The 72089-nt window shown below is 41.5% G+C and overlaps 1 protein-coding gene across 5 annotated transcripts; it reads left to right on the forward strand.

Moving 5' to 3' along the window:
- The first annotated feature begins 2496 nt into the window (after positions 1-2496).
- Positions 2497-59057, forward strand: PECT1 (phosphorylethanolamine cytidylyltransferase 1). Of its 5 annotated transcripts, none has more exons than XM_077367109.1 (9): positions 2497-3102; positions 5851-6086; positions 7940-8121; positions 10600-10671; positions 15779-15846; positions 33361-33481; positions 42471-42548; positions 42658-42792; positions 58467-59057. In XM_077367109.1, the coding sequence occupies exons 1-9, from the start codon at positions 2783-2785 to the stop codon at positions 58536-58538; spliced, it is 1284 nt and encodes a 427-aa protein (XP_077223224.1). In that variant the 5' UTR covers positions 2497-2782; the 3' UTR covers positions 58539-59057. The 5 variants fall into 5 exon arrangements, with proteins under 5 accessions (XP_077223224.1, XP_077223225.1, XP_077223228.1 ...); XM_077367110.1 differs by having other exon boundaries at positions 2498-3102; positions 42471-42536; XM_077367111.1 differs by having other exon boundaries at positions 2499-3102; positions 42658-42780.
- The last annotated feature ends 13032 nt before the right edge of the window (positions 59058-72089 follow it).

Genomic DNA, 72089 nt, shown 5'->3' on the forward strand with positions numbered 1-72089 from the left:
AGAAAAACTATTGAAATAAATTTTCATAACTTTTAACAAAACCTGAGCCCTAGCTAAAATTACAAAGGCACACTACCAAATGAAGATCTCGGAAAAGAATTTTCACAATACAAAAATTATAACTAAAATGACAACTATATGCTATTGAATAAGAATCAAATAAAGAAAACATCATTAATTATACAAAATTTACAGGAAAGCAAAGATCTAATTACTTTCTTCTATTCAATTGCTCGGAATCACCAAGAAAATAAAGAAATAACCTGATTCTCCTCCGTTAGCTCTTTCTTGCTTAACTCCAAGCTTCTTCTTTTTCTTTCAATTTCTCACAATAGAATAAATAGACAATAGATCTGATCGATGATGATTTATTTGAAGATTGAGCAAATTAGAAAAAAATCAGATCTGGCACAAAGAAAATTAAAGCTAGAACTAATCAAATTTTATGCATTCACGCTTAGATCCAAGGTTCATACATCAGATCCTAGGGTATCGGTTAAGAAAACAGGGTTCAAGAATAAAAGATAACATACTTGAGACTTATGAGATTGAATATGAAGTTTTCAAAAAATTTCTCAAGGTAAACCACGACAGTGAGGAAATCAGGCAAAGCAAAGTAAACGAACTTAGAGTTAGGGTTTAAGGAACATGGATCTGAGATTTAAAAGTATAGCTAGGGTTTCATGCGAGATGATAAGGAAAACAATGAGAAATGAGGAAGAAAATGAGAAGAGCATGCCGGCCGGAGCTTATCCGGAGTTCCGGTGGATTGTCGGAGATGATAAGCAAAAGAAAATCTCTCTCTTCCTCTCTCTCTCTCTCTCCGAATCTAATGGGAGAAAACCCTAGTCGAATGAAATTCTCCCTCTCTAACCCCTAATTTGTTTGGTATTTATAAGGAAGTAATATTTTTAACCTCTTTGCTTCACTTGCACACCCCCTGTGTTTAATTCACTTCCAATGGTATATAAAAGTCATTATATATTTACTCCCCCTTGTTTCTTACTGGACAACCAGTTCTTGTATAATTGACTACCTTTTCACCCTATAGGGGAGGTGGCTCAGGTAGATGAGGGGGAGGAGAATAAACTCTTCCTTTTTTATACGAGAATTGGTATTGGCACTACACCTCCCTTTTCTTACTAACACATTTAACATTTGATTATGGTACTTAATCAGCTCGTCTTATTAGGCATTTTTTATTGGATTTTCTTGAAAGTTTACAGGGACCTGCTCGGGATCCTAAACTACCCTAGGGTGTATTTTGGTCAAAATGGGGATTTTTATTCAAACATGAGGCTTTAGGGTTCGGTCAAAATGGGGTGTCTACAGAGAGAAATTAGATTCGATCCCTTTGCTTGAGTACGTAGGTGCCCTTTTATAGGGGAGGAGACCCACGGTGTCCACGACGCCAGTCATGCCTTTGATTTTGTCCACGTGGCCCGTGATGGGCGGCGATTACAATTGTGAGGGTGTGATTCCCTGAAATTTTGGGCGGAGAAGGGGGGTGGTAGCCTTGGCGGGAGTCTTTGAATTTGTACAGGGTGTATTTGGTGTAAGGGTCACCCGGATTGGCCGCTTGACGGTGGGATTTCCGCAATCGTGTTCGGTTTTCTTTAAGGGTTGACGCCGATGTTAGGGAGAGCAGCCTTGGTGACACGCGTGACCCGGATTTGGTGGGAGAGTTAGATCGGTACTGGTAGTTCCTTTATATGAGTTCATAGCGAACTGGTTTTGTGCTCGGGGTTGATGTGAGGGTCAGTACCGGGTATACCGATTTTAACCCTAACACTCCCCAAAAAGGTCGCTTGCTTAGGAGCGAAACCAATCCGATAAGGAAATATGGTACTTATCTCCCAAGGAAATCGCCCAATAAGGAAAGACTCCTGTTGAGACAAGTTCCCTAAACGGTTGTTGACTCCTTCTCTATAAAAGAGACCCTAACACTTAAAGGTACACATTCTAAGATCTTAGTTAAGAATTACACTTCCTTCGTCATCTTTACTTTGCTCCCCTGTGTGCCGGTTTCTGCTTTGAGTGCCGAAGATGTCTTCCGGAGACACAACTCCGAGACCCCTTATGCTTTTTTAGTGAGTGTAGGTACATCACAGATTGGAGCTCTACCACCTGTCCATCCTAAGAACCAGATTTCGGTATCAACACCAGGATTTTAAAATCCATGTATCCAAACAACCCTTGCCCATGTAGAGGGTGGAATACCCCTCTCGCCCACCATCCCTCCCGATTTACTTTACACCGTGTATATGAATAGGGAAGGGAGAGCTTATGTAAGACAAGAGTTTATCGCTTTATTCTTTAACGTACCGGCAGGGATCTGCCAAACCACAGTCAACGGGATGGAAATATATAAGTAGAGACGGTCGGGGGCATGCCAGCATCAATAGCAGTTAGGCATTGCGTAACCCTTGTGTCACGTGTCTCCCTCACGCCTCACGTGACATATCATTTCCGCAATCTTTGAAAGGAATAAGAAGCTGTATTTGATTCTTAGTCCCTGCCAACAAAAATCCCCCACCACGAAAAGCCTCTTTTCTCGTCCATTAAATTCCCCACCTCCCTATTTTCTACCGCGTCCAGAAGAAAAAAGCCCATCACATCCCCATACCCTAGAAAAAAAAAAACCCTGAAACCACTGCAAAAAAAAATCTCCTTTTTTTCGCCATGGACTTTGATTACACGCATTCTAAGAATCTCCACAAACACTAGCTCTCAAACCCTCACATCCATTCATAAATTCTCCCTCTTCCTTCTCTCTTTCGTCATGGTTTCTGATGGAGGGAATTCGGAAAATATTCATAACTCGAAATTCCTGGCCAAATGTTTGATCGGAGGCCTTGTTCTAGGCGCCTCTGTGTGGGGCCTATACTTCGGGGGTTTCCCGTTGCCCCCATTCGGAATCGGCAAGAAAAAGAAGAAGCCCATTCGCGTTTATATGGACGGTTGCTTTGACATGATGCACTACGGACACTGCAACGCCCTTCGCCAGGCCCGCGCCCTTGGGGACCAGCTGGTTGTGGGTGTTGTCAGTGACGCGGAGATCACAGCCAACAAAGGCCCTCCTGTTACTCCACTCCATGAGAGGTCGATTTCATTTTTTTTTTTTTGTATTACTTCTATGTGTTTTGCTAATGCATGCTCCTGGGGCATCCGTTAAGGTGCATTGGAAACATAATTTTATGCATATTTCCAATGAAAATGTATTAAATATTTTTGAAAATCTCAAAATGTTATCCAAACGTGACTAAAATTATGTTTCCAATGCAACTTAGGGCACTCGTTAGCAAAACCCTTTTTTTAATTTCTTATGGTTTTGCTAATGAGTGCCCTTGGAAACGTAATTAGGGGACTTATTAAGGTGCATTGGAAATGTAATTTTACAGATGTTTTGAGAATGTCTTAAGAGTTTTACAGATGTTGTGAGACTTTTTATTTTTATTTTATCAAAACATAAGTGTAAAATTATGTTTTCCAATTTTTTTTAATTTATTTTGTTATTTTATTGAATTTTGGTGAATTTGATAGATAGTCATCATTCAATAAAAGAGAAGTAAAATCAATGGATGGTTATCTTGGTTTCAGGTCATGTTTATAACACTAGTGTTATTTTGCACCATTTTTCTGTTAATACTAGTCAAGAAGCATAGATGCAATTTTCCATTAAAAAAAAGCAGTAGATGCAATTTTCTTTTTTTTTATTGCTAAGGGATTGTTGCCCATGATTTATTTATTATGAATTTCATAGTCCTTTAATTGATTTAATTTAATTTATTTTATTGATTTTGGTGAATTCGATAGATAGTCACCATTCAAAAAAAGAGAAGAAATATCAATTGATGGTTATCTTCCTTTCAGATCATGTTTATAAAACTGGTGTTATTTTATACCATTAAAAAAAAAAAACACTGGTGTTATTTTTTTTTTTGAAATGGTACACTGGTGTTATTTAATCCCATTTTTCTGTTAATAATACTTAAGAGGCAATAGCTGCGATTTTCATTTCATTTTCTTTTTATATTGCCAACAGATTGATATCTATGATTTATTTATTAGGAGTTTCATAGCGCTTTCATTGATTTTCAATCCCTTTTCCAACTTAATATCAAGAGAAATATTTTAGTTTCCTTTCCTTGATACTATTCACGAGCTTGTAGTCTTTAATTTCTAAATTTCAATTGAGTCTGATTTTCCTATCAAGAATAGAGAATGAATTCTTATTCATTTCCCCTTTTGCTACTCTTTCAACATTATGGACATTAGTTCTATTTGTGCTTTTGATTGTCTGGTCAATTTAATGAGACCATATTTTTTTTTGGGCTTATATGGATTTCTTTTCCCCTTACAAAAGAAAATTTGCATTTTTTGAGTGGTAACAAAGAGCTTTATTAGACGAACAACCACAAAATACAAGAGACACATATATGGTAGGATATGGAAATGCGAATAGATTCTCTTGGAGCATCGTCTCGAGAGGGTATCTTTTGTCTCATTAGCGAAGCAGAAGATATGTAGGACATCCTATTGCCGATAGTGTCATCCAGGATCTTCTCTATAGCATCTGTAAATCACCAGGGGTAAAGCTCCTTGGCTTGGGGCGGTCTCAAGCAAAAGAAGATGAAAAACACAAGGATAGGGCACCAAGCCTCCTTATAATACAACACCTATAGGGTGGCAGTCTGAAATTACAATAGACTCTTTAGGAACACCCTCTTGATTTAGGGTAACCGCCATCTCATTATTTGAGCAAAAGACGTGATGAAAAGACATCCTATGGGCGATAGTGTCGTCCATGATCTACTCTTTAGCATCAACAAATCTTCAGGGGTAAAGCTCCTTAGACTGCATCCAGTGGATGACATTTCAGGAATCCCCCTTCAACAATTAGTAGCTTAAGCAGTGTTGCATGGATTCGGATTCACGTGTCGGGATCCGACACGGATTCAAGGTGTTGGATTCGGCAAACCCCCAAAAGTTGGATTCAGATTCGGTAATTTTTAAATAAAATAAAATTTAAATTTAAAAAATATATATATATATATATATATATATTTATGAAAATTTTGAGGGTAGAGGGTTGAGGCGAGTTTTGTATTAAGATTTAAGAGAGTTGAAGGAGGAAGGGGTCGATGTACGAGGGTCGAGGCGCTAGGGTTTTTATTAAAAGTGTACGAGTTGTGCTTTCATATAAAAAAAGTTAAGAAGTGTGTTCCACGTGAATCCATATCTGATTCGAATGCGGAGACGTGTCGACACGGATTCGGCATAGGGTGCAAAGAATCCATGCAACGTAGAGCTTAAGGCGCAGGGAAGTCAACAATTTGATTCCCTACTTTAGTGCCATAATCTCTGCCTCATTGGGACTCCTTGAACCCAATTGGGCCAAATTAAGTCAGACTTTCCACGCCGTTATGATCCCTATCGATGCCCCCAATGTCTACATGGCTATGATTACTCAAACTAGATCTGTCAAAGTTGAGCTTAAAAGACCCCTCAAGAGGAGGTTGCCTCTGGGGAGACGAAGTATCAGTTCCAATCACACCCAGATTGTAGCAATCCCAAAACCGTTGAAGGTCGGATCCAGATGTACTCTACCCAGAAAGATCCAGATAATCTTATTTTGGGTCATTTAAATGATGAAAATTGAACTTCCACTCATCACAATTTTTTTCCCATGGTTTCGTGTTACTTGAATATTTCTTGTCAAGAGACACTACAATGATAACTCTTACTAATGTTTCTTATTTGGAATATGTGGAATTTAATTGTTTTTCTGAATTAGAGAGATTCATGGGAATTAATTTTTTCCTTTTCCCTTCTCAAATTTTGTCACAGGATGATTATGGTGAGTGCTGTGAAGTGGGTGGATGAGGTCATCCCCGACGCACCTTATGCAATCACCGAAGATTTCATGAACAGGCTATTTCACGAGTATAACATAGATTATATCATTCATGGAGATGACCCTTGCCTTCTTCCTGATGGAAGTGACGCTTATGCCCTTGCCAAAAAGGCTGGTCGCTTCAAGCAGATCAAACGGACAGAAGGAGTGTCGAGCACTGACATTGTTGGTACCAATTCTGTCCTATTTTACCAGTGTTCATTCTTTTCTTATCTGAAATAGGGCCAAAAATTTCAGTTTTTAATCCTCTATATTGAATGGAGGCAACTGATGCCAACATAGGGTTTTGATATAAATTGTTCAGAAACAATTCCTTTTTGACAGGAATATGACTAACCTTGGCTATATTGTCCAATACCCTATGATTTGTGGACACGGACACGAGTGTCGTGTGTCGACACTGACACGGCAAACCCCTAAAACGTAGAAACACGGACACGGCTAAAATAGAAAGTATATATATACTCACGATTTGTTGATATGGATTTGTGTGTCAAGTTTCGACACGGACACAAGCTGTCTGACATGGCAATATCTAAAAATCTAGAAATGGCGACACACACATACACATAAAACTATTGATTACTACACAAAAAACGTATCCGCACGACCACATTAACCCTAAAATTCCTAGCAGTTCATTTAAAAGTGTCCAAAGGAGTGTCGACACGTGTGGACATTCGTGTCGTGTCGGACATGGGCAGGACACGTGTGTCAGCAATTAATTCAAAGTGTTGGCTAAATCATAGCCAATACCATTTCATTCACACACAGGGTTGTATAAATCTGGTTATGTCTGTTCTCTCTCATATTTTGGAGTAATGCATTTAAACTATTCTCAAAATCCCCTTCTTGTGTGATGCTAAAGGATTTATGCGGTTTGATTGTACATAATGTGTATGTTGTGATGTTGCTCATTCTTCTAAATTCTATTTATTTAAGTGCAATTTCAGATCATTTTAATCCCTGTGATTAGTGTAGGCGTGGATCTTTGCTGTTCAATTGGGAAAATTGCTGGAGTTTCAGTCGTGCACAGACATTATTAGATTCCTATATATCTGCTGGAATTTCCTGCTTGATGATATTATATTATCATCGAGGCAGCTGAGAAGGCTTGTCTTTGGCAGTGTTTTCAAACTGTTACGGCAACACTAATGCTCTCTGATTGGTCCCCAATTTGATCATAATATGTAGGTTGTCCACTTGCTTGATTTTGTTTTTCTTCTTGGTTCAGTCAAGCTCACAGCTTTGATGGGAGTAGCGGGAGATGTTTTGCTGAATTATGATGGGGTCTTGTCTGGGCAGAGGCTCTACGTTGGGGATTATGTCTCCTACATTGCTTTCCTGTTTATTACTGTTCTTTATTGGCTTCTAATCTGCACGTGGAATGAATTTTTATGTTCCTTATGACTGGGGTTCTTTTACATATCATATTAGCCACAGCAAAATGAATTCTTTGTCTGTTAGGCTAGCTAATTGGATTTTGGCTTTGATGGATCATACGGATTGGAAGTTGTTTTGGTTCTTTCTTTGCATTGGAAATGTACTATTTATGCCTTTACAATCTTTTTTATATGAATTCAATCAATTTTTGTAATAAAATGTAATGTGAAGAAGCTATTGCTAGCCATAAACAAGTAGGCATTTACCCTATATTTCTCAAATCTCTAAACATAAAACGGCCAACTCAGTTGGGAACAAAAAGATCATGCAGGTGATGAATGTTGAAGCTTTGAAAATGGAATGAACCCTGCTTTAATTAACAACCCGCCCGACTTCCTTTTTACAAACTTGACTAGTTCATGACAAAAAAAAAATAGCTTCTTTAGTTGGACCAATGCACTGGAAATGCATTTTAACCACACTTGTACTTCTAATATGTAAATGCACATTTTGCATAGGTCTTTTTGATTTCTGGAAACATATGCCTTGTTGACCCTAAATTGTTACTCATAGCACACATATATTTTGATGAATGTTTTTGCACCGCTGTTTGTTGAATTGTAATATCTTTGTTATCAGGTCGTATGCTTCTTTGTGTGAGAGAAAGATCAAGTGGGGACAGTAATAGTCATTCTTCTTTGCAAAGGCAATTCAGCCATGGACACAGTCAAAAATTTGAAAATGGTGGATCTGGGAGTGGAACTCGAGTATCTCATTTTCTACCAACATCTCGGCGGATTGTGCAGTTCTCGAATGGGAAGGTAATTTCGTTATATTTACTGAGACAATTCATGTAAATTATGTAATCTTGTCTTTCTTATTTTTTGATTGTATCATCTAAACCACATATAGTTTGTTATTTTGGAAATCAAGTACATATAGTAGTTGGAGAATGCGAGAGAACGACCACTGACCTTAATGCTGGGAGAAGCTAATTATTTAAACCTGTTTAGTATAGCAGTGCAATTAAATGGCTAAAAAAAATCAGCCCTGGCATTGGCCTTATGCAAATGATCTGAGAGTCATGACCTGATTTGCTGGCAGAAGATAGAATATCAGTTTACCTTTATATATTGTAATGCCACTAGATGGTCAGGAGAGATTTTGGGAAACAACAATACGGAGTTCATGGGGTTATTATTTTAGATGGATAAATTAACCAGATGGATGCACACAGTAGCGGAGTGTATATCCCTGTTTGACTTTGGAAATTTTGAGTTGACATTGATTTTGTTTTCCTGAAAATTTCTCCATTAGAAAGATCCTGTTTTAGGTATGGGGTGGTAGTTAGCCAATCAAATGGGACTCTATTGTATTCTTCATTTCCAAAGGCTTGACAACCTCCATTGCAAGCTATAAGTGTCTACTGCCTAGGTAGCTGTTAGGATATTTCTAGATTTTTAGTGATCCACTTATGCAATACAGGATATTTAGTTGGATGGGGCCTATGGATGTATGGTCTAAGTCTGTTACTGGTAGAAGCCTTTCTTATTGGTTTGAGAAATGCTCTCCTTGAATCTTTTTTTATTAATTTAATTGTCTCATCAATTAGCTATTCACTTTAATATATCTGAAAGTGTTGTGACATTAAAGAATGGTCAACATGACAGAACAGTTGGCTTAACAACATCTTACGTAATGAAGAATAATATTTGCATCAGGAATTCTGACTTAGCAATCAAAATGGTGCGTAGGACAATTATAATGACATGCTTTACATCTTTGCATTGTCCTTTATTTGGTTAATTTAGATTGTTTATTTGTTGTTTTTTATGGTAACGATGATTGTAATATATGTAATCTTTATATATGTGTGTAATTATTTAAATAGTATCCGGGAACTAATCTTCAACAACAAATATTGACGCCTTTCAACTCACTGCTCCATATTATGTTGTAGCTCCCATGTATTGGGCTGTCCACTTGTTGGGCCTGAGCACATAAAAAGTTTCTTTGCTTGGATGATCCTAACACTAGCCATTTCTTTCCAGGCTATGATTAAATGATTGGGGTTGTCTGATGTGGCGACTTCTACATGGATGGGGCCCAACGGATGGAATTTTTTATAATAACCCGGAATTATCTAGGAACCCAAGCCGACACCTTAAATTGTATTGGTATTATAAAAGAGTACAAAGAGGGAGACATGCCACCTTTCCTTCAGATCCACAAAACTAATACAACAAAAAAATACCAGCTACGAATACATGGAATGCCCAAGGAGTCACAAAAGTACATGAGAGGGGCATGCCGCGTTACCTCAGGAAACAACAATACCTACAAATACCCAAAAATCTTACCTTCTATGAATGCTATGGATTCTCAAGAAATCACATCTCACAATACCTTTAGCCAATTTAATAAGATCTCTCCAATGTCAAACCACACTATTTTTCTTACACTTAACTAGCATAGTTAGCTAGGTGATCCGTAACCTAGTTACCCTCTCTGAACTGATTTGTCATTTTAGGCTTTAAATCAAGGACAAAAGATTGAAGTTCCCGCCAATAGTATTTAATCGACCAAGGATGATCCTTGTTAGAAATGATCATGTCAGTTAATACCTTCCTGTCCGACTCCATCCAAACATTCAATAATCCAAAGGCTTTACAATATGTAAGGCCATCTAGAATGGTTGTAGCTTCTGCCATAATATTTCTTCCCACTCCATAAGAGAATGCAAAGGTAAGCCTGCCAGCGTGATTTCTAATGATCCCACCACCCGTAGATAAGCCAAGATTGTCCTTGGACGCACAGTCAGTATTTAATTTTAGCCCACCTAGCTTGGGCCTTTACCAACATACACGAGTAACTGTAACGCTTTTTGATGGCCTGGCGGGTGGAATTTGATGGTCCAAACTCCAAATAGACGATGCCTATGTGTTCCTCATGAGAGTTGCAATGTAATATGGTGCAAATGAGTTTTGTTCCTTACATTTCTTTGCATCTTATTTCTTTGATAAAGCAGTGATGAAAACATAATGTTTATTAGGTTCTAGTTGGCATTTTCCAGGATTGCCTTTCAGCATCAGGATAATTTAATTTCTTTGTCATCGCAAGGATTCACATTTTCTTTTTTTGTGTTAATGGTATGTATTACATGCTTGGAATTTTTATTCCATGTGTTATAACGATTCCTTTACTTTGTTGCTATCTCGATTTGAAAATCGAAGCACCAATCTAGCCTGTGGGTTTATCTTGCTTCTTAATGTTGAAATGTTTCATGGTTGTGCTTGCAGGGACCAGGGCCGGACGCTCGTTTAGTTTACATTGATGGTGCATTTGATCTGTTCCATGCAGGACATGTTGAGGTATGCAAAGTTCCCGAAAGCACGTCCCATGCTTACATGTTACTAAATGAGTGGCCAGGGATGATGTCCTTGATCGCATACTATGTTACAAATATCTCTGATATTTTCAAAATATCACGTTTTTATCGCCACATTTTGATAAAACAACAAAATCCTGAAATAATCCCAAGATTTTAAAAATACAGCTATATTTCCATTTTTATCATAAAATATCGTGATATTATCACGATATTATCCCGATATTTTTATGATATTTTTATTTTATAGTTCTTTCCTAAATTTTATGTATTTATATATTTAATTTTTTTTTTTTTTTACCATTTTTTCCCGCTATAAACTCGAAAAAAAAATTAATGTATCCCGAGATTTTCCCTGGCCAATCACATATTAATTGTGATAATCTAGACGAATTTCCCCCTTTTGATTTGTCATACCAAAACTGAAAATGGCAACCTTTTTGATGCATATATTTTGTCTTTACCCTTGCCTTCTTGATATGTCACACTAGAAGAGAGAAGTTTCCAGCACAAAAAAATGAAATTTGTATATCAATTTCACTCTGCAACGTTCGTCCATAAAGCCACATATTTATAGGACTCTGAATTTAAACTTGTACTCAAAACTTCTGTTCTTAACCAATATCAACTCCTATTGGTGAAATGAAATCAATGTCAAATATTCTTAAATGCAGTGAAATAGTAACCATAAACTAACCCTCAATAGAACTCCTGCTCCCTCTAGATGCTTCTAAAATCAATTAAAAATCCACTAAATTCCCAATAAATAAAATCTGCCAGAAGCCCCGATTTACTATTGATTGGACCTTGAAATGGGCATCGAGATGTTATACGGTGTCATCCATACGGCCAATTTCAGGCTTGCAATTTTTTATTTCTTCCTCCTGCAAAGCAGGGTGCTGGTGGGTCTCTCAGCCACTAGAATTGTATTATTCTTCAATATTTTTTTTGAGAAGGTAACTATTTCATTTCATCTGTAAAAATTTACAAAATGACACACGGGACAAGCTGTCCCTGTGACTAATATAGAATTGTATTATTCTTCAATATTGTTTTATAATAATTTCTCTTAATGTGGATGTTTAGTGGCAATTTGGTCTTCCCACATTCTGATGCTACCTATGTCATAAATAACATGTCATTTTGGATGATGTACCTGTGTCGAATACTTATTGGGTACTGATACTTTCTAAGCACCATTTCAAGAGGTAGTCGTGTTTTCAGTTGCTAACCGATCTTGTGGTTAACCTTCACAAAACTTTGGAGCATAGACCTTTACTAAATCTCATCTTGGGTTAGTTTTCTCAGTATATTCTGAAAAAAATAAGTTGTGATGCCATTTCAGAAGTTTTAATGGATAAATGTTTAAATGATTTCCTTTTATTTTTCCAATGGCATCTTATACTTGTTTTCTGTTTAATGATGTTAAGTTGCTACAGCGCTGCGGTTCTACAATCTCTTCCTCATAACCTACTCAGTTATTTTGGGCATCACACCCAAAGTAGCAGAAGAGAAAAGGAGAGAATTATTTGAATTTCTCCCAAAATTCTATGAGAATTACACATCACTTTTTTTGACTTTTTAACAAAGGCACCCATTCAACCCACATATATTCAATCCTACCCCCTCTTTTATGCTTTTTAACAAAGGCACCCATTAAAGCCACATAATTTCAATCCTACCCCCCTCCTTTATGTTTTTTTAATTATGGAAACCTCTATAGATTGGAGGGCTAGGATCAGCCTATGGAAATGATTTTACGGGCACAACCTATTGATGTTGTGTTCCATCACATGGACGGTTTGGATCAACCTATGATGTGGTCCGTACAGTTCTTTGTCGGCTCGTGCATCGCACGGGTTTTTTTTACTAGTATAATAATTTTTTTTTTGAAAATGGTAGCCGATTTTATTGATAAAAAAGACCGAGGCAGTCAAGATACAAAGTGGAGAGCAACAAAATGAGAAGCAAGGAAATAGATAAAAAGAGAAGGCTAAGGGGGAGAGAATCAAACATAGCTAGCTCATCCCTTGAGACTCCCTGCCTAGCCAGACAATCAGCCACTTGGTTTGCAGAACGATGAACATGATGAAAGGACCAAGAATAACGAGCCATCCAATTGAACATCTTGTCGAAAAGATGATCAAAACGCCATGGTGGTCTTTTGGATTTCACGAGCCACCTGATGACATTCAAAGAGTCTCCCTCTACAGGCACATTATCCACCCGATCTCTGGCTAACAACTTCAAACCTCGATGAACCGCTTTCACTTCCGCCTCCAATGCGTCAATAATTCCAATGGGGCCAGCAAAAGCCCACAACACAACTCTGCCACTATTGCTTAGAACCCCACCGATCCTTGCCGGGCCTGGGTAACCAAGACTTGAGCCATCAAAATTGAATTTCATGAAGTCCGGCGTCGGAGGGACCCACTCTTGGATGGGATTTTTATTTGATACCGCTGACCCACTTACCACACTCCACTCCGCCCAAAAGTCATAAGCAGAGACGAACCTGAAAGATGGAAGGATCTTCACCTAGGAAATCGTGAGGGCTAAAACTCTAATGAATAGAAAATCCGTGTTTCGAGAAACACCTTTAAATACTCTCGCATTCCTTTCCTTCCATTGCTCCCAAGTGGTAGTTAGGAAAGATACATTCCACAACGTTTTACCTTTCCGCTTCAAAGGGACAAGGGACCAACATTGGAGAAGATCGATTGACTTCTCAGGGAAGACCCAAGAAATGCAAATCTGACAAGTAATTTACCCCAATCTTCTCTAGACCCAAAGAAATTATTGTACCTGCTATTATTTATTTATTCTTATTTTTGAATGATTATACCTTGTAAGCCCAATGGTTTCCATCTTGGCATTCCTATCTTCTTTTGATGATTCCAATACACAAGTGATTTTATATCACTAATGTGTTTGTATGTCTAAGTTGTAGATCATGATTGTATTAAGACAAGATTGCTTGGATTAAGGCCAATAAGCTCTCATTGGACCACATTCGGAAGGCCAATACATCAGAGATCCAAGACGCATGAAGACTTGAAGCATCGCAATTGAAGATCGAAGTCTTTTTAGAATGTAAAGATCCAATCCTAGTTTAGGTGTTTAGAGGCATAAATAAAGTAAATCTCACACCCCTAAATGTTTAAGAGATTGTCCTTATGGTGTTCCACCACTTTGGAACCCTCATAAACAATCCCAACTTGGTGTAGAGTTAGAAGCCCAAATGAATAAGAAACAGAATTGAAAAACCAGCTGCATATAGGCTTCTCGAAACTCCGAGAATATTCTCGGAGCTCCGAGCTCGGAACTCCGAGATATTCCTTGGAGCTCCGAGAAATGGTCCAGTAGCATTTTTCCATCTTCTGTTTGTATTCCCGGAACTCCGAGAGAAATTCTCGGAACTCCGAGACCACTATGTTGGGAACAAATTATGACCGTTGGGGATTTTGCCAGATTTACCACCATGCCCCTCAAACGGTCATATTGGGGTTTTATATATATATGGGTATTTTAAACTTCCCAATAATTAATCCTAACACTCAAAAACTCTATTTGAACATCCTAAGAGTGAATCAAGCTTGTTTATGCCTCTCATCCTCTAGAATTAGGATTTGGATCATAGGCTCAAATTTGTACATCTTCTACAAACCTTGTAAATCCTTGCGAGGGATTTTTTGTTCTTTCTTTCTTATTCAAACGATTGTATTTGGGCGAGTGTTCGGAGAAGCGAAGCCCACTCTCCGTGGTGAGGATTGCCACTAAGGTAAAGGCAATTGGAATTGTAATCGGCACCGATTTTCGCCGAAGTTAAGAAGATCACATGGTGAAGCCATCAACGGGTTTGGTTGGTGGAGTGGAGTAGGCCTCGCGTTTTGAGGACCGAACCACTTTCAATCTCGGGTGCATTCTCTCTTATCTCTTGCTTTATATTTGCATTGCACTTAGGATTTAACTTGTGTGTCTAATTGCCTTTTTGATCTCTTAAATCTTCAAAATTTGGTTAGAGTTTTCAAAAGCTTAAAACTTGTTAGGAACCTAATTTTCCCTCCTCATAAGTTGCCATTAGAATAGTACTCGGGCCTACCCTTGGAATTTCATACCTGCTATTATTTTAATGTTGAAGAGCTTAGGTGTTGGTTAATGTCCAAATTATGTTGTTTAGATTATACTTGTAGAAATTGCTAATGTTTAATTTTAAACCTCTTAGGAAGTTACGTAGAAAATTAAGAAACTTGGCTGTATTTTACTGTACTTTTTATTTAATTTTCTCGGAGGTTTATGTTTCTAAATATCAATGCCAATGTTGTACCTGATTTTTATACTCATCTTAGCTACCTTAGGACGTTGCTAAACAAGTTCTCCATTTATACTGGGATCCAGGGCACCCTAGTAAAGTTCTTTGGCCTTCTGATACCTGACCATCCGGTTTCATTGGGTAGATCATGTCTCATTTTGTCATCTCTTACCTTTATTGGTGCTCCATGACAAATCCTAATAATCATTATTTTTAATACTGCCTTCTGTGTTGTATAGTTCAATTTCGAATTATTAGCTATCTGTGTGACGTGGGTCCCTCTTTCAGCTGCTGGGATTTGGTCCTGGAAAATATTCTGCTTCCTTTTGGTTGCGAGCTTTTGTCCTCTTTCTGGTGCTTCCTCCTATGATAAGAAGAGATCTAATTTAAGTTTTTGATACCATTTAAAAAAAAAATTAAGTTTTTGATGTTCAAGTATGTTCAGTGTTACTGTTTATGTAGATACTTTAAATAGCTTAGCCTTGGTGTAATTTAATTCATTACTTTGCCATAGTGTCATAGTTTCTACCTTTTTTGGTTGTCTAGGATCTTGTATCATTAATGGGTTTGATTCCTATCTGCCTATTGAAAATAATAATTTTTAGCAATTATATATAATCTTCTCAACAGCTGCGATTTTAGCTTTAAAGTCTTGCTTTCTGTATGATCCAGTGCTTTGCTACAAATTTAATTGTAATAATTCAATACCATCTAATATTATGGGTGCCATGAAGTTACACAATCATGTTTTATCAATCATTATCACTTGATGCTATAGATATTGAGGGTTGCTCGAGGACTGGGAGATTTTCTACTTGTTGGAATTCACACTGATCAAACAGTCAGGTCATATTCATTCCTTTTCTATTTAATTGAATATTTATGTGCATCCTTCTTTAGTTTCATATTTTTATAGCGAGCTTAACATTACGAAAGCAATTTTCTTGTTGTGACTAAAGCTTGTCAGTGTCTATAAACTTATATTGCATTGCATCATGACTTGTTTTGAGATCTATTTTTAACAGTTCACAGTCTTTGAAGCTCTGCTTGTTAATATTTGTATTTGAAGCTTGTGCATATGTTCTTTGAAGCTCTACATGGGATTTACTGTTGATGGGAACCATCCTTCACAGAAATGAGAAAGGCATTTAATTATGATAATGAGGATCATTAGAAGTGTCCTAATCGGCTTTTCTTTTGTTCATAGTGGTATAAATTTCTTTTATTTTTGTAAGGGCATATTGGTCATATTGAGATTTTAATTTTAATTCAATTGGGATAGGTTTGTAGTTTGTTTTAGTTAGGGTTCAATATTCACGCGTTACTATTCATTTGGCACTATTCACATCAACATTCGTTCTCATATTAGCTTTTATTTTTGTGAGGTTTATGTTAGGATTTTCTAGAGTTAGGGTTTTTGTCATAAGAGGGCCCATATTTTAGGGAAAATAAATTGCAAGATAGGTTTTGTAAAAAAAAAATACTTTATGCTAAGGAGGGGAAAATTCACGCGAGTTCCATAATAAATTACTAAACTCTAAAAAGGTCAAAAAATAAAAAAAAATCAACATGGAAATGAGATATACGTGTCACTCACACAAAAACAGGAAATGGGACATTGCAGCTTCGCTTGTCCTCTGTCTTTTTCTTTATTTTGTTTTGGAGCATATCTCAACACAACTCAACTCAACAAAGAATTTGTACAAAACTAGTTGGGGTCGGCTTAATGAATCCTTTAGAAAAATTTCATGAAGAACGTGAAAGGAATCTACCCGGCTCAAATTGACCGAGTCTAATCTTGGACCTAGTTGACTTCGTCTATGCGGATCATTTTCTTCCATTCTCTCCTATCCAAGGTCATGTTCTTTGTTATGTTCCTAGCCATCAAGTCTTTCCTCACTATTTCTACCTAAGTTGTTTTCGGTCTGCCCCTACCTCTTTTTACTCCCTCAACTTGGCACAAGTCACTTCTTCTCACTGGAGCATCCAAAGGCCTACATTGGATATGTCCAAACCATCTTAAGTGGTGCTCTCTCATCTTCTCCTCAATTGGTTCCAACCCAACCTTTTTACGAATGTCTTCATTTTTAATTCTATCTAACCTTGTGTGGCCTCATATCCATCGAAGCATTCACATTTCCGCTACACTCATCTTTTGCACATGCTGCTTCTTGGTGGCCCAACATTCTGAGCCGTACAACATGGCTGGCCTCATAGCCGTCTTATAAAACTTTCCCTTCAACTTGATAGGGATTTTACGGTCCCACAGAACTCCTGAAGGAAGCTTCCACTTCAACCAACCTGCTCTTATTCTATGGTTAATATCCTCTTCAATCTTCCTTATGTAGAATTGAACCAAGATAGCGAAAGATATCCTTCTTAGGTACCTCATGTCCAGTCATATTTACTACATTCACGCCCCGCCTCCTTACATTACTAAATTTGCACTCCATATACTCCGTCTTAGTCCTACTTAGTCTAAAACCTTTGGATTCCATGGTACTTCTCCATAACTCAAACTTAGCATTAACTCCTGCTATGGTCTCATCGATTAATACTATATCATCTGCAAATAACATACACCACGGCACCTCATCCCAAATATCCTCCATAAGCTCATCCATAACTAGCGTAAAAAGATAAGGGCTTAGAGCTGATCCTTGGTGCAGTCCTATTGTAATTGGGAATTCTCTTGACGTGCCATCCGCAGTTCTCATACTAGTTACTGCTCCATCGTACATGTCCTTAATCACATCAACATACTTAGTAGGCACTTTTTTCCTTTCAAGGACCGACCACATAACATTCCTGGGAACCCTATCATTCGCTTTCTCCAAATCAATGAAAACCATATGAAGGCGCTTTTTATTTTCTCCAAATATCTCCATTAACCGCCTAATCAAGAAGATAGCTTTCATAGTCGATCGTCCGGGTATGAAGTCAAACTGATTCTCTTACACCTTAGTCTCTTTTCTTAGTGCATGCTCAATTACCCTCTCCCAAAGCTTCATGGTGTGACTCATTAGCTTAATTCCTCGATAGTTGGTGCAACTCTGAATATCCCCTTTATTCTTATAAATAGGTACTAATGTACTCTTCCTCCACTCATCAGGCATCTTCTTAGTCTTCAAAATATTATTAAATAATCTAGTTAACCAAACCAACCTACATCACCCAAGCATTCCCATGTCTCAATAGGAATACCGCCAGGCCCCATAGCCTTACATAATATATATTTTCATAGCTACTCTTACCTCTAATGTTCGAATTCTACAAACAAACCTCCGGTTTGTATCATCATAAGCGTTATCAAGTTATCCCAAAATTGATACGTGTTCTCCATTAAACAACTTATCGAAGTAACTTCTCCACCTCTCTTTAACCTCGTTTCTTTTACTACCACTCTTTGATTCTCGTCTTTGATGCACTTTATATGATTCAAGTCCCTGCTCTTCGTTTCTCTCATCTTAGCAAGCTTGTAAACATCTTTTCACCCTCTTTCGCCCCTAACCTATGGTACAAATCCTCATAGGCCTTGCCTCTAGCTTCCCTTACTGCCTTCTTAGCTTCTTTTATAGTCAATTTATACTTATCAATGTTCTCCTCATTTCTACACTTACGCAAACATTTATAACACTATCTTTTAGACCTAATCGATTTTTGGACCTCTTCATTCTACCACCACGTATCTTTAGACGGCGGCCCACTTCCTCTAGATTCCCCAAGTACCTCTGTAACCACTTTCCTGATATAACTAGACATCTCATTCCACATAATATTAGTCCGTTCGTCAAGACTCCGTGGTCCTTCTTTAAGAAGTCTATCTTTAAACATATTTAGTTTTTCCCCTTTGAGATTCCACCACCAATCTAACATCTCTATCTTTTCGCTTCCAACGATTAATGCATATGTCCGACACTACCAGCCTATGTTGTGTGACTAAACACTCCCCGGGTATGACTTTACTATCTTTACACGCAGCTCTGTTCTCTCTCCCAATGAGGATAAAATCTATCCGGCTACGATTGGTGCCACTGCTAAAGTTTATCAAGTGCTTCTCTTTTCTTAAAAAAGGTATTTGTTAACATCAAATCATATGCCACTGAAACTCCAGAATATCTTCTCCTGCCTCATTCATATTGCCAAAACCCAGTCCTCCATGAACCCTCTCAAAACCTCCACTAGTTCTTTCCACATGCCCGTTTACATCTCCTCTTATAAATAACTTCTCTCCGTGTGGTATTCCTTGGACTACTTCATCCATATCCTCCCAAAATTGTCTTTTGACAGTCATTTAATCCTATCTAGGGGGCATATGCACTAATAACATTTATCGTCTCTTCTTCTAATATTAATTTAATTAGAATAATTCTATCGCCCTTCCTTTTAACATCTACAACCACTTTTCTTAGGCTCTTATCTATTATAATCCCTACCCTTTTTTTATTCCTCTCCTTCCTTGTATACCATAACTTGAAACCCGTATTTTCTATTTCTCTAGATTTTTCTCCTACCCATTTAGTCTCTTGAAGGCAAGCTATGTTAACTCTCCTTCTACTCAACGCATCAACTAATTCCCTTGGTTTACTTGTTAGTGAACATATGTTCCAACTGGCTAAACGAATCCGACTCTCTTGGACTAGCTTCCTCGCCCCTCACACCCGTCCAGTAAAGTTCAAGGACCCTTGCTTATTTTTCACCACACCTGAGAGCCGATGTGGCTCGTCACTAGGGGAGTGACGGCCCAGGACTAGTCTCCTCACCCCCTGCACCCGCCCTTGACAATGCAAGGACCCTTGGTCATTTGACACTACATCCGAGTGTCGATGCGGCGCGTCGCTAGGAGGGTTACGCCCTAACGAATTTTCTATAGGATTCATTTCATAGAAGAGTGGCCAAGTTTAAATGCCAGCTGCCAACCTGATGCCAACCCTCATCTTTTATCTTGGCTAGGGACAGGCTGTGAAAAACATAAGTGGAGTTGTTTTGGAGCATATCTGAAACTAGAAAAAGTGTTTGATATTAATATATGTACTATGAAATCCCAGGGTAGATGGCAACCCAGAGGGGGGGTGAATTGGGTTTTAAAAACTTTGCCAAAATATTGCGGAAATGAAAAACTAAATGGCAAATTAAAACTTTAAACACAAATGAAAATAAACCACAAATGCACAATCACAAAATAAAGAGAGTGAGAGAAATAGAGAGAGTGTGCACTCGAGATTTATAGTGGTTCGGTCACTCAAGGACCTACTCCACTCCACCAAGACCTCTTTGTGATTTCACTACGGATTCTCTTAATGGCGGGGAATCAACCCAATTATAAAGGTTCGGCTCCGCCTCACAAGACTCGCCACGAATCGGATAAAGCTCCGCGTCTCCATCACTCGCTCTTGAGATGGCTACGCGTCTCTTCGCACTCGCCAAAATACAATGTTCTTCAAAGAAAGAAAACTAAAAATCCCTTTATAAGGGTTACAAAGGATGGATGAAGATGTACAAATATAATCCTTATTCCACTTCCTTGCTTAGATATGAGAGAGGCACTAAAACACTTTGGTTTGATCTTTTAGAATGTACAAAACAAAGTTCAAAGATTGTTTAGAAAGGTTTAGATAGTGTATATATAGCTTATTTGAAAATTTGACCGTTTGGGGGTAAAACTGTAAAAAATGGAGTTGAAAAAGTCAACAAGAAAAAGCCCCAACGGCTCTTTTGCTAGGCCGCGGCGGTCGACCGGGCCACAGCGGTCGCCCGCTCTTATTGAGCGCCTTTTTTATTTTCAAATTCTCTATTGTCGCGGTCGACCGACCCTTTGAAAATTTGACCGTTTGGGGGTAAAACTGTAAAAAACGGAGTTGAAAAAGTCAATAAGAAAAAGCCCCAACGGCTCTTTTTCCAGGCCGTGGCGGTCGCCCGCCCATATCGAGCGCCTTTTTTATTTTCAAATTCTCTACCGTCACGGTCGACCGACCCAATGGCGGTCGTCTGGCGAGGACTACCTGTTCGCTCAAAATTTAAATTCAAAAACCTTTCCGCGGCCGACCATTTGCGGTCGTCCGCCCAAACCATGCTGGATTGTTTCTGCCGAAACAGAAACATATCCGCAGTCGACCGGATCACCCTCGGTCGACCGGCCCGATAAATTTCGAGATGCCTGGGATTCCAGGTTCCATCTCGCGGCCGCTTGGCATAGCCCGGTCGACCGGCCTTGTATGAAATTCCTTTTTTTACTTTAAAAACTTAAGGACTTTTGGGCCATGGTTTTTGGGATTTATTCCTACATTTTCAAATACATTTTAACCTATGTTAAGTGCCTTTAACATCTCTAAACAACAAGGAGAGGAGTACAAACTCTATTAACTTGAAAAGCACTACAATCTTCTCTTGATCTTCAAGGTTTCAAGTCCACCATGCTTCTTGGATCATCCTAGCTTTGGCACTCTAAGTGCATTCCAATTTAGCTTCAATGCCTTGATCCAAGCTTCCTTGATTGCACACTAATGAGATTTACAACTTAGACAATCAAAAGCACATTAGTGATATAAAATCACTTGTGTATGGAATCATTAAAACAAGAAGGTAATGCCAAGGTTGGAACCATTGGGCTTACATTCACCCCCTTTTTGATGATGACATTCACAAGAGATTTGCCAATAAGCACATACATTTCTCTCCCCCCCTATGGCATCAACAAAAAGATGGGGCAAGAGACAAGAACAAGGGAAAAGATATTCAATATATAAACTCCCCCTAAATCAAGGAAAACATGCACACATAGAACTCCCATTATTTTATTGACAAATATAATAGATGAGGGATTATAAAAAAGATATACAATATAAGATAAAGATTTCCCATTTTTTTAAAAAATAACTCCCCCTATCAAAGGTAAAAACTCAAAACAAGAGGGATTTTTTTTTTGATTATTTTGAAGACAAAACATGCCAAGGTAAGCAAGTAGCCAATAATACATTTGAACCTTGGGCTTTAATTCATCAAATGCAATGGATACTCAAGATTTAACACAAGTCCCTAATACTAAACCAATTTCAAAATGAAATTAAGTTGGGGCTTTGGGAACCCAAGATCTCTTGGTCCCAATGCTATCCCTACTCAATTTTGATGTACATTGGAATTGATAATGCCCAAGAAGGCCGCAATAATGGCATCGAATTGAGGGGTTAGCAAGGCTAGTTACATTATGATATGCACTTCTAGATCTTATACTAGCCTTTTTAAGGATTATGTCTATGATCTTATCTCCATTCATAAAGCCATAGAGACACATCCTTAGCCTCTCATTTTCATTTTGAAGATGATTTAAATGGTTTGAAAACTCAAATCTTTCATCTTCAAAAGACTTGGATGAACTTGCCAAGTTTTGAAAGCTCAAAACTTGAGTCTCAAGTCCACTTAAGTGACCCTTAAGGGTCTCATTTTCAAGCTTTAAATCTTCTTCAATTTTGGCTTGGGCTTGAAATTTAGAAGAAAAGTTTTGATTTAAAGATTCAAGTTCTTTTTGAATATGAGAAATATTTTTCTTTAAAGCTTTATTTTTTGACATTTGCAAATGCATGGTTTCACAAACTTCATTATAAGACATTTCATTATCATTAGAACTTGAAAGAGAAGATGAATGGGAGTATACCTCATTTTTATCCTCTTCGATGTTGGCCATAAGACATACGGTAGGATCAACATGGACCGAGATACAGAAGTTTGATTTTTCTTCCTTGGAGCTCTTACTTGATGATGAACTGGTGCTATCACTAAGCCCATCCCAATTTGCCACGTGTGCTTTAAACTTCTTCTTCCCATATTTCTTCTTCTTGTTCTTGAGGAGAGGGCATTCTGGCTTTATGTGTCCGGGTTTGCCTCATTCATAGCATCTTATTGGGTCCTCCTTCTTTTCTTCCTTTCTTCTTCCACATCGTCTTAAACTTCTTGAAAGCTTCCAATTCATCACTATCGGAACTTGAGGAAGAAGACGATGATTTGATGGTGACGGCAATGGATTTTCCTTTGTCTTTCTCCTTGAGTTTTGAAGCCTCGGCTTGTTGGTTTTTTCTTTTCTTCATCTTCATTTCATGTGTAATGAGGGATCTAACTAACTCATCTAACTTCACATTGTCAAGATCTTTAGATTCTTCGATCGCCGTGACCTTGGGGTCCCAACTAAATGGAAGACACCGGAGAAGCCTCGTCACCAATTCCAAATTTGCATAGGTTTTACCTAAACCTTCAAGCTCATTAACAATATTAGTAAAACGAGAATACATTTCGGAAATGGATTCATTTTTCGTTCATTTTAAAAGCTTCTGGATCACTAACAAGAAGACTAACTTTAGACTTTTTGACTTGTGAAGTCCCCTCATGAGTGGTTTCAAGGATTGTCCATATATCCTTAGCCGTTCTTAAACACTCGATTGAATTCGCCGGGAGATAGAGCACAAAAGATTGTGTTCACTCTTTTAGATGCGGCTCTCTTCTTTTGAGCGGCCGACCACTCACTTCTATCACTTGTGGGAGGAATGTATCCATCTTCAATTAACTCCCACATTTCAAAATCTAAAGATTGTAAAAAGAAATCCATCCGGGTCTTCCAATACCCGTAATTTGAACCATTAAAGTATGGGGGTCTAGAAACGGATTGTCCTTCAACATATCCGGATGAGGTTGCCATTATCTTTTTCTCTTCTATTTTTGAAATTTTCAAATTTTTTTTTCAAAAACCTAAATAAGAGCCTTGTGCTTTGATACCAAGTGAAATCCCAAGGTAGATGGCAAACCAAGAGGGGGGTGAATTGGGTTTTAAAAACTTTGCCAAAATATTGCGAAAATGAAAAACTAAATGGCAAATTAAAACTTTAAACACAAATGAAAATAAACCACAGATGCACAATCACAAAATAAAGAGTGAGAAATAGAGAGAGTGCACCCTAGATTTATAGTGGTTCGGTCACTCAAGGACCTACTCCATTCCACCAAGACCTCTTGGTGATTTCAGTATGGATTCCCTTAATTGCGGGGAATCAACCCAATTACAAAGGTTCGGCTCCACCTCGCAAGACTCGCTACGAACCGGAGAAAGCTCCACGTCTCCAACACTCGCTCTTGAGCATGATTTTAAATTTCGACCGAAATCCGAAATTTCGGATTTCAGTGGAGACCAAAACCGAAATCACCCAAAACTGAAACGGTCATTTATTTCGGCCGAAATTAAATCTGTTTTTTTAATATTGAGGACCAATTACCAATGGGGGACAAACATTAGGTGAAATTATCAACAGGACCCATGCTTTTCAGAAATTATCAATGAGGGACAAAAGAGGTCTTGTCAGTAAAAGCTGGACGAAAATGCCCTTTTCTTAAGCAACACGTTTTGCTTTTCCACTTTTCCCTCTTCTCTCTTCTTTCCCTCTTTTTTTTTTACTTTTTCATTTTCAACTTTGTTTTTTTTTACCTCACCAGTCATCTTCATTTTCATTTTCATTTTCTCTTTCTCCCTTTCAATGGAGGATGAGGAAGATGAATCGTAGGGTAGAAAGCAAAAAATGGTGAAAATGAAAGAGTGAAAGAAAAACAGCAAATAAAAATGTGTTCATAAGGGACTTGATAAGCCCATTCGGAATTTGGTAACCCCATTTTGATACAGGATAACCCCAACCCCAAAGACTTGAAAACCCCCTTCCAGAAGTCCAGTACCCTCGACCAATTCTAAGGGACTTGATAAGCCCATTCGTAAATTGGTAACCCCATTTGATACTAGATAACCCCAATCCAAAATACTTGAAAACCCCCTTCCAAAAATCTAGTACCCTCGGGCAATTTTCAGGGACTTGATAAGCCCATTCGGAAATTGGTAACCCCATTTTGATACTTGATAACCCCAATCCCAGAGACTTGAAAACCCCATCGAAAACTCCAGTACCCTCAGCCAATTCTCAAGGACTTGATAAGCCAATTCAGAAATTGGTAACCCCATTTTTTATACTAGATAACCCCAATCCCAGAGACTTGTAAACCCCCTTCTAAACCTCCAGTACCCTTGGCCAATTTTTAGGGACTTGATCACCCCATTCGAAAATTGGTAACCCCTTTTCTTATACTAGATAACCCCAATCATAGAGACTTGAAAACCACCTTCCAAAGCTCCAGTACCCTCGGCCAATTTTCAAGCACTTGATAAGCCCATTCGAAAATTGGTAACCCTACTTTTGAGAGTTACTAACCCCCTTCCAGAGAGATGATAAACCCATTCTGCTACAAAACCCCCTGCCTATATCAACTCTTCTAATGGCATTACAATTATGCTCATGATAGAAATTACAAAAGAAATGGATGTTGTTTTCATTAACTGTGCTTCATGTATTACATCCCAATTTGTGTATTACAAAAAAAAAATAAATTAAGTAAATCAAAAAATATGTAGCCATCCGTTCATGTATTACATTAAAATGCAGAAATCAAGCAAGGAAATAATGAAAAATCTCTGATTTTTTTATTCCTCACGTCCAGGATTACGTCCCACCTACGCAAGCAAATTGTTGATAAAACTCCAACTATCCATTGCAAGCAATTCAGTTCTTACAGGTAAATGCTCAATACCCAAGTGGGCTTACAGATTTGATCATGATCAAGTGCTTTTTGGGTTGCGGGACTTAACCCAACACCTTACGGCACGAGCTGACGACAGCCATGCACCACCTGTGTCCGCGTTCCTTTCATTACGGTATTTTCGAACAAGTTCCTGGATGACAAGCCTAAAGGTTATCTTATTGATGATATCGATATTGATGATTAACTTTTTCTTAAACAACCAGTTGCCTTCCAAAAAAGTGAGTGAAGCCATCCATGCATTATCTCCAGAACACACCCTAAAATACAAACCGATTAAACCCTAAACAAGATAAATTAGAAACAGAGGAATGAAAAATAATGCAAAACCCTAAAAAAAGAAAAGAAAAACAAAATCAAGATACAAAGAGATAGATGGTAAGAACTCAACATTCAAGTTTTCAAGATTTGCCAACAATAATAGTGGCTGAACAATGAGGAAGATGACTACTAGTAGGGTAAAAAATAAAAAATGTAATAATGGAAAAGTAAAAGAAGAGAGAAGAAGGAAAAAACAAGGTCAAAACGTGTTGTAAATGCCAAAGGGCATTTTCGTCCAGCTTTTACTGACAAGACCTCTTTCGTCCCTCGTTAATAATTTTTGAAAAGCATGGGTCCTGTTGATAATTTCACCAAATGTTTGTCCCCCATTGGTAATTGTTCATAATATTAATTTAATATTTCACCGAAATTTCGGTAATTTCGGCCGAAATTTAATATTGAATAAAATATTGGTTTTGGGTTTTGTACCAGATTTCGACCGAAATTTCGAAATTTCAGGGTTCGAAACCGGTATCGAAATTGAAATTTTAAACCTTGCTCTTGAGATGGCTACGCGTCTCTTCGCACTCGCCAAAATACATTGTTCTTCAAAGAAAGAAAACTAAAAATCCCTTTATAAGAGTTACAAAGGATGGATGAAGATGTACAAGTATAAGCCTTATTCCACTTCCTTGCTTAGATATGAGAGAGGCACTAAAACAGTTTGGTTTGATCTTTTCGAATGTTCAAAATAATGTTCAAAGATCGTTTAGAAAGGTTTAGATAGTGTATTTATAACTCATTTGAAAATATGACCGTTTGGAAGTAAAACTGTAAAAAACGGAGTTGAAAAAGTTAATAAGAAAAAGCCCCAACGGCTCTTTTGCCAGGCCGTGGCGGTCGACCAGGCCACAACGGTTGCTCGCCCTTATCGGGCACCTTTTTTATTTTCAAATTTTCTACCGTCGCGGTCGACTGACCCAATGGCAGTCGTCCGGCGAGGACTACCTGTTCGCTCAAAATTTAAATTCAAAAACCTTTTCGCGGTCGACCGACGAGGGTCGGTTGTCCGGCCCAACCATGCTGGATTGTTTCTGTTGAAACAGAATCATATCCGCGGTCGACCGGATCACCCTCGGTCGACCGGCCCGATAAATTTCGAGATGCCTGGGATTCCAGGTTCCATCTCGCGGTCGCCCGGCATAGCCCGGTCGGCCGGCCCTGTATGAAATTCTTTTTTTTACTTTAAAAACTTAGGGACTTTTGGGCCATGGTTTTTGGGATTTATTCCTACATTTTCAAATACATTTTAACCTATGTTAAGTGCTTTTGACATCTCTAAACAACAAGGAGAGGAGTACAAACTCTATTGACTTGAGAAGCACTACAATCTTTTCTTGATCTTCAAGGTTTCAAGTCCACCATGCTTCTTGGATCATCCTGGCTTTGGCACTCTAAGTGCATTCCAATTTAGCTTCAATGCCTTGATCCAAGCTTCTTTGATTGCACACTAATGAGATTTACAACTTAGACAATCAAAAGCACATTAGTGATATAAAATCACTTGTGTATGGAATCATCAAAACAAGAAGGTAATGCCAAGGATGGAACCATTGGGCTTACATACTATAACCAATTAGTATATCTAATGTGACCTTAGAAATAGAATTGGAATTGCCTCTATCACCAATTGACCATCCACGTTTCTATGACTGATGTTGAGTTATAAAACCCTAGATTTTGAGTTGTAGGAGCTGCCGAAGAAGGAACAACAATAGGAATATCCTGGATTCCACCCAGAGAGAAGACCTACAGGCTACAAGGTTGAAAACAGAACTGTAAAATGATAGAAGTAGTTTATCTGAAGCATTGACGTCTCTCATCAACTCAACTCAACTTAACAAAGCCTTTGTCCCAAACTAGTTGGGGTCAGCTAAATGAATCCTTTAGAAAAATTTCATGAAGAAGGTGAAAAGAAGCTACCTGGCTCTAATCCTGGTTCTAGTTGGGTTCTACTACGTGGATCATGACTAAGAAAATTCCAGAGTTGGAATTTGACTCTGGCTCCATCGACATTGATGAACGTAGGAACAAGTTGCTATTTTCATAGTTGTAGATCTGTGTTAAGTCTCGAGAATCTTCCATACTGGTTTGTCCATTCAATAGATCTGTCATGCTGTCCGCTAATGTTGGTTTAGGGTTTCTCTGTTTCTGCAAAGGCAAAGGGAGGTGAAATTAGTATATTAAGTGGAGACTGTGAGTATATATTTGTGTGTATGTGTGTATATCATGCATTATGATAAGTAGTTCGACTTCTGACTTCCGAGAATGATCATCTGGCATAAACTTGTATTTGTACCCAACAGAATTTGGGTCGATTCCAACTGACCCATCACGAAGGCCCTGACACATTGCCAACCCTAGCAGGCTATCTCTTTCAAGAGATGAGACACAAGTCATATAAATAAAAAATAGAAATTGAACAATATTTAACTTTAAAAAGGGTACTGATAATCATTATAAAAAAAGCGTACTGATGATATATTGGTTATAACATTTACACTAGTCTTTTTTTGAGATGAGGCATCTACAAGAGTTACGTAAAAAATGTACTTATTTTTAATTTTTAAATTCCAAATATGCAACACTACTAAGCAAGAATCATGATGGTTTATGAATTATGAGTGGACGATATTTGAAGCAAGATAGTCATTCGACAATAGAAGTATGTCTGATATGTAGTAATAATGGATCCTATGGAAAACATTATGTTTAGCCTATATACAGCTATACAAGTATTATAATTCGGTGCTTTATTTATCATGGTTGGTGTACCTAGGGGAATAGATTTTCATGTTTTTTTGACAGTTATAAAAGTTCCTTTGTACCTTGAATTTCTCGCCACGTTAGAGGAAATTGTCGGTTGGCGGTAGTGTTTCATGATATCCTTCAACAAATTTTCGATAATTTCATTTTTCTTTCTTTTTTAGTTGTGTTAAAATATAAAAGATGAAATAACGCCTTATCCAACAGCTTAAGATTTTGGAGTAACTGGTCGTTTCACATGGTATCAGAGCAATTGGCCTGGGTTCAAACCTCCTTGATATTAAAAAATCCACATGTAGTAGCCAAACCCAAAAAGAGGGGCCACATGTGCCACATGTAGGCCAACCCTAAAAAGAGGGGCCACACGTGAGGGGGAGCGTTAAAGCATAAAAGAATAAATAATGCCTTCTCCAATAGCTTAAGCTTTTGGAGTAATTAGTTTTTTCACAAGTTGAACTTGTGGATAAATTCTTGCTTGTTTGTATTTCTTTATGATTTTTCACTTGCTCTTGTGGATTTCATAAGCAATTTCTACATCCTTCAGATCTGTCTTCATTGAGTAGGAATTTATTGAGGCAACAGGAACTGCAAATGAAAAATTGCCAAAGGTACAAGCTGGGCCCAAGACAAATAGAAAGGAAACACACTCTACAAGCATAAAAACCGGAAAAGGAAAGTGAAAATCAAGAACATGCCACTAAAATACACCGATTCCACCAGCATAAGAGCAGTTCTCTCAAGCCTTTCATGCGAGAAGATTATTGGCCATCTCATTGGTGCGTCAAGAATGTCTTGATAGGATGCGTTCACTTATCGATCTCTGGTGCGAACCGATCTCTGGTGCGAACCTAGCTCTGATACCAAATTGGTGCAAACCTAGGGTTAGGTAATTCCTTGGAGAGGTTTGAGGAACGTAAGGTGTCGAAAGTCTAAACTTTCAATTAACACCAGTGTCACCAAATCAAATCAGATTAAACATCCAGAAATTAAATTAAATCTCCGACATGTTTTTACAAAAATGTTTACTTTAAGCATAATTCATCAAGGAGTTAATTCAATCCAAACAAACTTGCAACAATTAGATCACATCAAACCATTTCAAAAAAAACAATTAGATCACATCAAATGAAACCAGACATATATAAATAGGGAGCAATGTGATGAACAAGTCTAAAATCTGAAATAATAGGAGGAGAAAATTAAACTAGGACCCAACTTCAAGCTAGGGTAGGGTTGCAACTGGGGCCGGGTTGAGTTCGGGTTCGGGTTGAGTTTTCCCAACCCGGGTTGAGTTTGGGTCGGGTTCGGGTCTAGGGCTTGGGCAACCCAACCCGAGTGAAACCCGGCATTTTATCATTTTTTATTTTTATTAAGCTTAAAAAGTCGGGTTGAACTCGGGTAGGGTCGGGTTGAACCTCATCGGGTTGGAAAAAAGGGTTCCTCGGGTTGGGTCGGGTGAGGGTTGAGTAAATGGTTCCTTGAGTCGGGTTCGGGTTGGCCTCAACCCTACCCAACCCAAACCTGAGTTGCACCCCTAACCTAGCATGGGGTATGATGAGTGGAGGGCTGATCAGTGGTGGCTAGAAACAAATAGGGTCAACAAAAGCAAGGTAAATAAAGGGAAAAATCTCACAATGATGTGTGCCTCGACCTCAGATCCCATGGAGGAGTGCCCAAGTTATGGAGGAGGGATAGCGCCAACGTCAATCCATCCAAGGAGCCCAAACCAATCACCGGGACAGCTAGTAGCCATCGAAAGAGGGAGGTAGCGTTTTGGATCTTCTGTAAGGGATGCAAGACAGTAAGGAGAATGAGAGATTAGCAAACCAACAGAGGGAGATTAGCAAGCCAACAGAGGGAGAATAATAGCTATAATCACTGTCTGTTTGCGAGTAGCAGGGGAATGTTAGGAGCGGGGAAAGAAGGGAAAGATACAGCCAAACCTGGTTAGCTGCAGATGTGAAAACTGGGCAACCGATCAGCCAATAAATTGATCGTATGAAGGAACAAGAGGGTGGGCTGGTGCAACACAAAAGATGCAGATTTGAAGGCCGACTCACAAGGGGAAGGAGGGAGATGGGAGAAAAGAGGGATAGAGTGGCGGGACACGCTGTCAGCTGCACCAGTGTGCAGATTTGATCGCTGACTAAGGGGACAGAATTTGGGCACCAAGATAATGAGGATAGTGGGAGAAAAAGAGTAGGCACAAGCAAAAAAGAAGAAAAACAGAAGGGATGAGAGGGAGGAAAGGAGGGCGGCTGCTCTTGGTGGTTACTAGGGAGAAAATCTCCAAGTCTCAAAAGCTCTCTCTAGGGCTCTCCTCTTTTGATTTTTATAAGGAGGGATGGGGGCTTTTAAGTGGTTCGTAATTTCTAAAAATAGTATGTTCGTATTTTTAATTAGTGATGTGTGGACCCTAGGTGATGTGCGTATCCTAGGTGATGTGGATAGCCATGACATCTAGGATAAAATGTCCAAAAATTAGAAACAAAACCTAGCTAAAAATAAAATAAAACCTAATCTATAATGTCTTATATAACCTTATATAACTAAAACTCTAAAAGGAACATGGGGCTCTTAATTGTCACATCAATTTCCAAAGCTGTAATAGTCAAGCACAAGTAGCTCAAGTAGTAATATTCAACGACCCTCCCTTATTCGCCAGCAGGCCCAATAATGTTCTTTAAACTTAAACAACGGATCAAAGATCCAGTACCTCACGAATTGGCTGAGAGAATGCAATAATAAATCACTACGTCTGAGTTTATATCCAGCTTAACCTCATCTAAATTCTGTGAAACTATGGAACGCTTAATTATCAATTCCGTTTAGTTGTCAATTACATTTGCTGAGCTTAGTTATCAATTTCGTTTTGTTCACCGCCAGTGGAATGGAATGCTTCGGCATTTCATTTTGGACAAGACTATGACGACCAGAATTTTTTAGTAGTTAAAAATTTAAAAAAAATCCAAAAAAATAAAAAAAGTCAAAAATTGAAACAATAAGGTCATCCTCGTTCGAAGGAAGCTCCACCCGCTCCAGAAGAAGCTTGGTCATAACCGCCCCCTCCATCCGACTTGGCACGTCCTCCGTAAAGGCAGGAGGATGCGCCGCACGGCCAGCGTCCCCTTGTCGAGCACCAAAAGGGACAACCCTCTTGGAGGAAGGCTCCGACTCCGGGGGAGAAGGCCTAGCCGCCCCCTTTTCTCCGACCGTTCGACCAGAGGAGCTGGACGGCACGGATGCCGGAAGCCTCGTTTGCGACCGACCCAACTTGGCCGCGGCCATAAAATCAGAAGGAATCTTCTTGCGGCTCACCAGACCCTTCGTCGCCGCCGCGATCCCCTTCCCCTTACCAGCATCACCGGAAGAAGACATACCTTCTGGCAAAAACAGGAGAACAACAACCACTCAGAACGAAGGAAGACAACAACTCAAAAAAATATATGCCTAAGACGCATATGGACAAACACAGGAAAAAAGGCTCACCGCGATGGCTGGCGGAACTCTCCCCCGTTCCCTCGCCCGTACAGCAGGGCCTCCTCTCCGTGGCGCCCGTACTTTTGGGATTTAATAATGTTTGGATATTATATAATTGAGGTGTTCTAGAATCTAGACTGAAGGGGGCCCTTGCAAAAAGGGGTTAAAGGCCACCCCCATTGGTTGAAAATGAACAAAGTGCATTTAATGTTTGACTTTTCATCTCATTTAATGCACTCTGTGATTTTCAACCAGTGGGGGCGCCCTTGCATCCCATTTTTGCAAGGGCACCCTTCAGTTTAGAACTCCTCTATATAATTTAAGAATTTTAAAATTGAAAAAAATACCCCATCGTTTGGAAGTTAAGATTTGGACCAGACTCGAAATGATTGGAAAGGTCAAATTTTCTACTAGAACTGGAAAGTTGACTTTTTATCCCTTTAGAATTGGGTCTTGAAACTATTTTTAAGAAATCCAAATATGGGGTATTCCCCTATTTACAAGTAAATCATAACTAAAGGACATTTATTTAAATGACTTTCAATGTAAATATCCAATAGTCTAAGATGAGGCAAGAAGAAGATAAGAGAAAAAAAAACCAAAAGCGGTGTTTCGGCCGAAAGAGGGCATTTCGCCTCGAAACAGGACAAAAGTACAAAACACCCCGTTCTAGACGAAATAGGGCGAAACGGAACCAAACAGGGGGCCGAAGATGTACAGTGGGTATTCTGTTCCGGAATCCTGGACGAAACGTTAATAACTAAGTTCTTGAGTGATGGTACTAGGTTGTTTTTCTGCCATCATGTTGTTTCTTTTTTTGTGAATATATAATCTGCCCCGCTAACTGCAATGCATGAACCCATTTTTAGTATATGGATGGGCCTTGTATATCTCTCTCTCTCTCTCTATGCGTCTGCTGCCTCCCTCTCGACTCCTCTTAGAGTACCATTCTTGCTGATAAGTTTTGTGCTAACCATGATTGATAACATGACAATGTTCAGGGATAGCTGTTTGTAGAATCTTAAGTTTGACTTTCATTCCTCCCTTATGCATGTATGGATGTGTTACTTGAACAATCATGCCATATCACATATTCATCCAATGAAATGTATCTTTTCCTTTATGAAAAAAGTATAACAAGAACATCATTTTTTCTTATCAATTGACTTGCAGTGCTAATAGAGGGGCACATCGCCCAATCATGAATCTTCATGAGAGAAGCTTGAGTGTTTTGGCTTGTCGATATGTAGATGAGGTGATAATTGGTGCTCCTTGGGAGGTGTCAAAAGATATGGTTGGCTGCTTTTTCTCTCCATATTCTTGTAATCTTGTTATTTCTTGCTTTCTATCACTGCCATTTTATGTATTCTGAATAAGTTTGGCTGAAATGTGGATGTTTTATTGATGTCCAGAATAACAAATTTTGCATCATTTTTTTTTCTAGTAAAATATGAACATATTGAGTTATTATTGTTAGTGTTATTTGTCTTGGTGGCATTTCTGTAATTAGCCTTGTTTGCACATACTGGTTAATATAATAGTCAACTCCACGAATTGGAGTGGCTCTTCTCCTCAAAACATCTTTGTTGAAGATATTAACATAGGGGCCACTATATACAGTTAGAGAGTTTAATTTTTTTTTGAATGATTGTTAGATGGTTTAAATTGAAATTATGTTTATTTGATACATTGTATCCTTGACGACCCTAATGACAGTCTTGTGATATTCTTAATATACATCTTATAAACATGAAGAATTTGGTGCAACAGTCAAGATACTAGTGGCCTGGGTGGCGTTTTTTGGTTTTGGTTAAAAATTAAGCATGAGGATCCCAACTGGAGCGAATCGGGTGCCTCTTCGTGAAGGGAGGCGTTTTAACCAGGGGAGGGAAGGGAAACGTTTTAACTCGGGGTGGAGTTGTAGGATCGATTGGAGATGTGAAAATTGTGGGTATCTCAAATTTCAAATGGAGGGCAAGCTGTAGATGTTGTGTAAATGCTCAGGAGAGGAAGAATCCCTCAAGGGTGGAACCAGCAATCGGTGCTGGTCTGGATAACAAAAACGGAGGGTGGCCGGACTCGGGTGTGATCTCGACTTGCATGGAGAACGGACGCCCTCTCTTATCAATTTCGGGGAAGGAAATAGAGGAGAGGAGATATTTTCTGAAAGCTTGTTTGATAGGAAGAATGAAGGAGAAGGATTGGAGCGCTGGGGACCTTTGTAACTGGGCCAAGAAGCATTGGTGCATTCCGTCCCTATCGAGCCCTAGTATTCTGGCCAGTAATGAATTTCTTTTCATGTTTGATAGTGAAGAGCTCGCTCAAAAGGTCCTTGATAGGGGTGCTGGTGCTTGTGGTGATCACTTTTCTTCTATAAAACAATGGGATCCGGAATATCAACAGGCAGAGGACGAGTGTTGGGTTCATTTTTATGGCATTCCTCTTCATGTGTGGGCAACCTCCACCGTTGAGGCTTTGGGACAATCTCTCGGTTTGGTCTTGGAAGTAAAAATGGAACAAAACAATGGCCCAAGTATGGAATATGCATTAGCTCGAATTTTGTCACCAGAATGGAAATTGCGAGTTCCATTTCTTCGTCTTAAAGTCCAAAACTCTGTCTTCACAATTGGATTGGAGATCCAGAAAAACTGCATTCGCCAATAGAAGGGATGCATGGAGAATCACTATGATCACCGGCGACGATTACAGAGTCCCGTCGGGAAGATCTTCCCATCGGGAAGATCTTCAAGAGCATCCAAATCTTGCCTGAACGGTCAATTTTGAACAGAGAGCTGTCAGTGAGGGGCCCAGTTTTGGGAAGAGTGAAAGTAGAGACCGGCAGGGTGTGGTTTGGTCTAATTTCAAATTTCAAATTAAAAAACCAACCTCAATAAAGCACTCAAATTAAATGACACTTGGATAGAGGCGTAGGACAAAAGACCCAAAGGGACTGACAGAGAAGGTCAGTAAGGCTCTTGGCATTCTAAGAAGCAGTGTGGGTGGGCCCGGGTTTAAGAGAAGAGTCTCGAAGGAAAAAACGCACACTAGACGCGAATGGAGACAAAAAGGTGAGTCATCCACTCCCACCTTTCTTTTTACGGGGAACACCTCTACCGAAAACCGGATAATTTGAGCTTCAAGAATCCCTCGCAAAGGCCCTTTCAATATAAAGATCCATTTGACAAACCCTCAATCCGGCATTGGGGAAAGGTTCATTCTACGAACCTCTCCTCGAGGCCGTCTGTGTTCTGATAATTGTCAAATTTTCCTCCATTGAGAGTCTAATCCTCGCTCCCGATGAGAATGGGTTTCTGGAACATAAGGGGATTGGGGGAAGATAAAAAGATACGTCTTGCCCGAGATTTTGTTTATCAGCGGAAACTAGATTTGGTGGCTGTCACTGACTCAAAAATAATGGGGGTTACCGATCAGCTAGTTAGCAGACTGTGGGGACGGGATCATAGGGAATGGGTTGCACTGCCATCAGTGGGACTGCTGGGGGAATCATTGTGATATGGAAGGAAGGGAAATTTGTTAATAAGGGAACCACACTTGGTAGGTTCTCAATCAATATTCTTTTTGCTTCAGTGGAATGGGAGGAGTCGTGGTTATTTACAGTAGTCTACGGCCCAGTAAGAGCCGTGAAGAGGGAGAACCTATGGAAGGAATTGTGCTTGATTCGGGATAATCATCAGGGTGAGTGGATCATTGGAGGAGACTTCAATACAGCCAGGTTTCCCTTGGAAAAGAGTACCTCAACTTCAATATCTATCAGCATGAGGAAATTTACGTTTATTCAGAATATGGAGCTCGTTGATTTGCCCCTAGAAGGTGCACTCTATACATGGTCGAACAATCAGGAGTGACTGGTTATGTGTCGATTAGATCGGGTTCTCCTAACTTCTAATTGGGAGGATCGCTTCCCGTTGATCTCTCAGAAGGCTTTCCCCAAACTTCTCTCCGACCATAACTCAATCGTTCTAGAGATTTCGGATTTCTCTGGAGGTCCTCGCCCGTTCCGATTCAATCTAGACATTTTGGAGATGAAATGATTAAGCAATGGTGGGAAGAAATTTCGATACAGGGATGGAAGGGCTATATTCTTTGTAAGAAACTTAAGGCCTTGAAATACAAAATAAAAGATTGGCAAAAACTATGGATGAAGAGACCAAGCAAATCAAGGTGGAGACGATGACAGTTCTGGAACTTCTGGACCGTAAAGAAGGTATCGGCTCTCTTTCGTCTGATGAAAAAATGGAAAGATTAATGCTTCTGGAACAATACGAAGAAATTCTGAGAAGAGAGGAGATTCGATGGCGTAAAAAATCAAGGGTCAATTGGCTTAAAGAAGGAGACAGAAACACAAAATTCTTCCATAAAATGGCGAATACAAGGAGACGAATTAATACTATCTCGAGCTTGAAGGAGGGGAACTTGTTAATTGAGGACATGGGTGCAATCAAGAAGGCGATAGTTGAATTCTACCAATCTCTATATTCGAAGTCGGTCCAGTGGCGTCCGAAGTTAGAAGGGATCCAGTTTAGAACTACTACTCTTGGTCAGAGAATTGTTTGAGCGTGATTTCACTGAGGAGGAACTGGAGGAGGCAATATTTTCAATGGCCAAGTGACAAAGCACCAGGCCCGGATGGTTGTCCAACGGCTTTCTTCTAAAGATTCTGAGGCATTCTGAAGCAAGACATTATGACATTCTTTATGGAATTCTAGGAGAAAGGAATAATGAGCGAAGTGGCCAGAGCAACATTCATAGCATTGATTCTGAAAAAAGAAGGGGTGTTAGGGACAAAAGACTTTAGTCCAATTAGTCTACTTCACAGTATCCCGAAGATTGTATCAAAATTACTCGCCCGTAGGGTGAAAAACAACATGGGTAACATAATCTCACACTTCCAAGGAGCCTTCGTGGACTCTAGACAAATTCTGGATGGAGTCCTAATTGCAAATGAGATTATTGATTCTGTAAGACGAAGTGGTAAAGCTGGGCTCCTACTCAAGGTGGATATAGAAAAAGCTTATGACCACATTGATTGGGAGGCTATTGACTTTGTTCAAGATCGAATGGGCTTCGGCAACAAATGGCGGATGTGGACGCGGTCACTAATTTCAAACAATAGTTTTTCCATTCTCATTAATGGTTATGCGGAAGGGTTCTTTAAGAGTTCGAGGGGGTTACGGCAGGGTGACCCGCTTGCTCCTTATCTCTTCATCATGGTGGTGGAGGCTCTCAGCCTAATGCTAACCAAAGCTGAGGAATCCAGTCTTTTTCATGGCTTATCAATTTCAATAGACCCGAGTGCTGACTTGGTCTCCCATCTGCAATTTGCAGATGATACTTTGATATTTTCGCAATTCAATCCTCAGGCAACACCCAATATCATAAGAATTTTTAAATGGTTTGAGGCCGTCTCGGGCCTTAGAATTAATCTGGCGAAAAGTATGCTTCTGGGAATTAACATGGAACAACAGCAAATCCAGAACTTGGCGGCGTTCGTCGGATGCATGGCAGGAACTTTTCCTGTTATATATTTAGGACTTCCCCTGGGCTTTGGAATACCGTCTGCATCTCAATGGGATCCGGTTGTCGAAAGAGTAGAACGAAAGCTTGCGACTTTGAAGAAAAAATATACATCTCTGGGGGGAGAATAATATTGATAAAAGAAACTCTAAGCAACATGCTAGTACACTTCATGTCGCTTTTCAAAATTCCGGTGAAGGTAATATGATTCTATGGGTTTCTTCGAGGGAAACCAACGTCTTAAGCCAAAGCTTGAAGAAAATATGTCATGCCTTATTCAATCAACTAGTCTCTCCTAAATAGAGAGAGATTTACAAAAGTAAATAATCTCTCATACATGGAGAGATTTACAAAAGAAGAAATAACTAATATAGAAGTTCCCAAAAGCAATAAAATCTAGAGGAAACCTACCAAACTAAGGACCTAAACATGGCATGAAATAAAAGCTAAACATGGCATGAAATAAAGCATATCAAGAAGATCTTCTAGCGGTTCCATGATTGCTATCAGAAGGTGGCTCTGCGAATCGAGAAGTTACAAAGAGATTTCCTTTGGGACGGCAAAGGGGAATCGAAGAAGCTACGTCATCTGATCAATTGGGATACAGTGACAAAATCTAGAAGAGATGGTGGCCTGGGCATAGGGAAGCTTCGATTACGTAACAAATCACTATTAGGGAAATGGCTTTGGCGATACGGAAATGAAAAGAAGGCTCTCTGGCGTACTGTGGTCGATTCTAAATATGGGATGACTGGAGAAGACTGGACAATCAAAAGTCTGAATAATGGGGAGGGATCGGGCTCATGGCGGTCGGTTGCCTCGGTTTCTGACGAGTTTAACCAGAGGATCAGATACAAAGTAGGCAGGGGTAACAAGGCCAGGTTCTGGAAGGATTTGTGGTGCGGGAAAATGCCCCTCATGCTTGATTATCTGAGATTATACCGGGTAGCAGTAAATTAGGAAGCGTTGGTGGCGGAATATCTCAATCGAGAAGGAGATTCTGGAAGAGGTTTTTGAGACATACGTCTTCGTAGGAATCTAAAGGATGAGGAAATTGAAGACTTGGAGCAACTACTCAGGAAACTAGAATCGGTGTATTGCTCCTTTTCAGTAGATGATCAACTAGTATGGGCACCGGAAACGGATGGGATCTTCTCGGCCAAATCTTTCTTTGCAGATAACAATCAGATAAGAGACGCATCTAGAACTCAGTGGCCCCACCAAGGGTGGTCGCTTTCGGGTGGACTTTGATCCATAGAAAAATCAATACCTGCGACCGTTTGAAAAAGAGACATTTTAGTCTTGCTAGTATTTGTGTTCTTTGTCGTCAGTATGAGGAAACCTTGGATCACCTAATGTTGCACTGCCCTTTCACTTATCAAATTTGAAGCCGTCCTATTGGAGCCTTTGGGATGTGTTGGGTGTGCCCAAAATCTATTTATTTGCTTCTAATTAACTGGATGGGAGGACCGTTTGGAGAGATCGGAAAACTACTCTGGCTCACTTTTCCCTATGAATAGTATGGAACATCTGGAAGGAACGGAATAGGCGAATTTTTGAAGACTAGTAGAGATCGGTGGGGAGGCTTGCTACAGATATCAAGGTGGAATTGATTTCATGGGCAAGAAATAAAAGAAAGCTACCATATGGGTGGGTGATCTGATAAGTAATTGGTGGGCAATAATTTGGGAAAGGACAATCCGAACCAAACCTAAACCGAAATTGATGGCTCCGCCAGTAGGATGGCTCAAACTCAATTTTGACGGAAGCTCTATGGGTAATCCTGGTAGGGGAGGGATCAGAGGTCTAATTAGAGATAACAATAAATCGATCATGATGTCCTATTCAGGCCCAGCGGGCCAGTGCGATGCAAATGAGGCAGAAATCAAAGCTCTACTATTCGGATTGCGGTGGGCTTACGAGAAAAACTTGAGGCCTTGATAGTGGAGGGGGATTCAACGAATGTTGTTGGATGGGCTTCGGGTAGCTCGCCAGGACCGCAACACCTTCAGAATATAATAGCAGAAGTGCTTGATCTTATAAAGGTTTTGCAACCAAGAATTGAGCACCGGAGAAGAACAACTAATGAGGAGGCGGATGCCCTTGCCAAAGCAGGAGTGCTTAAGGAGGAGACCATAGTTACCACAATTTTAGTTAGTAGGTCCTGTTGAGAATTGTACTGTGGTCACATATATAATTTATGTCTATGGTGTACTCGGATTTACTTGTTTTTTGTATATTGGCGGGGACAACTTGTCCCAACTATTATTCAATAAAATTGTCAATTTTCAAAAAAAAAAAAAAAAAAAAAAAAGCATGAAGAATTTGTGGTTCGGAAGACATAACCCTCACGAATTATCTTCTCACCCCTTCTCTTCCTTTCTTCTCTTCTTCTCCATCTTCTTTTGCCTTCTCCTTCTTTGCTTCCACTTTCATTGCCTAGGTATGGTTGAATATACCTAAAAAAACAAGACGGTATTAAAGCATTGATTTCAAGGAGAAGAAGACCAAGATATTTTGGGTTCTTCTCTGGCCTCCACGTTTATTGGGAATTGCATAAACAACCCTATGATCTGAAATTACTTCCACCTGTATTAGGGATTGCACTTCATAATGCATCCATCGTCATTGGTAATTTCTCTCATTCCATAAACCCTAGATCTACCATCTCCAACTTCTAAACCCCAGATCTATCCTCCTTCGCCTTTCAAAACCCTAGATATATCTTCCTCCACCCTTTGCATGTCGTAGTCTGCCTTCTCCACCAAAAACCCTAGATCTGGACCTAACCTAGATCTACACCCTTAATCCTTCAAAAACCCTAGATTCATCCCCTCCACCATTTGTAACCCTGGATCTAACTCTAAACCATATCATCATTATCTTGATCTTACAGCAAGACACTTTGAAACCCTATAACAACTCCCACCTCTCTTCACATCACCAGAACTAATCCTCCTACAATAGAACCACAACAATGAACCATTGACCCTGTTAAAGTATAAAAGATAAATAATGCCTTTCTTTAACAGCTTAAGCTTTTAGAGAAGTCGGTAAGTTTCTAACATGGTATCAGAGCCAAAGGTCTCGAGTTCAAACCTCCTGGATAGCAAAAATCCACATGTGATGGTCAGCCCAAAGTGGGACCACATGTGTCACGTGTTTGCCAAGTGGGCCACACGTGCCAGGGAGTGTTAAAGTATGAAAGATAAATAACGCCTTTCTCCAACAGCTTAAGCTCTTGGAGAAGTTGGTAAGTTAACAGACCCATCATCAATATCATCATAGATACACAACTGCCAGAATTTTTTTCTTTCTTTTTGAATGGCATCCACAACTGCCAGAATACCCTATAGTATTGCTGGCAGAAACATAACCCCCCTTATTCATCACTTGAAGCCTAATTTTTCACAGTTCAGACAAGGAAACTATGTGGCAGATTATCTTGCTAATTTTGCTTGTGAGAGGAAGAATCATAGGGTATTCTGGCAGTTGAGAAATCATCCAAACTTGACTAGGGGCGCCACAAGATGTGACTCCTTAGGCATTCCAAGTATTCATAGTAGGTAAGTTTTTTTTTTCTTTCTTTCTTTCTCTCTTTTTTTTTTTGTATTAGTTTTGTGGATCCGGAAGTAAGGTGGTATGTCACCCTCTGTACCCTTTTATAATATTAATAAATTTAATATGCTGGCTCGGGTTCCTAGATAAATTTTAGGTTAATAAAAAAGGGTGTATCTAAACTAGAGTTGTTTGTGGGCCACTCCTAGAAAAAAGAAAAATGTTTTGCCCTGAACATCGTCACTACAAACGAGGCATGTAATGTGATTGATATATTGATCTAGTAGGATGCCATATAGATAGGCCATACCACAAAATCCCACTATGATCAGACTATTTTAACCACCAGATCAGTGAACATCCAATGGGAACGATCATGCCAATCAGGTGGCGAGGATCGTTTGGTTGCGGTGATTTTGGGGTTATGCCCTATCCACATAATGCTCACCAGATCAATGGCACTATCAGCCCACACGTTGCACATGTATCGTAGGGATGTTTGGCATATGACCCATGCTGCTCACTAAGCACAAAAATACTTCCATTAATTTCATTCTCTTATTTAGTTGCTGGTTTTTACGTCCTTGTTTCATAAAATGAATTCTTTAACATCATTATTTTTAAATTCATTTTGCATGTATCGATACTCTAATACTGTTCCAGTAAAAATCTGTGGTTTGATGCACCTGCTCTTTCTAGAAGGTTCCCATTATATAAGACCGCAACCCATATTTATTGACCTATCATTTTGGTGGCATGGATGAAACATTATGTGTAACATGCTTCTAAGAATTAAGCATAAGTAGTCTACTGCATATGAGTTTCATTTATGTTCTTATGTGTGACATTTTTCCCATCTGTGGTGATTTTTACAATAAATAGGTTGATCGACAGAAACAATTTTTATGTGCTTCTCATCGTCTTTACGTGGCTTAATTTGCTTGCGAATTTGATGTTGCTGATTTATTTTCCCTGGTTTCACGACCGCAGAATGTTGAGATCTCATTGGTTGCTTTTTTTAAATGATCACATTGGTTGCTTTAGCTCATCAGAAATAATGATTATTGCATATTACAACCCTTAACATCTAATTGATTGCTTTGACTTATCTGAAATTCTGATTATTGCATACTACAATATTTATTATCTCATTGGTTAATTTAGCTCATCCAGAGTTCTGATAATTGCAGATCACAACCTTTAACATCTCCCTGGTTGTCCATGGAACAGTTGCGGAGAGCATTAATTTCCAGGAGGTAAATCAAAGGGTACAATATTTAGTGCTGATTTACATATCAATTGACATCTAAGTATTTCTTATTATTTAGCAGCGCCAAGTTTTTGGTGATAGTGGATGACATTTGAGCGGCATTTCAGGGGAAAAGCAATCCATATGCGGTTCCGATTGATATGGGTATTTATCAACAATTAGAAAGCCCTTTGGACATCACGACCACCACAATCATCAAGAGGATTGTATCGAATCATGAAGCATATCAGGTTCCTTTCCATGTAATCTTGATCAGTTTATCCTTTTTTCCTTGTGTGCGAGTCATGCATTTGCTGCATCTGGTTGATATTGGTTTTGATGGTCTAAAAGTTTACTTATTCAAAACATGGACACATCAATTTTGGGAACAGATTGTCGGCTTCTGGTGAGACACCAATACACCTTGTGCCTGTACTCTGTACAGATATGTTAAAATGGAAAGTATAAAAAAACAAAGGTCTGATATATGTGCCAGCAATAAAAAAATAGAAAATGCCTAAAAATGTGAATAATTGAAAGAAAAGAGAAATGTTGAAGAGCAGAAGTTATGCCAACCTCCTCTTTTGATGGTTACTGGCACTGCTAAAGAATATGCAGCACCGTGACCTTGTTATATAACTTCCGATGGTTGTCTGATGTGCCACTTTCAGGAAAGGATGTTGGGGCATATCTTTTTTCTGGTCTGATTAGAGTCTAGAAAGAATGTTTGTAGATCTTTAGCCCAAGACAAGCCATTAATGCTAGATGGATGCCTCCTGCTGTGGATAGTTCGAAACTGAATTTTGACCTATGATGATACTCCTATGCTAGATCATATGTAGAGTATCCAAGTGCTGCTCCTCCCAACTTCTCACTGTAATAGCCGACTCGACAACCAGCTTGGCTTAGAACGTCTCCAACTCCCACCTATGAGGCATCACAATCAACCTCAAATATCTTGAAGTCAGGAAGGGCTAAGAGTTTCAGTGGTTAAACAAGCCTTTATCTCCTCAAATGCTCCAAGAGGTAGGGAATTAGGTCCTAGCATACCTACCAATCCTCAAAAGGCTCGTTGGGCTGCTGGGGTGCATAGGAAGTCGCTATGTCGCATGAGATCAGTAAAAGGCACTATGATTATGCCAAATTGTCGTATAAAGCACCAGTAAAATCTAGCCAACCCTTGAAAAGATCGGACATCATGAATATTCTTGGGTGTCGGCCAATCAACTACGACTGCAATCCTGGCTTCATCGGGCCTAATACCGGCTGCAGAAACCTGATAGCCCAAAAATATCAGTTTTGGGGCCATCCGAATTCCCTTCTTGAAGTTGGCAAATAGCTTCTCAACCCTCAAAAGTATCAACAACAGCCCTCAGATGGTCTAAAAGTTCTGCCTCATCTTGGCTGTGTATGAGGATGTCGTGAAAGTAAACAACGACAAAGCTGCCAATGAAGGGTCATAACACCTGGTTCATGACCTGCATAAATGTACTTTTTTTTGAAATAGTGATTGCATTAAAGAGAACCGAGATGGTTCAAGAATTACAGAGAAGAAAAGGGAAAAAACAGAAGTAAAACAAATACAATTATGGTGGGAGATGATCGAACCACTCCAAGCAAGATCTGCTAACCCCAGATTTGGCGAGAGAGTCAGCTTCAGCATTAGCAGATCTCCTGACATGCACATAAGATGCAGAAGAACCCGAAACATAATCAGAGATCTCCTCAAGAAAACTAAGAAATCTCTAAGGATGGGGGGCAAAACCGGACAGCCACTGTACTACATTTGAAGAATCTCCCTCCACTATCACCTTGTTCAAATAACTTTCATCTAGATGCAAGATACCCGAATAGGCCGCTTTTACTTCCGCCTCATTTGAATCACTAATACCATTAGGACCCGAGAACGCCCAAATCACCTCTCCTTTCTCATTCCTAAGAAGACCTCCAATTCCCGCCGCGCCTGGATTTCCAAAACAAGCACCATCAAAGTTTAATTTTAGGAATCCAATTGGAGGCGGATCCCATTTTGGAGAGACTTTCCTTCTCATTGTCGCCTCACTACAAATAATTTGCCAACCTTCCCACATATCATAGGCTGACACTGATCTGAATTGAGGGGAGCTCCTTGCCCACTGGATGGTTACGGCTACAATACACAAATAAAGCCCATAGGATGACTTGGATTTTCCTTCAAAAACTCTATTGTTTCTTTCTTTCCAAATGGACCACCACAGGGCCAAAAGAGATATTCTCCAGAGCATCTTTCCCTTCTTCTTCTAGGGAACAAAGTCCCAACACTCAATTAGTTGAAGTACAGTTTTCGGGAAAACCCATCGGAGGCCAAATCTCCCCAATAGATGCCCCCAAATTTCTCTTACATACTTACAGCGCATAAATAAATGGTTTATGGATTCCCCATCCTCCATACATAATTAATAATGGTCAACTAACCACATGCCTCTCTTTCTCAGAAATTCAATAGTTTGGATACGGCCATTGCAGACAGACCAAGCAAAGAAACAGGCTCGCGGAGGGCAATGAAAAGACCAGACTTTTGCCGATAAGGATTCCACATTGTCTGAGGGATTCTGATCATAAAAAGATTTTACCGAAAAAATTCCAGACGAGTTCCACATCCAAATTCTTTTATCCGTTCCTGACCTCTTAATATAGCATTTTTCAATTAGATCAAATAATTGTGACAAAGATGCCAATTCTCTTTCGAAGAAGTTTCTTCTAAATTGAGGACACCACACCACTTTCTGATTAATACTTTCGAAACAATCACATACCAAGGCTTCCTTCTCTGCTGACACAAGGAGTAAATCTGGGAACATTAGACCCAACGGATCCTTTGAACACCAAGAATCAAGCCAAAACCTAATCCGATGACCCGAATAAACCTTAAAATGGCATCCTCTTTTGAATTCCTGATTCATTTTAAGGATATCCCGCCAAGTGGTAACTCCCTTTCTCTCATACCAGTCATCTAATTCCCAATTTCCAGAGAGCGCCATATTTACTCCCTATTACCCTCACCCACAAAGCTGATTCCTCCTCTCCAAATCTCCAAAGCCATTTGCTTAAGAGAGCATGATTAAATCTTTTTATGCGTCTGATTCCCAAACCTCCATATTTTCGAGGAAGACGCACCTTTTCCCATTTAATCAAAGGATTACCACTCTTGTGATTAGCACCTCCCCAAAGGAATCTGCGCTGAATTCTCTCAATTCTGAGCACTACACATACAGGGCACTTGAATACCGAAATAAAATACACCGGAATGTTAGCAAGGACCGAGTTTATCAAAGTCAATCTCCCTCCTTTTTACACTAGATTTCTCTTCCAGGTATCCAATCTCTTTTCTACTCTTTCAACAATAGGATCCCAAAGGGATTTGGTTTGTCTACCTACTCCCAAGGGTAATCGAAGGTAAGAAGAAGGAAAGATATCTAACTTGCAACCCAAAATCTCAGCATAAATCCCCAATTCTGTTGAAGGAACATTTATCGCAAACATTCTTGATTTAGAAAAATTTGATCTCTACCTAGATATTAATTCATAGCATCTCAGAATTGCCTTTAGATTTAGTAATTTCAGGGTCTCCGGCACACAAAATAGAAGGGTATCATCTGCAAACTGCAAAATTGATACCTTCACTCTATTCTTCCCCACTGCAAAACCTTCAATTAAATTCTTCTCACTCCCTTTTTGAATCAACTTACTTAGAGTTTCTGCAACAATGACAAAAAGGAAAGGAGATAAAGGGTCTCCTTGTCTTAAGCCTCTAGAGGATTTGAAAAAACCTTTTGAGGACCCATTTACCAAAATAGAAAACCATGCCGAAGACACACATCTTCGAATCCATCCTCTCCAAACACTTCCAAACCCCATTCTCCCAAGAAGATAATATAGGAAATCCCATTCAGCTCGATCGTACGCCTTCTCCATATCCAGCTTGCCAACCACTCCCTTTTCACCTTTTCTCATATAATAGTCAATTGATTCATTAGCAATGAGAGAGCAATCAAGAATTTGCCTATTGCTAACAAATGCACTTTGACTATCCGAAACCACCTTTGGCAAGACACTTTTATACGGTCAGCCAGAACTTTAGATAGAATTTTATACAAACAGCCCACCGGGCTAATGGGCCTGAACTCCGATACTTTCGAAGCTCCCTCCACTTTGGGTACCAAGGCAATGAATGTAGCTCCCGTTCCTTTATCCAGCTGACAACCTTCATGAAATTCCTTAAAGAATCGGAGAATGTCAGTTCTAACATAGGACCAACAGGATTGGAAGAAATCAAGACAAAATCCATCTGGTCCAGGAGCCTTGTCCCTATCCATAGAGAATACAGCGTTTTTAACTTCTTCCTCTTCAAAGGGATTTTCCAAATTGGAGCTCTCCTCCAAAGATAGGCTACTAAACTCCACATCCTCCGGAATTGGTCGAGACATATTCTTAGAGCACTGGAAAGGCTGAATGGCACTCAAATAAGTCTTCATGGGTTTTAAATGTTGTTTTCCACTGATTTCCTAGCTGTATCATGATCTGATGGTAGTTGCTATTCAAGTCAATCTTTGTGAAGGCTATGGCTCCACTCAGCTGATCCAACATCTCATCCAACCAAGGTATCAGAAACTTGTACTTGATGGTGATGAATTTTATGGCACGGTACGGCTATCTACGCTAAGGTTGCCAGGGTGGGAATCGAAACCGGGAATCGAAGGCTCTTGGGATGGTTAGAAGCGGGAATCGTGGGTTTGCCAGAGAGTCGACAGATTCGTCGGGGATTCGTTGGGGAATCGCCGGGAGTCGCTGGGAAGTTGGGATTCGCAGGGAATCGCTTGGGAATCGGGGTTTCCATAAATTGGGAATTGGGGTTCTGCGGAATCGATTCGGGATTCCCCAGAATCGGGGAATTGAATCGAATCACGATTCCGATTTGTGATTCGGGGAATCGCGAATCCCCACCCTCAGGTACGAATCCTGCTTCCCTGATCTACACACATCCTCCATGGGTTTCTTTGGTACAAGGCAGGAACAAGAACAACACATGAACTGCCACTCTCCGATGAATCCCATCTGTGGGTCCCTCTTCTACCCATCTACATTGCTCCTCATGGTCCATAGGAGACATCCTGTAATGAGCCTTATTTGGGGCATGGCTTCTGGCATAAGATCAATCTGATGTTGTACTACCCTTATAAGGGGCAACTTTCTAGGAACCTCATTGGGGAACACCTCTTCATAGTCTCTGGACTTGTGCTACCTTGGGAGGCAATGTTGTCAGTCCCCTCCTCCACACTCTGCTGCAAATGTGGTGGAAACCTATGCTAAGAGAACCACCGACTCTCCGACGATGTCTTCAAACTCAGTCCTTGAGAGGCATGTAATTTTCTTCTCTGAAGTAGGCTTTCCACTCTATTTTGCTGGAGGTAGAACTAACTTCTGATTGTTCCTGATGAGAGTATAAGTGTGCTTCCGGCCATGATAAAGAACACTCCTGTCATACTGCCAGGGTCGTCCAAGTAGCACATGGGATCCATCCATGGGGGATGACATCAAACCAGGTCTGATCAATGTACTTGTCACCAATGGAAAAAGTGACAAAACATCTATGATTGACCGCCACTTCATTGTCCTATTTCAGCCACACTAACGTATACAGCATAGGATGCGGTTCTAGCTTCAGATTCAGCTTTTGTGCAGCCTTTTTTGATATGACGTTCTTGTAGTTGTTCAGCCACACTTAACTTATACGGCATAGGACTGCTCCATTGTCTCTCTGAAATTATTCCGTGCGACCAAGTGATGGAACTCCTCTGTGTATTAAGCAACTGACCAGGTCCACTATACCAGCTAATGGAGAAGTTGATATAATGTCTGGAAGAAGTTGAAGGGAAGAAACTCCCTTCACATCTCCTTTTTCATCTCCTTCCATGTAGAGATGAGAGGCTCTTCTAGTAAGTGTCTGCTATTTCTCTATCTGCCACCAAGCTAATGCTCGACTCTTCAGTCCAGTGGCAAAAAGGAGATTTATCTTTTCTTGTGGGACTTCCTTACAACTGAGTCTCTTCAACTGTAGCTTCTCAATCTAGATAGTTCTCAGGCTCAAGTCCACCAGTAAACTATGGAAATTCCAATTTGAAGCCGAAATCCCATCGTGTATCTCGACGAGCAAGTGGTATCTCAGGTGCTGGAATAGGTCGTCAAAATGGAGCGGGATTTGGTCTCTTATGCCTTAGAGGGATCTGCTTTTCTTCTTTTTTTTTAAATTTTAAAGATGGTAGAATTATATTATAAATCATACGAAGCTTACATAAGGTAGGGACCCCTTTGTTACAACATATGAGGGCCCAGAATTGTACTTACATCCCACAAAAGATAAAGGAAACAAAAAATGTTCCTTGCATCAAATCCCTATACCCCACATTTTGAGCCTGCCAGACAAGCCGACCAAACATCCCTTTTCCAAAAAACATTATAAACCTTTCAGAAACCCTTGATTAAAACTTATCAAAAGACTTTGCGATCTTCCAATGAAGATCTTGAAAGTGGATTCCTCATCAAGACGAACATTTGCCCAAATCCGTCAAAAGACGCTCAATCCCTAATGCAAAAGCCTCCTTGTCTGACACAATAGGCAATTGATCCTCAGCAATCGGTTCCCTTTCTGTCAAAACCTTTGTCCTGTCAATCATATCCTCCAACTTCAGAATCCCTACCTCCTTATCCGCTTCCCATCGGAGACGCCTCAGCTTCTTCTCGTCCTCCAGGGACTGGTTGAAAAAAGGATGCTTGTGCATTGGCATGTAGGTATCTTTGACGTTGTAGGTTCCTGTGATGTTGAAGAAAGCTTCAGCCCTTTGATTCGCTTCTTCCTTGAAAAGTTTCCATTGCCTCTTAAGAAATTTTTTAATGACTTCCCTATGAGTTGGCGAAAACCTGGACGCCTTCCCTTCATTATAAACCAAGGACTTCAAATTGCAGAGAGCCTCCTCCATATCCGCGAGGTCCAAGGGTCGTTTTCTTTTTTGCCCGGAAGCCAGAGCAAGAGAGGAGGAAGGGGTTGAGGAGATATCACTTTGGTGCTCCATTTTTATCTTTTTCAATAAGAAGGCAAAGAGTCAAGAGTATGACAAGTCCCCTGAATAGTCCCACAATCGCCTTCTAGTCTTTTTACATCTAATTTTGGCCAATGGCCAGAAACCCCCACCCCCCTACACCCACCATAGCATGTTGGAAAATCCCTCCTTTCAAATCAAAGCATTTATAAAATACTCATTCATTCTGGCCTAAACTCGAAACGACCCCTTTGACTCCCAATAAACCTAAAATAGTAAAATATTAGATAATGTACACAGTAAAAACTTTTGGGGAACCGGATCCCATTTCTGAGAAGCCTCTAATCATCCACACCAAGTAATGTTTATCAACTCCTGTCGAGGGAATGCCATCTCTCCCCCATCCAAAATAGAACCTTATTTTACATATGATTTTCCATTCAATATCATATGAACCGAACCTTAGTGCCAGCAGCCACCCCTTTCATCTATTGCCTCTCAATAGTCCCTCATGTCTTAGGTTTTAGATCTTTATCAGTAAAATCCCACGCTCCCCCACTCGAGCTTCAACTTTCACTGAAGCTAGGGGATTAATCACCCCAAGGCAGCGCATGCACTGGGCAGAGGAAGGGGAAGATTACGGCTTTTTGGGGATTCGGTTGCTTTTTTTATCTTTCGGCTTTTTCGAAAGTGGTTTTATGAAATTTTCCATCTTCCTTTTCGGTAATTTTCCTTCTGGGTAACTCCTAAGCAGCTCCTTGCTCCTCGCTTCTGGATTAATAGGTTTCACAACAGTTGTGGATTTCCTGTCGTGGTGACACCATCGGCATCTTCCTCGCAGTTTAAAATTGAGATAATTACAAATTAAGCAATGTTGATCCGGGACATTCAGCAGTTGAAGTTGTGATGATTTGTTTTCCAATTTTGAGTATGTCTGTTTGAAAAGTATGTAGGATCCGATCCACCTTAAGCTATGGGGCCTGAGCCTGTTTCTAAAGCATAGGCTATAGTACCAAATCCCACGTATAAAGAAGCCTAGGCCGACGCCGAAGCCAAAGCCAAACTAGTGCATTCAATTGGTAACATCACACCTGTTATTCAACAGCAGATAGGCTTAGAGCTCCTACGAACACGCCGGATAGTGAAAAGAGCGCTTACTCTTCTTGCAGCTCCGTCGTTCACAAGAGAAAGACTAGCTGTGTGTGGATTCAATAGCAGCTCATAAGATTCGCTCCTTACGGACCCTGACTTCCTTTTTCAATTTCAATTGTGTCAATTCAAAAGAAATATCTAGTTACCGTCGCATCAACAGTCAAGGAAGAAGGGAAGGAGACCGGAGGGAGGAAGGCACTAATTACTGGTTGAGCTGATATGAGTAGTTAAAAATCGGATGGTACTAGTCCGTTGTGAGAGTAGCTAAAGTTAAGGTTGCCCCGGGTAGACCGAACAATTTTCATTTGAAATTAAATCAAAGAAAGAAGGGACTTTTTCTATAACTAGAAGAAGAGGGCTATTTTGAACTCAGCTCCTGCTTTTCTGGGATATCATTGGGAATTGCTATCTGCCATCCTTGGCTCTGCTCACAAATCCGGGGAATCCTGTTCGAAATCAATCCTTTTTTCCTCTGTCTGTGCGCTTAGCATCGCTTTAGAAGCATTGCTTTTGCTATCTGAGAATCGGGAATCATTCTTTGGCCCCAGGCCACCAACCCGTTACTTCCTTGCTTTGCCCATTAGGATCACCCCCCACCGAGGTTGTTTCTCCGGTTGGGGGGGATGATTTCCTTTTCTTTAATTGACATCATCGGCATCTGCTCCGCCATTTGAAGTTGTAACAGTCACATGATTTGCAGAACCAGTCCCCAACCTACTCCATCGTCCATGCTAGTTATGTATGAGCTTTGCCTGATTTTTTTGTTGTGGAATCCTGAATTTGTTACCCTTCATGTTCGGCAAACGGCCTAATAATTGGAGTGTGTAAGACTCACCTCTCCCGTTTCAGAGGGATCTGCTCATCATACTCATAATCCCTATCATCCTCATGGATGTTCTGTAGCAGTGGAGACGGACTTTGGTGTCAGGCCGCAAAACGATTGACCCTTCAGTCAACATTTCCATCTGTGTATCCATCTGAGTTTTCTGCCATTTGAGCCCTGTACTCTTCCTTGTCAATGTCCATTTATCTCATGACATCAGCCAAAGTATGGCCACTAGGGTCTGCACAACCATCCTCACAATTAGCCACTGTATTCCTCGTGGGAGGCATTTATGCTTGCTCAACACTACTAGGGAGCTTCTGCTGACTGTATTTGCTGCAGAAATATTCGAGTACAATTGGTTGTTGTGCTGCGTGTGTGAACAAACCAAGATCAGTTTCAGCTGGCTGCTCTAGGAGGAAGAAATCAGCTGCAGAGACTGTAAGACAGTTCTATTTCTACACATCAACTATCTGCTCGAGCTGTACTGAATTGTTGTAGGACTGCAGACTGCTTGCTCAGTAAATGCACTGCTGAACTGTTGATTGATGCCGGTTTACATGTTGTTGTTGAAGACAATTATTCATTGTTCGAGTGAACAGTAAATGTGCAACTGCTGTCCAATTCACACAGTTGATAATGGTGAGAAAATCTTTAGCAAGCTTCTGGAAATTTTAACGTTGCTCAAAACAGTGTTTCTGCTTGAGTTACTCTCCTCCTAACTTTGAATGATTTGCGTTGAAATGAAAACAATGGAGAATTCGAATGGAAGAATTGAAATTAAAATTCAACTCAACAATACGTATAAACTTAAGACGAAAATCTCCTCCGTTGCTATCGTAATTTGTGGTGAAAATCCTGCAAACTTGGAAAAAGACGATAAAACTGAATGCATTGAAGCTCGCCTAATCCAAATTTATAGACGAATTTCGATCCAGCTCAGAGGGAAAACACAAAGACATTTCGTGGATTATACACCTATTTGAAGAATCGATCAGATAACAGTGTGACTAACCAGAAAATGCTGGATCTAAGAGGAGAAATCGATGGACAAACAAAAATTCGTTAAATGCAAGTTGATGAAGGAGAGAAAATAAGGAAACAGATGGATTGGAGAGCTGGAGAAAAGCTGATTTTTTGTGGAGAAATACATGAATTGTAGGAAATTTCGAACATATAAGAATGATAATTCAAAGGGAAAATTGTTAAAATTCCACATCATTTTAGAGTTTACGATTTCAAGTAAATTCGAAGATGTACTTGAATAAGAGAGCGTAGTGGGCAGAAGATCAAGTCAAAAATCCGTTCAAAAAGACAATCCAGATCAGCTTGAAATTTTTTACTTTCATATCTCCCTGAAAACAAAAAGTTGCACAAATGTATCCAAGATCGTACAGAGCTGTAATTCAAGTCTAGGAGCAAGAAAAGAATTCTCATTCTTTTCAAGATTGAGCTCTGGTACCAAATTTGATGTAGACGTTTGGCTAGGAACTCGAATTTTGATAAAGAAATAATGTTATTCTGGCTGATTAGATTCAAATTCTTGCAGAAAATTCGCACGGTAACAATAAGAAACTGTTAATCGCTAAGTGCTAACAGAACAGAGCATCTTCAGAAACTTGCTGTAATTGCAGTGAAACAGAGATGAAATTGCATGCACAACTACAAGATCTAAGAAGAAATAAAGAAATTCTTTAGATTTGTGATGAAACAAGTCAAATTGATGGAAAAAAAGGGATGATCAAGAACAAGAAAATATGGATGGAAACTGAAATTATATTAGAATTAGAATATAAATCAGCAAGAAGAAACTTAGCTCAGCTGTGAATTCAAGCCTAGAAGAAGGAGAGATGATGGAAGGCCTTCAAAATCTAGGAATTCCTTCTCTAACACCAATCAAAGATCTTACTATCAGCAAATCTCTGTCCAAGCTGGAGCATACAAGAGCTTCTTTTTCAAAATCAGCAAGTCCTAAATGAAAGAAAGTCCCCACTATTTAAAGAAGTCAACCAGCCTTATTTCCCTCCCTTTTACAAACAACCTCTCTGTATGACCCTTCATTCACTGTTATTACTAGTTTTCCCTCCTACAAACAAGGGTTTAAATTTCGGTTTAGGTCATCAACGGAATGAGAACATTTTGGTTTCGGTACAAAATTTTGGCCGAAATCTTGTAAAATCACGAAAACATATCAGTTCGAAATCACTACCGAAATCCAGGTAAGATTCTTCGCCATTGGTTTTTCTTTTTTCTTTTTTCTTTTTAGAAAACTTAAAAGAATCTCGTTATTATCTTTTCTGCGAGTGGAGGTGATTTTTGTCAGGGCTTCTTTCAAAATAGAAATATCGGTATTTCGACATAAACTTTGCTTCTTCTTCTTCATCTTCTTTTTTGGTTTTTTTAAAGTATGAAAAGTTGCATGTTTCTCATATTTCAACTGAAACATTAACGAAATACCGAAATTTCTGTCCAAATCTCTATTTCGGGTGAATTCTTGCAAATTTTTATAATCCTACTGGATTTTGTTTCGTGGGCCGCCGAAATCGAAATATTTTGGCTGAAATTTAAAGCCATGCCTACAATGACAACTAACGAAAGCATGAAATTTCCAAGTATTGCCACTAAGGCTTTATTGCACTTATGCCATGTCTTTGGCTGCCTTAAATCTAGCTGATCCCCTCAATACTTTGGGATGCCCACAGTTGAGAGGCTGACCATTTTGATATCTTTGAGATTTCTCCTATGTTTTATAGACCAAACAACCCCGTATCCATACCCCTTTCCATAGTCACAGACTCTTATCCACTTTCAGTCACTAGACTAAATAGGTCCAGCAAGGCATGGCGCAAGGACTCCCCGATCCGCATGTCTAACCCACAACAGGTACCTTCTCCCCATCCCATCTTATATCTAACTAATGGTTCATACAAGGTTCTTGAGACACAGATTGAATTCCATTCACCCAAACCTATGCCTATATAATTGCGTTTATACTCTCCCAATCCTCCCATCCTCGCCAGTATCTGTCCCGAATGGTTTTATGTCATAAAGCCTCCCTTTCTCTTCGTATCTACACAGGCATTTTCCCATCAAGGCTTTGTTTTTCAATCTTAATTTACCAATTCCTAGGCCACCATTTGCCTTTAATCCGCATACCTTCTTCCATCTCATTAAATGTTTCAGTCTTTTGTTATTCTCAGCTCCCTTGCATTCTTTAGGGTCCAGCTGAGCGGAATGCTCATTGGCTGTCTTTTTAAGGCCTAAAAAAGCTAAGGTAGGTGTAGGTGGACTAGCTGAGACGGAGAAGAATCTTGAATTTAATGTCCTGCCAAGTGGCCCAACAGGACGGGGTAATGGGTCGGTTAGGAAACGAAGGTCGGTCTAAAACCGCCTTTTTTCCGTAAAAGGATGAAGAATGTCAGTCTCCACGATCTCGATAAAGATAATGATATGAATTTTGGGAAAAAGAATAAAAGGCTTTTCGATACGCGACCTACAACTGGTAAACGTGTCATGTTTGCTCCTGCATTAATTAATGACTCAAGGCGGCATACGAAAGGTTTTCGTTTGAAAATCGTTCCCTACACGCATAGAGGTAATGGGACCGAGGTAAATGATAGCTCATCCTTGCTGCCACTGGACAAAAGGGGCGGTTCATTTCCGTATAAAAAGAAGTCTGTGAAGAGGGCTATTAATGGATGAAACAGGAAAAAGAGTGTTTCGAGCCTGCTCTCAACGCTAGAAAGCTTCGACCAATCTGGGGACTCCTCATCTTCTTAAGATGGGGACTTTATGGATCGTCACAGGAACTCTGGGAGGAAAGATTTGTTGGGTGTTGGTGGTAAGAGACCTTTCAAAAGGTCCGAGCAGAAAAGCAAAAAAGAAAATAAAGCGGTAGGAATTATTTAGCAAGGATGAAGTGACCCAGAAATATCTCAAGCTCCAATGGAAAAAGTTGCAAGAGGAGGTTAAATGGAAGGAAAAGGAACTGGAGGAACTCACTGGTAAGAAGTTCTTGGAAGAGGCATGCATCCCGGTCTATGATTTGCCCTACTCTAAGAAACAACAACTACAAGCTTTGGGTGATGAATCAATAACAGGAGAGAATCGGAAGGAAGAATTCTCTAAGGAACCGCGGGGAAAGGAGCTTGTGGATAGTATGCCCGAGTTAGAACTTGAATCCGGGCCTTCTCATGATTTTATGGATGCTGAGCTTAGTGTTAACATAAAATCTTGTCTTATTAGGGCTGATCACAAATCGGTGGAGGAGGATGAAGAGTTTTCTGAGGAGGAAGATAGGGTGCGAGCGGAAGAGTTTGAGGAAATAGTGATAATGTGTAGTATGTTGGGGATTGGATATGAAGAAAATGTGGAAGAAACCAAGAGAATGTTCTTCAATATTGAGAAGAGTGATGTTGGTGAAGGAAAGAATGAAGGAGCTTACAGCCCTGACTATAAATAGAGGTTAGCGAGGTTGTAAGGTTGCTATGATGGTTTCTGTACTAGAGTTGAGGAGTGGGTATTGATGGTTTAAGGATGGCAATATTAGCACTATTAGAGAGTGCTTGTGGGACCTGGGTCCTTAGATGCTTGGGGGTTAGTTTTGTCCCTTGGAGTGGAATTTTGTTTTCTTCTTGATTGGCATGACGTCTCAGAAATGAGGATGGGAAGAGGTTTCTGTAATTGAATCTCCCATGTGCTTGAGAGACCCTGGTATTTCGCGTATCGGGTCATATGCTTCCCTTGCTGCCAAGTTTGGATGTAAAGGTTGGGGCAGAACATCATGGGTTTTTTTTGGGAATCTTTTTCGGTTTTTGTTTTGGTTTTTCCTTATGTAATGGGGTGGGACTACTGGTCCCCAAGTTCTGTATATATGCTATTATGAATAGACGTCAATTTTCAAAAAATAAAAATAGTCGGGTGCATTTCCTATAGGTCAAATAGACTCATATGCAGTACAACAGGAACAAGGCTTGCTCAATCAAATTCATTGAAAATCTTTAAACCATAAAGCAGTCTAAGAAATGACTCCAAACCCTTGCAATTGGAGGTGCAAAAGTGTATTCTGCCCCTCCTGTTTCTTGAATTGATTTTGTAAGTCATGTGTATTGTGGATTGTTATACTTCCACGGGCCGTAATTTTGGCCCCTAAATCAGTGCGTTGTCAACTGAAGATAGGCTCAAGCTCCTTAGGCTTTTGATCGGTAGGTGCAGACTTAATCCTTAATACTTCACTAAAACCTTGTTCATGCTAGTCCTTCCGTAAAAGCTTTTACGACTATCGTTACTAAAAAAAATAAAGCCTCATACATTTAGCCACATCCAACCCCTACATTTGTTGGGTTTGTAAGCCAAGCAGGGCCTGGTGATCTATTTGCTGGAACAGTTTGCAGTTCTTTGAGAAATACAGTGTACATGATGCACAGGGGGTGGGGGTGCGGGGCTGTCTTCCCTCGCCACATGTTTGAGATCCTCACTAGCCAACTTGTAGAAGAAAGAGTGAAGAGAAAATGAGCCAGTAGTGTTAGGGTTCCAGACACGTTGGTCGTTAGACAATGAGGAACACTAATGGGAGCCAAGGAGACTAAGTTGGAAAAGGGTAACAATCTCACTATCTTTGTGGTTTATCTTAAGTTTTATAGACCAAAATACTCCCCCCCTCCATATCCCTACCCCTCTACATATAGTCACAAACTCTAAACCCGCTATCAGTCGCTAGATGGAATAGGCCCGGGAATGCATGGCACCACAAGGACCCCAATCCACGGGTCTAACAAAAAACAGGTACCCTCCCCCTTCCCACCTTAAATCTAATTAATGGTTCATACAAGGGTCTTTGGACACGATAGACTTCCATGCACTCGAACCTTTGGCTATATAACTGGGTTTCTACTCTCCTAATTCCTTGATCCTCGCCAGTATTTGTCCCGTATAGTTTTATGCCCCATATGGCCTCTTTTTCCTCTCTGTATCTCCACTTTCATTTTCCCATCAAGGCTTTGTTTCTATCTTAATTTGCCAATTCCTTGGCCACCATTTGCCTTTAATCAGCATTCTTTCTCCATCTCATTAAATGTTTCAGTCTTTTGTTCTTCTCAGCCCCCTTACAATCTTTACTTGATAACATACTCTACTGCATTGCCTACGTCAAATAGATTTATATGCAGTAAAACAAGAACAATGCGGTTACTTGCTCAATCAAATTAATTAAGAATATTTAAACCAGAATGCACTTTAAGAAATGACTAGTCAGTGCGATATGTGGAACTCTAGCAACTACAGTTGGTCTTGTATTGAGTCCAAACCCTTGCAATTGGAAGTGCAAAACTGTATGCTGCCTCTCCTGTTTCTTGAAATGATCTCTTAAGTCATGTGTATTAATGGTTGTTATACTTATACGGCCGGTAATTTAGGTCCCTAAATTAGTGCATGTTTAACTCAAGATAGGCTGAAGGCCCTTGCGGGGTTTAATAGGTAAGTGAAGACTTTACGGCCCGTAATTTAGGTCCCTAAATCAGTGCATGTTTAACTCAAGATAGGCTGAAGCCCCTTGCGGGGTTTAATAGGTAAGTGAAGACTTTATCCTTAAAACTTCATTAAAACCTTGTTCATGCCAGTCCATCCATAAAAAGCTTTTACGACTATAGTTACTAAATACAATAAAACCTCATGCATTTACCCACATCCAAGCCATACCTTTGCTGGGGTTGTAAGCTAGGCCAGGCCTGGTGACTGATTTGCTAGAACAGTTTGCAGTTGATGGCATAATACAGCCTACATGTTACCTTTGGTTTTGATATTATTTTGAACATTTCAATTCCATTCCTTTATGATTCAAAACTAATAAATTTACATTGGTTGCATTTTCAAATCAATTGTTCTGCAGAAAAGAAATGAGAAGAAAGCAGAAAGCGAGAGGAAGTATTACGAGGTGAAGACTTTTGTTTCTGAAGACTGATTTTAGTAGACTTTCACCATCCTTTTCGGCATGGGGAGTTTTGTTTTAATCTTTAATACAGGATGGAATTTACTACGCACGTGTGACCCGAGCCCCATAGCCCTTAAGCTTTTTTATTCAAACCAACTGATTCCATAGCCCCATAGCTTGTTTACGAGTATTGTTGAAGCTGACCGATAAACCCAAAAAAAACAAATTACCTATATATTTATTTAGGAGCTGATTTTGCAAGTATTATGCTTTTGTATTTATACTATGGTTTGATCTTCTTTGTACGAGGTATATTGAGATAGAAATAGGTATAAAATTTTGCTTGAATCTGCAAGGAAAGTAATGGTTGATACTGAGCGTTTAGGCCATTGAGTGCTATTGGAAGTTTTGTCTTGCCAGTACTGAATCGGCAACTCTATTTTTTCTTGTTCAAAAATGAAGTTTGAATATTTACTCCTGGACCGAATGTAACACACTATTATAATTTCTGGCTTGCCTTCATGTTTTAATAGTATGTTTATTATTTGAGTGGGGATTATAGCATGATCTGGATCGTTTATACAGTAGGTTCTACTGTTGATTAGCATGCCCAAGAAATTCTGACCATTAAATGATCGTGATTATTTGGGTTGCAACTCTGGTTGGGTTGAGTAAGGTTGTGGCCAACCCTAGCCCAACCTGAGCTAGTATTCCGTCAAGCCCTAACTACACCCAACGAGCCTTGGGTCGAGGATCAACTCAACCAGCCTCTAAATCTCTTACCCCTAACTTACCTGTCATAACTTTTTTTTTGTCCAAATCCGGTTGGTTTGGGGTCCAGGTTGTTCCGAGGCAAAAAAAAAAAACCCCCTAATATTTTGAAAATTGTGATAAAATAAGTGGAAAAGGCCAGCTTAGGGTCGCATGGGTTGGCTAAGGCCTCGGACCTAATCCAACCCACAATTAAATCTGGTTGCCCTAGACCTAAAGGCCAACACAAGGAATTGCCAACCCAACCCAAGCCAAAATCAGGTTTAAACCGACCCTAGTTGCACCCCTAATGATTATTCATGGTACAATATGGCTTTAAGTCCGCCCTGTGGAACTTGATATCCCCAGCCTTGCAGTTTCATGGCCCCTATTCTTTTTGTTTCTAGTAAGGTTCATTTTGAAATAGAAAACCCATTTGCCATGAGCAGCACCTTCATCCAACCAGTCTCAGCAATTCCTTAGTAACTGAGAAGAGAGCACACCCAATTCCTGTCGTAGTTACTGTTTCTAAACAATAAAGAACAAGTATGGAATCCGACTTAGGGACAAGCTTAACCGTGAAGAGTTTAAAATAAATTTCGCTAAAGTTCTCCTAACATCCACCAATTCAAGTCAAGAGACCGTGTTTGTCCAGTCATGAAGGGTGCCTGACACCTTCCCCGATGTAACCATATCCCTTACCTTGATTTCTGTTGAGACCATGCCTAAAATCAGAGTTAATTATAGGTTCTAGGCCTCAACATAGATGGTAACTTTGGTCACTACCTTTCTTATAAAGTTCGGATCTTTATTCCTAGTTCATCAGAAATGCGGACATGGGTTCTAGGCCCTACCCTAGATGGCGACTCAGAGAATATATTTTTTGTGAAATTTGGATCTTTATCCTAAGTTCACAGGAAACACAGACACTTACAAACATCCCCTGACCAAAAGAAACAAAAAGGACAACAACCAAGAGACCGGACACGCACCGATGCGTGGGGAGGTTCGGAGAGGCATGGCCGCGTTCCCCCCTCCAGATCCGTGATCCACACCAATACAATCTAAGAATGAGTAAAATGTGTCTTCCCTTGATCGCATTGGCTTCACTAGTCTTCTCTTGATCTTCTGCTTGTGCTTGTGAACTCTTCTGGCTTCACTTGTACACGTGAATTCACCATCTCTTGAAAGGCTTCACTTTGGTTCATGAGTGGATCACCAACATGAGTCCCTATCCAAGCATTTGGTTCTTGGGCTATAGCTACTTGTGCAATTTGTGATGTCCAATTGAATTACCTGTCTAATACACATTATTTGCAAAGCACATCACTATACTAAATTAATTTGGGTTTGAGGATCATCAAAACATAGATAGGGTTGAACCCTTGGCTAACAAGGATCCCCTAAGGTGTTTATAATAGATCAGTTACCGTAGAAAAACCGCCACTACCCTCGGTCCGTGACCGAGACTTTCAAGTCGATGCTATGATACGGGATGTAAAGAACAATGATTGGAAGTATCGAATAATCCAGTACTTACAAAATCCCCATATACCGACCGATTCGAAAATAAAGAGAAAAGCATTAAATTATTATATCTTGGTGACGATCTTTATAAGAAAAATGTGGAAGACCTGCTCCTAAAGTGTATAGGAATAGATGGAGCCATGATTGTAATGGCCAAAGTTCATGAGAGGATTTTGGTGCACACTAAGCCGGTATAAAGATGCAATGGTTGATTCGAAGACATGGATACTACTGGCTGACAATTATGATAGATTGCATCCAATATGCAAAGGTTGTCAACTTTGCTCGAAACATGGGCCAGTGTAGCATGTTCTGGTTACTTTGTTACACACAATTGTTAAACCTTGGCCATTTAGAGGATGGGCAATAGATTTAATTAGCAAAATCTACCCTCCATCATCCAAACACACTTCTATAGTAGTGCCTGCGGATTACTTTACTAAATGGGTAGAAGTGGTTCCTATGAAATCAGTTACGCAGATCGATGCTGTGAAAGTTTTAAAGGAACACATTACCCATAGATTCGGCATACCACAAACCATTACCACTGACCAAGGAACAGTGTTCACCGGTGAATTAGTGGTCAACTTTGCTAAGGAATATGGGGTTTTAAATCCAAGGACTTGGCATGAAATTTTATGTAGTCTTATGGGCATATAGGGCTTCAAAGAAATCGAGCACGCGTATTACTCCTGTTGCTCTAACTTACGGGTAAGATGCAGTTCTGCCGATGGAAGTCACTGTTCGGTCTCTTAAGGTGGTTCTGCAAAATGATGTCCTCAAAAGATTATGTACAAGCCATGTTGAGCAAATTACAAGACTTGTCAGATGAAAGGCTGAGAATTTTAGATAATCTTTATGCTCAAAAGTTGAAGATGCAACCGTCATAGTCATAAATATGACCTTTGTAGAAAACGACCTTGTTAGACCGAAAATCGGTAACAGGTACGACAATGATGTAAGAGCTGAGCTGGATGACCAGAGGAGCTGAGTCCTGAGGGACCGGAGTGAAGGAGAGCGAAGTGGCTGAGTCCTGCTATGAGGGCTGGGTCCTGCACAAGGCAAGCGAGGTCAGAAGACCAACCCGGGTTTTACTCCGGACAGGCCCTTCGACACTCAAGTCAGTATGAGCAGGAGTGCAGAGCTAGTCTTAAGAGTTTTGGGTGGAGAGGGTTTTTTGCATTACCTGTTGGTTTGAGCTTTGAACCCCTATTTATAGGGGAAAATCTGGTAAGGTGTCCAGGACAGGTGTCCTGGACAGGTGGCGGCCTGTGAGAGGCTGGAGTTCACCTACTCCAGGACAGGTGGCGGCCTGTGAGAGGCTGGAGCTCACCTACTCTGGGACAGGTGGCGGCCTGTGAGAGGCTGGAATTCACCTACTCCAGGACAGGTGGCGGCCTGTGAGAGGCTGGAGCTCACCTACTCTGGGACAGGTGGTGGCCTGTGAGAGGCTGTAGTTTTTACACCCCATCAGTTGCCCCCCAGTTTTCCAAGTCATTGAGTGACTTGGGAAAGTGTGGTTGATCGATTATCCGGACGGGCAGGCGCCGTATGGAAGTGAATCGGAGGGTTCAGTCGGGAAGTCCAGTCCGGAGTCCGGCTGGATTTGAGTCTGGAAATCGAGTCCGGAGTCCGGCTGGATTTGAGTCCGGAGTCCGGTTGGAAACAAGTCTGGAAATCCAGTCCGGAGTCTGGCTGGATTTGAGTCCGGAGGTCCAGTCCGGAGTTCGGCTGAGAGTGCGGAAATCCAGTCTGGAGTTGAGTCGGGAAATCTAGGCCGGAGTCCGGCTGGATTTGAGTTCGGAGGTCCAGTCTGGAGTCCGGCTGGATTTGAGTCCGGAGGTCCAGCCCGGAGTCCAGCTGGATTTGAGTCCGGAGGTCGAGTCCGGAGTTCGGCTGAGAGTGCGGAAATCCAGTTCGGAGTTGAGTCCGGAAATCCAGTCCGGAGTCCGGCTGGATTTGAGTCCGGAGGTCCAGTCCGGAGTTCGTCAGTCCGGCCTAAGCCGGACTCGTTTTTGTCGTTTAGCGAACGCGTTATATCCAGTCCGGCTTGGGCCGGACTGGTTTTTGTCATTTTGTAGAAACGCGTTATATCCAGTCCGGCTTGGGCCGGACTGGTTTTTGTCGTCTTGCGTCCAGTCCGGCTTGGGTCGGACTGGTTTTTGTCGTTTTGTAGAAACACGTTATATCCAGTCCGGAGTGCGAAAATCCAGTCCGGTTGTCTTTTGGAGGTACGCTTTCATACGTGCGTATCCATACGCGCGTGCTGAATCACATCTTTGTCTGGGAGAACGTGTCCATCATTAATAAGGGACACGTGGCGTCATTTGAGCCCCTCGAGATGCGCGCTTCGCATTTAATGCCCCACCGCCTTCGAAAAGTTATAAAAGGAGGCTTTTACCTCTCATTTTTCACTTTTCACCTTTTATCTTCTCCTCTTTTTCTCCTCTTCTCTTGCTCTGCGAGTTCGGCTTCGCAGTTCGTGGTTGGAGTTGCGCGTGGACCTAGGAGCTCTCTACTCACCGGTATTCTTCTCAGTCCTTCTTTTTTCTACATGTCTGATAGTAGTTCAAGTTCCGAGTCCAGTTCTGAGTCTTCCACCAGTAGTAGCTCAGAACTTAGGCCGCTTCAGAAGCCTGTAATGGCTAATCCGGCCGCTAGAGTAGATATTATAGACAGTGACGACGGAGGGGACAAGGACGAAGTGATATTAGATCTGAACGCCACCCCACTCCCGACTGATAGTCTCCACCGAGTAGGGGGGAGCGGGGGTAGTGACGTTGCTGAGGCGTCGACAACGTTCCTTCCTGGCTGGGCCGTGGAGGTCATCGCTAGAGCACGGATGGAGGCCAACCCTAAGTACAACATGCGGGCTCTAGTTGAGGAAAATCATCTCACCGAGTCCATGCTGAGGGACATTAGAGATAAATATTGTGTGCCCCCATCGTTCGAGCTGAGAGCGGCAATAGAGGGAGATAGGGTGTGTAACGAAAGCTCCGATCTCTGTATTTATGAAGAGTCGTTGAGAGCAGGGCTTCGCATCCCTTTGCACCTGTTCTTCGTCGCGGTGCTCCGATATTATGGACTGGCTCCTGCCTAGGTGGCTCCGAACTCAGGGAGGTTACTGACTGGGTTTTTGTACCTTGTTCATGGCCGGCTAGAGAAAAGCGTGTCCGTGCCTTTATTTCGTGCTTGTGCACATCTGAAGAGGCACAAAGAAGGGGGCTGGATTTATATTAGCCAGCGCCCTGATTTGAAAATCATTACTGGTATCCCTTCGTCGATACACTCGTGGAAGAATAGATTCTTCTACGTCAAGGACACGGAGTCTAGCGAAGCCTGGCCAGTTCCTCTAGTGTGGGATACTCCGAATACCACCGGACTGAGCCGCAAGCCGCTTCTTGAGGGTGACGATAAGAGGACGTTCGCCCTGATGCGGGAGGAGGTTGAGCGAATAGGTCTCATTCACTATTCGGACTTTTCAGGAGAAGATATTCTGGTCGGACTTGGTATAAGTACTGCGACTCCGGCACATATGTAGCTAGACTCTTAAAACTGCTGTTTTTCCTTTTATTTGCTTCTGACTGCTTGCTTACTTGCAGAAATGAAGAAACAATCAACAGTCGAGAAGATAAGGCAAGGAGCCCAGCCAAGGGCGCAGGAAGGGGCTCAACAGGCACTCCAACAGCGCCAAAAGAGAAAGGCGGCTGACCTGGCGAGTCCGGCCCCTTCACGAGACACTGCGCCACCCCCGGCTCAGAAGGCAAAAACCACAGTAAGGCTAGTGGGCCCCTTTGCTCAGGGAGGTGGTTCTTCTAAATCTGGTGGTACATCCACTGGAACTGGAGCTGGAGTCCGTCCTCTCGTGAGGTTGAGTGATAATGTTTTTCGGCCCAATTGGGCCGTTCAAAAGGACGATACTGTCCTGGGCGAGAGCTGAGTAGCGGCTGAGATCGTGAGCAAGTGTCTCCTTCTGAAGGACAAGCAACAGGTCGTCCACGAGCCGCCGGCTACTGGCGAAGAGGCGGTGTTCTCGTCACTTTATCAGGTAATGAATTTGCTTACTTTTCTGTCCGTCTTTTGCTTTCTCCCTATACTGATGCTTGTTTCTGTCTATAGATTGGAATATACTACAACGATCTCAAGGAGAAGAGCAAGAAGTTCTCCGAAGCCATCACCAAATCTGAAGAGGTGAACGGGAAGCTGGCCACTGAGGTCAAGGAGCTCCAAACGAGCATCGGACGGGTGGAGGCTGAAAAGAAGCTGCTGGAGGAGGATTTGACCCTCGAGAGGCAGAAGCTGGATAAGGCTGCCGAAACCATGAACGCCCAAAGGGAGAGAGCCAAAGAGAGGCAGAGAATCGCGGTGAAGGAGGCTGCAGAGGAGAAAGAGGCCGAACTCTTCAGTCTGTCCAGCGAGGCCTATAGTCTTGGGTACTATGATTGCCTTGACCAACTCAAAGCATGCAACCCAAACTTGGTGATGACAGATAGGAATCCTCCTGCTAGGCCGACAATTGTCGAGGAGGATCTGGAGGCCCCTGCTGATACTGCTGATGCCGCTGTCGACACCACCTATGTCCCGGATATCTCTTAGTATTTTCTGTTTCTTTTTGTAATGGTCCTTGAGACCCCAGGATTTCCTTTTTTTTTTTACAGCCTTTCAAGGCTAATTCTGTAATGGCCCTCGAGGCACCCCACATTTTGATTAATGAAATTATACTTGTCCATATCTGTGCTCTTCTGTCCTCCTCCGTCTCTGATAAACTCTGGCTGAGTGACCTGCCTGGCTTGCCCCTAGTTTTAATAACCTGGGATTGTAGACGATGGATAGCACCCAAGTTTTTATGAACTGGGTTTTCAGAGAGTACCCAAGTTTACGAACTGGGTTTCCAGAGAGTACCCCAGTTTTATGAACTGGGTTTCCAAAAAGTACCCAAGTTTTATGAACTGGGTTTCCAAAGAGTACCTAAGTTATGTGAACTGGGTTTCCAGAGAGTACCCAAGTTTACGAACTGGGTTTCCAAAGAGTACCCAAGTTTACGAACTGGGTTTCCAGAGAGTACCCAAGTTTTGTGAACTGGGTTTCCAGAGAGTACCCAAGTTTACGAACTGGGTTTCCAGAGAGTACCCAAGTTTTATGAACTGGGTTTCCAAAGAGTACCCAAGTTTTGTGAACTGGGTTTCCAAAAAGTACCCAAGTTTACGAACTGGGTTTCCAAAGAGTACCCAAGTTTACGAACTGGGTTTCCAGTTATAAGAGGAAAATTTGAATCTGCAAAAAGAATTATTTATTCATATTATCATAAACATAATTTACAAAGTCACCTCTCGCACCGGACGATGTGCCCACTGATAATATTTCCTGAGGTTTTTGGAGTTCCATGCGTGGGGTAATAGACGCTCCTCCAGTGTCTCTAGCTTGTAGCTACCTGGACGGATAACTTCTTTCACTCGATATGGCCCCTCCCAAGTCGGGGAGAGTTTCCTGACTTTCAATGGTTGGGAGACGGCTGCTCTCCTCAGGACTAAATCTCCTGTCCGGAATTCTCTGGGACGTATCTTGGAGTCATGATAGTTGGATACTCTCTGCTTGTAGGCGGCGACTCGGATTCGAGATTCTTCCCGGATCTCCTCTAGTAAGTCGAGATTGGCGCGGAGCCCGTCACTGTTAAGCTGCTCGTTGAAGCTGGTGACCCTGGGAGACGGAGTGCCTATATCGACCGGTATCACAGCCTCTGTTCCAAAAGAGAGGTTGAATGGCGATTCACCAGTTGGCGTGCGAGGAGTAGTGCGGTATGCCCATAGGACGTGATAAAGCTCGTCTGCCCAGCGGCCAGCTTTTTCATCCAGTCTTTTCTTTATTCCCTGAAGCAGGATCCTATTGGTTACTTCTGTTTGCCCGTTGGTCTGGGGGTGAGCTACTGAAGTAAACCTCTGTTCAATCTTTAGATCAGAGCAGAACTTCCAAAAATTCCGGCAATCGAACTGTTTGCCGTTGTCCGTTATCAAGGCACGAGGAATCCCAAATCTGCAAACTACTGATTTCCAGAAGAAGTTCTGCACATTTTGCTCTGTGATCTGCGCTAGAGGTTCCGCCTCTACCCACTTAGTAAAATAGTCGATCGCTACTACCACGAACATGCGCTTTCCGGAGGCCGGTGGGAAGGGGCCTAGGATGTCCATCCCCCATACTGCGAAGGGGAGTGGACTAATAATTGGAGCCATCGCCACGGCGGGCTGGTGGATGGTGGGAGAGAATTTCTGACACCTCTCATACCTTTTAACCAGACTCAGCGCATCCTGCCTTATGGTGGGCCAATACAGACCTCTGAGCAGCACTTTTATTGCCAGGGCTTTGCCCCCCAGATGTTCTCCACAAATTCCTTCACGCGTCTCCTGGAGTGTATATGCGGTGTCGCCCGGCCTAAGGCACTTCAAGTATGGGAGAGTATAGGATCTCTTATACAAGACGTCACTGCTGAGGGAGAATCGGGCAGCTCTCTGTATCACCTTGCGGGCTTCCTTTTTATCCTCAGGGAGTTTACCGTCGCGCAGATAACTGATGATCTCGTCCATCCAGCACGGCTCATTCTCTACCTGCATTGTTTCTGCGGCTTTGCTTTCGATGCTGGATCTTGGCAGGAACTCCATGTGTATGCTCCCAAGGGTGGTATATCCGGAGGCAGCCAGTTTTGACAGCACATCTGCCTTGGCATTTTCTGTTCTGGGGACTCTGATGACCTCAAAACTTTCGAACTTGCTGGCGAGTTGGTGGACCTTGGCGAGGTACTTGATCATACGCTCGTCTCGAGCTTCGTAGACCCCCTGAATCTGGTTTGCAACCAGCTGGGAGTCACAGAATGCTTTTAAGTTCCGAGCGCCGGTTTGGATTGCGAGGCTCATTCCGGCAAGGAGAGCTTCATATTCTGCCTCGTTGTTGGATGCGCGGAATCCAAACCTCAGGGCATAATCTGCAGTGAAGTCGTCAGGCCCGGTGAGGACGAGGCCGGCTCCACAGCCACTCTTATTCGAAGACCCGTCGACATGTACTTCCCAGATTAGTGAGCTGGTTGTGGAGTCCTGCTTGGCTGGCAGGTGAACGATTTCTGTTCCAGCTCCCTCCGCTATACGTTCTTTAGGAGCTGCTTTCTCCGCAACTGGGAGCTGTACAGCTTCAGAATCGACGAACTGCTGGGGGATGGTGCACTCAGCCACGAAGTCGGCCAGTACTTGAGCCTTGATGGCTGGCCTAGGTGCGTACTGGATATCGAACTCGCTTAGCTCCACGGCCCTTTTCATAAGTCGCCCGGAGATATCTGGTCGATAGAGTACTTGCCGGAGTGGCTGGTCAGTCAAGACTTATGGTGTGGGCTTGAAAGTACGGCCTTAACTTCCTGGCCGCCATTACCAGCGCGTAAGCCAATTTCTCGACCCGCTGGTACCTTATTTCTGCGTCGTGAAGAACCTTGCTGACATAATAGATAGGTTTTTGCTGGCGGTGCTCTTGGCGGACGAGGACAGCTGCCAGGGCCGTGGAGCTAATGGAGAGATACAGAAATAACTCCTCGCCCGGCTCCGGCTTTGTTAATAGTGGTGGGGAGGACAGGTATTTCTTCAACTCCTCGAATGCGGTCTGGCATTCCTTCGTCCAGGGCACAGTCATGAGTCCTTTGACCGCGCTAAAGAAGGGCAGGCACCTCTCTGCTGACTTCGAGATGAAGCGCCCCAGTGCGGCTATCATTTTCGTGAGCCGCTGAACTTCTCTGATAGTTTTTGGAGCGGTGAGCTCCATCACGGCTTTAATCTTCTCCGGATTTGCTTCTATATCGCGTTGGCTTACCATGAACCCTAAAAATTTCCCTGAACTGACACCGAAGGTGTACTTGGTGGGGTTAACCTTCATGCTGTGCTTTTTCAGGACCTGGAATGTTTCTCTGAGATGAGACACATGATCCTGCGCACTCCGGCTCTTGACCAGCATATCGTCCACGTATACTTCCATGTTGCGGCCGATCTGGTTCTGGAAAAGTCGGTTCACTAGCCTTTGGTAAGTAGCTCCGGCGTTTTTGAGGCCGAAGGGCATAACACGGTAGCAATAAGTCCCTTGATCTGTGACGAAGGAGGTCTTTGGTATATCTGATTCGTACATCCTGATCTGGTTGTATCCGGAGAAGGCGTCCATGAAGCTCAACAATTCGTGACCCGTAGTGGCGTCGATAAGTTGATCGATCTTTGGGAGCGGATAGCTGTCTTTAGGGCAGGCCTTATTCAGATCGGTGAAATCGACGCAGGTTCTCTATTTTCCATTTGTCTTTTTGACTAGGACTACGTTTGCCAACCAGTCCGGGTATCGAATCTCGCGAATGAAGTCAGCTTTCAGAAGCCTCTCCACTTCTTCTTTTATTGCCTGTCGCCTTTCAAAAGCGAAATGCCTCCTCTTCTGCTTAACCGGTCTACAGGTTGAATCAACACCAAGCCTGTGCGTACTGATCTCTGGATCAATGCCGGGCATATCAGCGGGAACCCATGCAAAGACATCTACATTGTCTTGGAGAAATTCAGTGAGCTGGTGCTGAGTGCTGCTGCTGAGAGAGGAACCGATCAGAGCGACTTTCTCACTATCTTCTGGGCATAGTGGGATGGAGATGAGGTCTTCAGCGGGTTGAGTCCCCCTGAGTTCATCCCTTATATCGAGTAGTTCGATTGACAGTGATTCCACTGCATTTTTGCCTTTGAGTGCCATCGCATAGCACTCCCTGGATTGAGGTTGGTCTCCTCGAACTTCCCCCACGCCATTGGGCGTTATGAATTCATCTTTTGGTGGTAGGCCGAAGCCACTGCACGAATCAGGTTCTGGCCAGGCCGTCCCAGGATAGCATTATAGACCGAAGTGGCCCTTACTACCAGGAAGTTGACCATGGCGAACGCTTGGCAGGGTGGCTCTCCGACAAGGACTGGGAGCTCAATCTGCCCCTCTACTTTCACCACCTCTCTGGAGAAGCCAAACAGGTCGGAGCTTGCCGGCTTCAGGCGGTCGTCACCTATCATCATCTTCTGAAAGACGTGATAGTATAAGATATCCGCCGAACTCCCATTGTCCACGAGGATTTTCTTTACTTCCCAGTTGGCGACGAGCATGGTTACCACCAGTGCATCGTCGTGAGGCAGTATGGGGTTGTCCAAATCTGCATCTGAGAAGGAGATCTCATTCTCTGTTCTTGTCTTCTTGCTGGTCGTTTGCACGGCGTTGATTCGTCGTGCATACGCTTTGCGAGCAGCGGAGGACGTGCCCCCAGCGGCAGGTCCACCCATGATTGTACCAATGACCCCCCTTGGCTGAGATCGTGGGGCCTCTGGCTGCGTACTGGCCGGCTGAGAGGTTTTGTTCCGAGCAGGGGGCGGCTGTGATCTTCGAGGGCTGCGGCCTTGGGGGCTCTTTTCCCTGCGCTCTTGCTTGCGGCCGTCAGTTCGGATATACTTTTTCAAATAACCCCGGATGACCAGCTGTTCAATTTCCTCTTTGAGCTGCCAACACTCATCTGTGTCGTGACCGTGGTCCTTATGGAACCGACAATATTTTGATGGATCTCTCCTGTTTCCTTTGGAGATAATTCTAGCAGGCCACTTCACTAATTCCTCTTCGCTGATCGCAACCAATATATGTTTTCTGGAGGTGTTGAGAGGTGTGAAGTTCTCTTCTCTTCTTTGCGGAAGTGGGGACTTCTCTCTTCTTGAAGGTTTATCCTCCCTGCGCTGCTTGGGGGGATTTTTCTCTTCAGAGGTTATCCTCCGATTTGAATTAAGAGCTGCCAGTGTTTCTTCCACCGTTATATACTCCTCTGCCCCGGCCATGAGATCTGCCAGTGAGTGCAGATTTTGTCGAGCTACAGCCCGACGGAAATCATTAGACCTGGCACCCGCGAGGAGCGCATTCATAGCTGCTGAGGGATCTAGATTTGGCACCTGAAGTGCCTCCATGTTGAAGCGGCGGAAAAATACTTTCAGGGGCTCATTATCCTCCTGCCGCAAGGCCATCAAGGATGCTGTTGTTTTCCTTGGCCTGCGGCTGCTCATGAAGTGGCGGACCAGATCCTCCCCGAAGTCATCGAAGTTACTGACAAAGTTCGGTTTGATTCTGGAGTACCAGTCTCTTGCCGCACCAGTTAGCGTCGTTGGAAACGCTCTGCAAATGAAGCCGTCGGAGGCGCCGTGGAGGAGCATCATTGTTCTGAATGTCTCCAAATGGTCCACGGGGTCGGTAGTCCCGTCGTACTGCGGGACGGCGGGCATTTTAAACCCTCTGGGTGCTGGGGCACCCAGGACATCATCAGTGAACGGCGTTCTGCTTGAGAACGCCCTGGAGGCGGGCCGGCTCTAATCCTTCGCCAGTTCCTCTATTCGGTGGTCCATTTCCTCCATTCTCTGTAGGAGCGGATCCGTTCTATGTTCCAAGGACTTGATTCTTCCCACAGATTGGCTTGCCGCGGAGCCGGACTGACTCTCAGGACTCCCACGACGAGGCCGGGACTTCACTGGTGGTGCATGATCTTCATGAGCTCGGCGCCTTTGTGCGGAGCGGGACCGCGACCTTTGACGACGGTGAGGCTCTGTTCGGGCATGTCTCGCTGTGGGGTGATGGACTTGTCTGGTGGAGTGGTGAGTTCGATCCTCACCATGGCGCGATGACTCTCCCCTGTGGATGTCTGGTCTTTCTTGGACAGATCGCGGAGCTTCTGGAGGAGGTTGCGGAGGCGTCTGAAGTAGTTGCTGGTACTGCCCAACGAGAGCTGTCATTTGTTGAAATAGAGCTTGAACTTGCTCTGGAGTGGGCAGGGGATTCAGGTGCTTTGAGCGAGCAGGGCTCTGCTCGGCTGTAGCAGAAGCTACTACTACCAGCGAGGCGATTCGCTCGCTCCGGGTCGTGCGGGGCAGCACGGTTTGGGTAGTCCGTGCAGTAGGTATCCGCGCACTCTTGCGCCCTGCCATTTTTGTGAGATGTCTGAGAACGGCTTTTAGTTCTGGGTCCCACGGATGGCGCCAATCTGTTAGACCGAAAATCGGTAACAGGTACGACAGTGACATAAGAGCAGAGCTGGATGACCAGAGGAGCTGAGTCCTGAGGGACCACAGTGAGGGAGAGCGAAGTGGCTGAGTCCTGCTATGAGGGCTGGGTCCTGCACAAGGCAAGCGAGGTCAGAAGACCAACCTGGGTTTTACTCCGGACAGGCCCTTCGACACTCAAGTCAGTATGAGCAGGAGTGCAGAGCTAGTCTTAAGAGTTTTGGGTGGAGAGGGTTTTTCG

This window comes from Tasmannia lanceolata, unplaced genomic scaffold (assembly GCF_043159265.1).
Source record: "Tasmannia lanceolata isolate RefF3 unplaced genomic scaffold, GAP_Taslan_0.1 ptg000023l, whole genome shotgun sequence".
Taxonomy (NCBI): Eukaryota; Viridiplantae; Streptophyta; class Magnoliopsida; order Canellales; family Winteraceae; genus Tasmannia; species Tasmannia lanceolata.

Bases quoted from the DNA above. Each gene is read 5' to 3' on its own strand.
- PECT1 (XM_077367109.1), top strand. From the start codon at position 2,783: ATGGTTTCTGATGGAGGGAATTCGGAAAATATTCATAACTCGAAATTC. The intron at 33,482-42,470 runs GTTGGCTGCTTT...TGATAATTGCAG, and splicing joins GGGAGGTGTCAAAAGATATG to ATCACAACCTTTAACATCTC. The intron at 42,793-58,466 runs GTAATCTTGATC...ATTGTTCTGCAG, and splicing joins CATATCAGGTTCCTTTCCAT to AAAAGAAATGAGAAGAAAGC.